The sequence below is a fragment of the Nipponia nippon genome, unplaced genomic scaffold (genome assembly GCF_047370975.1).
Source record: "Nipponia nippon isolate SJK-2023a ecotype South Korea unplaced genomic scaffold, ASM4737097v1 scaffold_1, whole genome shotgun sequence".
NCBI classification, from domain to species: domain Eukaryota; kingdom Metazoa; phylum Chordata; class Aves; order Pelecaniformes; family Threskiornithidae; genus Nipponia; species Nipponia nippon.
This window is the reverse complement of record NW_028262290.1, coordinates 147,242,027-147,302,974: the sequence shown is the minus strand read 5'-3', so window position 1 is coordinate 147,302,974 and position 60,948 is coordinate 147,242,027. Positions and strand designations below refer to the sequence as shown.

The following is a 60,948-nucleotide window of genomic DNA, read 5'->3' as shown; positions in this document are numbered from 1 at the left end:
ATGCCGGAAAGCCACGTCCCGGTGCCCCCTTCCCGGCACGCACATCCCCGAATACCCGGGCTCGCTGGAGCACCCTAAAGGCGGGACGGGGCGGGGGGGTGGAGGGCAGGCGGGGGCGCAGGGCGGTGCAGGGGCTGCGGCTGCACGGCTGCGCCTCGGCGGAGGGCGGCTGTGCTGCCCGCCAGGCCTGCCCGCCTCCCCCCGGCCCGGCCCGCCCCGGCGGCGAAGCCGTGCCCCGCATCCCGCCGCGGCCGCCCGCGCCGGCGGAGGCCGAGGGAGCAGCGCTCCGCGGGGGGCGCCGGGCGGCGCGGCGCTGCGCGGTGCAGCGCGGTGCAGCGCGGAGCGCCCGGGGGGTCCCCGCGCGCCGCCCCCCGCGCGCCCCGTTCGAATCTGGCGGCGCGCGGGGGAAGTTCCGCGGGCGCGAGGCGGGAGAGCTGCGCAGGCGCAAGATGGCCTCTGCCCGGGCGGCGCGGGGGGCGCGGAGCCGGCCCGGCCCGGGCGGGGGCGGCGGGGGCGGCCGGCGGGGGCCAGGCCTCCTCCGCGGCGGCGGTGGGGCCGGGCGCCACGGTTCCGCGCCATCCCGGGGAGCCTCGTCCCCGGCGGCGGAGGGGCGCGGAGCGAAGCGCGGTCGGAGCGCGGCTCCCCGCCGGCCTTCCGCGGCCCGGGGGAAGGCGGCGGCCGCACGCCCCGGCGGCCGGGAGGCCCGCGGGCTCCTCGCCCCCCCCGGGGCGCTGCCCGCCTCCGGCACCGCCGCCCGCGGCCCCGCCGCCGCCGTCCTGCCCGGCGCGCCCGCGGCTCGGCGGCAGCGGCCGGGGACGGCGGCCCCGCTCCCTGCCCGCCCCCGGCAGCGAGAGCCTCCGTCTGCCGCGGGAATGAGGCGTCCTTCGCGCTCTGCCCGTTACCGAGGTGGTTTGTTGTTTTTTTTTGTTTTTTTTTTAGCCCACATCATCCCTGTTAAATAAATACAAATATCCCATCCCCAAAGACGGGGAGACCGAAAGTTGCCCCGGTACCCGGCGGGCAGCAGCCGCCTTTCTGTTGTCCTGGTGGGACTCCGCCGTTAGTCGAGGGGAAAGGGAGCGAAGGAGCCGGAGCCGGAAAAAAAATCCTTTCTGCCAGAATCCTCTTGCAATTCTTGAATTAATAAAGCACGAAGCAGCTGTGGCTTGGAGCTCCCGGAGCGGGGCAACGACTTTGAACTGAGGAAAGCGGAGATCCGCAGCCCTTCGGACGGGAGAGCAGGTTCTTCTCAAGGCGTCCTCTTGGTGGGAGACAGGCAGAAAACATGAAAAAGAAACTGTTCATAGTAAAATAAAGGAAATCCGTTTCAAGTACCCAGAGTAGAAGCAAGAACGTTAAAAATTAACAGCGGAAACAGGAAACACTTAGCTGGGTAAACACTGTCTCAGAATTTCACCGTATTAAAATCGGGAGGGCGCAAGGTGCTCGCCGGGGTCGCAGCCTCCCGCCTCCCGCCGCGGTACCTGCGGCGGGGGCCGCCGCCGCCGCCGCCCGCCCCGCGCCGGGGCTGGCGACCGGAGCCAGGCGCGGCGAGACAACCCCATCCTTCTGCACCGGTTTGGTGGCAAAGATCGGAACTGCAGGAGTTCCTGCGTGGTGAGAGACGAACAGTCCAGAAGTGATGTTTGGAAGGCAGGAGCGCGGCTCCCGGCCACCGGGGCGAAGGGACGGGCGGTCCGCGGCCGCGGCGGCGAGGAAAAGAGGCGCAGGGGAAGGGAGGAGGCTTCGGCCCCGTACCGGCCCCGGGAGGACTTGCTTTGGCCGCGCTTTGAAAATCCCCAGCGAAAGGCGGGAGCCCCTGGCAGCCGTGCGGCGGCGGAGGTGACAGCGGGACGTCCTCGGCGGCCGCGGGGGGACGAGGAGCAGGAGCATCGCTTGGGCTGGAAGGACGCCTGCCGCTCGCTTTGCCTCCGCCTTCGGGTTTCGGTGCCCCCCTCCATTCCCAGAAAATCGGGCAACGCCGCCTCCGAGCGGAGCTGCCCGCGGCTGCCTCCGGTCCTCCCGGGCCCCGCCGCCGCGGCGGGAGCCGCCCCGCGCCCTCCCCTCCCGCCCTCGGGGCGATGCCGCTTTTCGGGAGCTTCCCGGCGCTGCCCGCCCGCCGGCATCGGCCTGCTGAAAGGCGGCGGCGCAGGTTGTTTTGAGCAACGCTGGGTGCTGGGGGACAAGCAGCTGGGCTTCGCAAGCTCGTCGTGCTCCTTCTCTTTCTCTTTCTGCATATTTCTGCATTCCTTCTCCCTCTTTCTGCCCGCCTTCTCCGGGAGCCCCTGGAGCCCTTCATGCTCCCGCTCCCCGGCTCTCCCCGGGGCTGGATCCTTACCGCCTATCCCCCATTCCGGCCGGGCACAAAAGCGCTGCTGGGAGCTGCCGGCGGCTGAACCAGGGCGGAAAATTCGGTCGGACGAAGACAGAAAAACATCATTTTCCAGCGGGCACACACCGCCCCTGCTTCTACCTTTGATCAGATTGCTTGTTGAACAAGCTCAGAAAAACGCAGCAGACTTCGGCTTTATCCCCCGATCTATACCAACGCAACGTCGGACGGTGAAAAGATTCTCCTTACATATACACCGAGCTGAGATTTCTTTCCAAATAGGGAAGGTTTACGTACTTTTGCAAGGAAACCCGTTCCCTATGCAGCTGCAGAGAACCATACTGTGAAACCGGGGAGGTTGACACAGCAGCTTCGCCAGGCGAACACCCAGCTGCTGGCTGTGATCGTCCTCCCGACGGTGCTCAGCGACGCACACGCGTGGCGGTGCCACCTGCCCGGGGCCGGCGGCGGCACCCAAGTTTGGCACGGCAGCACCAGCACCCTCGGCGGTTTCTGCAGCTCGGCGAGGGGGGCACTGGAAACGCTTGTTCTTTTTCGGACGGGAGACGTCGAACTGGGAGATGTCGAAAGTGCTGTAAGAGCTTAATAAACCTCGAAGGGATTTCTCCAGCTCCTGTTTCATTGCCTTATGCTTCACGGACACTTTACAAAGACGGAGAATAGCTCCGTTTTGATGCTAAAAGTTGTCACTATCAGCTTAAATAAGCGCAATTTGATCATCGTGCTAACGTACAACCCTCTGCTGCAGGTTCAGGGCTGGTCTTCGGGTGAATTAATTCGACCAGTACAGTGTGATTAACTCATGTAGTTGAGGGAATCGTGCCAAGACAGACACTCGGCCGCATGGAGAGATATCTTTACATTAAAACGTATTTAGTTCCACCGAGGCTTTAAAAAGCAAGCCGGGGCAGCAGAGGCAGAACCTGGCACTCGTCATCACAAAAATCCCGTCCTTCCCTTCCCAGCCAGGGCGGTTTAGCAGGGGCTAAGCCTGAACAGATAGGAGGTGAAAGCTGTGCCTGGCTGGGAGGTGAGGATACGCCGTGTGCTTATGTTCAAGAATAATTCGGGGTCAAATAAAGAACAGCAAATGTTTTCGAGGCAGGCAACCAAAACAAATCATGGCGATTTCTAGACTTTTTCTTGTTGTTGTTATTTTAGTGCTATACCGTTCACTAAAATCTTTTGTACACCCAGAAAGACTTCCAATGAGAAGATGTTTGTCCTTTAACACCACATTATCAACAGAGGTCATTTGCTATTTTTCAATGAATTATCCCTTTTATTTGTTTATTTCTTTGATCAGCTATAAATGAAAGTTATTCGTGTATATAAAACTGAAGTTTTTACTGTTGAAATTGAACTGTACATGTTTACTACAGGAAAAAATATCAACTCTTGTTTAACAAGACATTATACATCAATAAGCAATAACCTTGTGGAGGATTTGCAATCACCTGGTCTATAAAAACAAGCAGGACAAATAACAGCAATTTATATGCAAAAGTAATGATTTAATGACTATAAGCGAGACAAAGCAATAGAATTGTGCTTCTTTTGCAGACTGGAGACAATGAAATGTTTAACTACAATTTTCCCGTACAAACATGAAACAATATCCATATAGAATAAACACCCTCACAAATGTATAACTGATGGGTGATGAACACACACGAAGTTCGACCAAAGCAAAGCACAAACTGAAAAGTGTTCCGGGCTGTTCATATTTTATGGTGGAAAAGTTCCTTCTACTGAAAAAATAATACCCTTAGAAGCCTCTAATAAAATGCACCTATTTGCAGGCCATTAAAGAGGAGGCATTCTCCACAATTTATTGGAAATATTAAAGTACCTGTTAAATTTTAATGAAGTTAGTACTGTACCATATACATATATATTAAAACAAATTTAGATAAAATGCCTTCATCCAGCGACTTGCTGGTTCCTTAAAATTTATACCAAATAGTTTATGGCTTCTATAATGATTCCGTGTGCTTTTAAAAACACAAACCCACCACACCAAATAATAAAAAGGTAATCAAACAGGTCAAAGATTTCCATCTCCCTTAACTTTTTCCCCCTCCCCCCTCTTCACTGCATCACTTCAACATTTGGTAAAGTAAAAATATATCACTTGGAAAAAAAAAGACAAAGCCAGTAAAATCCTTTTAAGATTGCCAATTGCCTCCAGGTTATCAGAGACTTGAATGTGCTTTCCCAATACTGTAGCTCTCACACACAAAGTGTTTCTTGCAGTATGAGCAAAGCTCAAACAGGCGGCATCTGCAAGGGTCGAACCGGTTTAGAAATTTAACAACCATATCATGAGTGCATGAAACACAATATTTTCTTTATAGTATTTATAAATATATCATACAATACTGTTTCCTGTTATGTCATATACCAATATGGCATTGTACAATAAGCATAATGCCATCTGATTCTTACAAAAGCGAATCATTTAAACAAGTCAGTAAATAAAACGGTAATACCCGCTTTTAGGCATACAGATTGTAAAACTGAAGTTTACTTTTCTTTTGATCGGTTCTGCGCAGCAACAGAGAAGTAAAAGATGCAACATAAGAATCAAAATGGCTAATACGCAAAAATTGTTATTCACAGTGACATGGCTACATATATGCATTATTCTATGCATATTCTTTTCGTTTTGTTGGATTTCAAGATGAAAAAGCACTTGCTTTCTACAGGTTCACAAAACAGCATAAGAACAATAACAATCGAAGAGAACGCAATGGAGGAGTTAGTCTGGATTAACGAACTACTTCCCGGGATTTGTATCGACTTCTGGAGACTCCCGAGTCCAGATGATGGGGACGGAAACAACTCCGCATCACTCAGAACAGGTGAAGGTGTAACTTTTGTTTGCTTCCCAGTCCTCTGAAAACAATTTACATTTCAATCTTGCGTTTCCATTAACGTCCATCCTGAATGTCACCTAGTCCGCCTTTTATAGCCAAGTTCAGTGTCACTACAAAAGAAAGCAATTTGGACGATAGTCACATGGATTAGCATCTATAAAGCTGTAATGGCATGGAGAGATCTATATAAAGGAGGGGCGGGGGCGGTAGCCTGGTTGGCGCAGTCAACCAGATGAAGTGGCCGAGGAGCCATTTATCGAAGTTTTCCGCGCTCTGTTGGTAAAGGAGGACTGGTGGTTACTGCTGGGGCTGCTGCTGGTGCCATTCATGGTGCTGGAGATGTGGGGGAACTGGGGGTGAGGAGACTGGACCGGCGTGCTGGGGCTGGGCAAACAAGAGGAGGTGGAGGGGATGCCTCCCGCCGGGCTGCTTGCCTTGTCGCTCCCAGAGTCACTTTCCAGCTCCCCGCTATTATTCAAGCCTTCCCTCTGGTGACTGATCTTCATCCTCTTGCAAGTAGGTCGGACCCGGTATTTCAGGGGGAGAGGCCCGTTCTGCAAGGCAAAGGGGAGACCCTGGTGAGCGCCCTCCGGGCCACGACCCGCACCCCCGGGAGGAGGCACACTGGAGACACTCACCCGCCTCCAGGTATAGATGTAGGCAATATCCATTAGGGTGTAGTAGTCCTTCAGAGGCTCCTCTTCGTACATCACATCGATCTGTTCAAGAGACGAATCCTTGCATTAAGGAGCATCCAGGCATTTACCCCTAGCGTACGATTGCTCTGAGGTGAAAGCAGCCCCGCTGCCACGTATCTCAGAAAACTGAAAAAAATGCTATACCAAAACCAGCAGGGAGTAGGGAATTTTCGTATCTATTAGATATGTTTTAAATACGTTAAGGAGCAACTTCTTGATACCTCGATATTTACAGCATTGAAAAGTTACAGAGCGTCACCAAACTCTCCGGATAGATATTTTAAAAAGAACGCTCATAATCCCACCAACATGTTGCACACACCAGAAATACCTGGTGGTTAGCACTTGCTGGAACCGGCTGTAATGAGAAAATGAGTGCTAACCAGCATTAGCAGGCTTAGAACAGCAAGACTGATTTAAAAAAAATAATTAAAAAAAATCACTCTTTCCCCATAGGTACCTGGAAAGTGTTAGGTATATCCATTTTACTCCGCAGGAACTTTCTTAGATGCATCACTGTCATTGCTGCTGGGCAGCGTAAGTATCTTTTGTCATTCACCTGATGGCACAGTAAAGAAAATCAGTCTACTGAGAAAAAAGCAGTTACTCCCACCAAAGTTGTACTCTAACATTTTATGTAATTTTTAAAAAAAATGCACTTTATTAAATTATGAACGATAATATAACAATTTCTGCTGCCTTAGAAGGAACAACAGAAATAAGTGATAAATTACAGTTCCGGAGAAAGTAATAAAAAAATCCAACTAATTTTATACATAAAGATTTGTATCTCGTACTAAATCCCTTTTTAGCATATACATGCATTACATATTAATTTTGTTCAATTAATTAATTATTTATTAAAATATAAATTTATTGCAGAATTTGACCAAAAAATCAGATTCTGCGGTAAGAGTAATACCACAGGTATTTTTTAGTTTAAAAAGTTGCTTACATATACAGCTGTAAGAAGATGTTTTACCTCTTCTGTACCTAGCGCCATACCAGGAGGTGCACTGCTTTTGTTCTAGGGATACGTGCCTATGTATTTTTCTCAGCTACAAACCTGCCCCAAAGATGTTTGTGTGTGTTATGTTTCCTCTGGAGTAAAGGAAAGTTGTTTACCTCTTCCTTTGATTTTTCTTTCTCCTTACTTCCTTTTCGTTCCAGTCTGTGAGAAGAAATGAAACAATTACAACAAATAATAAATATAGCTGCTATCAGTCAGGTAAACATAAAATATTGCCATTCTGGAACTTGCCTATTCTGGTCAAAGAATTCAATGGATAAGCTTATTATCTCGTCGTCTGTTATAATTCTTTTGTCTTCGTCAGCCACTTCTCCCCTGTCTTCATTAGAGCCATTGGCAGCTGCGCAGAAATTTCCACAATAATTTACATTTTGAAATTCAAATCAGGAAGAATGGCAATTCTCAGTAACAAGAAAAAAAAATCTCCATAGTAAGATTATGAATTAAAGCTACCTAACTGTTAAAACACTAAACTTTTATTATTCTTAATTTACTTCTTAAAATTCTGTCACGGTAATACGTAATTTGTAAGTTAAAAAGGAAACAGCAAAGCATCTAGGTCAATGCTACATTTATTAAAGTTGCGAACGAGAAGCTTTTACCATCAGCCGACGGATGAGCAGCGTAAAAATCCCTTCTTCTTTTCATTTCATCTAGATGGAAAAGCATATATTTTTCTTTTAGTATTTACTGTCTAACTCCTGGTGTTGATACAGGATAGCAGCTCTGGGTTTGGCTTTCTGCTCTTAAGAAAAAAAACTACTTACTTTTGAAAAGGCCTGGTACTAGCTTGTATACAATATCTTGGAGAGTTTTATCTGACCTGAAAGAAGAACAACCCCAAAACATCAAATTAAGCAGATGAAGCGATATTTTAATCCAAGCAGCAGCTCCTCATTTATAATCTTTCACAACAATGAGGCATCTTCTACAAAGCGGGAGGCTGGTCATAAAAAGTTAACTTACAAGACCTTGTAATCAAACTAACACTGCTCTCAATACCGCTATAAACCAAAACTCATCTGTGCTACCGCCACTGAAAAATAATTCTCTCGGACTGAAGGAAGGCCTTAAAAACTACATGCCCTCCCCAGAAATAAAGCGAGCAAAAAGGAACACTGATGAGAAAAACGTTTCTGGAAGGAGAAGTGTGCTTTAAAGGCTTTTGCCTCTCAGCTTGGGAAGTTTCAGCAAGAGTTTTTCTGACTAGGAGCGATGGCTGGAGTGAAGCGTGTCTGGAAGAAACCGAAAGCGGAGGCAGAAACTGTGGAGAAGGTACGGGTGGGAATGGGAGAGAGGGAAGAGGCATTGCATCAGTGCTTGGCGCGTGCAAAGAAAGCCCAACAAAAACTTTCTGTCTCGCATCCAGAGAAATCTTCAATTTCAATCAATGACAAAACTCCAAAGAGAGAGCATACACAGGAGTCAGCTTGTAAATTGACAAGTCCTTTCAGATTTAAATCGCAGGCGAAGAGATAACATCACACGACTGCTGCTGGTCTCCCCATATAAAGTAAAATAGGAGGTGGCAGGGCGCACATTGCATCTTTCTCCTACCTTATATTCAAAAGCGGTCGAGTTTTGTGAACTTGGACATCACAGATAGGACAATACTTGCTGGTCTCCAAGTAACGCACGATACAGGTCTTACAGACTGGAAGTCAAACACGAAAGGCTTTTAGTGATGGCGGTAGGTGAGGCGCAGATATGCATAGATAGAGGTGCGATTTTCTAAACTATGCAAGCTAGAGCAAATCGTCCATTGTCAGCAGCGCGCTGCTTAAGCTAAACAAATACCCAAATAAGCTGCAATTACCATGAAAAGGAGACGCTTAGAGTACATATATTATTACTTTAACAAAGACCGTAGGGCCGTCATCAGAAAAACTGCACGGCGGCCGGGCCACCTATTTCCCAGCCCGTCGGGGAGGCGGAGGGGCGGCGGTCCCGAGCACCTCGGGGGGTTTGGGCGGGTTGGTTTGGTTTTTTTTTCTGGTGTTCCCGGGATGCCGGGAAAGGTGGAAAAGCGGCGGGGGGAACAACGCGGAGCGCCCGGTCGTACTTACAGGAGTGGAGGCACTCTATGATGGTTGTTGCATCAATGAAGTACCCGCCGCAGAGCACGCACATGAGATGGGGGTTTAGCTCGGTTATTTTGATTCTGGTTGTTCGGTGCATTTTGGCGTGGCGAGGGGCGGCTCTGAAAGACACACGCACACACGGACACACAGACAGACAGACAGAGGACCGATCAGCGGGGACGAGCGCGACGGCGTCCCAGGTGCCGAGCTCCGGCGCGTCCCCTTCCCCCGTGCGGTCGCATCCCCCGGCGCAGCGGAGGATAAAGCGCGGAAGGCGGCGGCGGCGCGGGGCCGGGCGGCGGCCGGTCCCGGGGCCGGCGGGGCGTCGCCGCACCGCCCGGCACCGCACCGGGCCGGCCTGGGCGCAGCCCCGCGGAGGCGCGGTCGCGTCGCGGCACCCACCGCCCCGCTTCCCCGGCGGGCACCGGCTCCTTCCCCGCGGCGCGGCGCGGCGGGGCAGCGGGCCGGCTCGGGCTCGCCGGGCGGCTCGGCGGCGGGGGGCGGCGGGGAGCTCCGGAGCGGGGGACGGCCGGGCACCGGGCTGCCGGCGAGCAGCACAAAGGGGAACCAGCGCCTCCCGGTGCGGCTGCCCTGGCATTTCCGGAGAGCGGGGAGGGGCGGCGGGGGGAGGGCCGGGGGGGACACGCACCTCGGAGCGGGGCCGGGCACCGGGGCGGCGGGGCCGGCCCGCCAGGGGGGTCCGGGCGGCTGCCGCGGCGGCTCGGTGCCGATCCGGATCTGCTCCGCTCTCCGGGGGGGGTGCGAGAGCAACTTACACTTACACTTGGCATCCTGCCACCGCTGGGAACACACGAGAGCCGGGCGGGGGGGCGGCCGGGGGGGGGGGCGGGCCGGGCCGAGCCGAGCCGGGCCAGGGGGTGGGACGCGGGGCCCGGGGGCTGGCGGAGGGGGTGGAGGAGCCGAGGAGCCCGCGGGGGTCTGGGAGCCCGGTGGCGAGGGGAGGGGAGGGGGAGGGCGGGGAGAGGGAGGGCGGGAGGACGGGGCGGGGGGGGGGGGGGGCGGCCCGGGCGGGGTCGGGGTGCCGCAGCCCGGAGGGTGGCGGGGCGCGGTGCGGGGCAGCCCGGGCGGCGGGAGCTGCTGCCCCGGGAGCGGGGCTGAGCCGGGCTTTGGGGTCTCAGCCCGGCGGAGGCGAGCGCCAGAGGCTCCTCCCGAGCCTCGGCCATTTCGGATCCTCTCAGGGGCCTCTCTCCACGTCGACTCGGTGCGAGGAGCTGGTCTGAGATCGCTCCTCTCCCCCTGCGCTCCCTCCCTCCCTCCGCCGAGCCGAGCCGAGCCACGCCGCGCTCCCGGGGACCGAGCCCCCCGCACCGCCGGCGGGGTGCCCAGCCCCGGCTCCCGCTCCGCGCCGCCGGCATCCTCTCTCCCCCCTTCTCCCCTCGCCTCCTTTCTCTCCTTCCTTCCTCCCCCCCCCCCCCAACTTTCTCTCTCTCTTTCTTTCCTTCCCCCCCCTCTCTTGACTCTCGTTTGAAAAGCCTCCCGCGGACGAAGCGAGCGCGGTGCAAAGTTTTGTAAGAGGTGGAAAGAGATTTGCAGCACCAGGGTAAGGTGTTTGGACGGGAGAAAACAAGTCTCCGGCTCCTTCAACAAACTCCCTTTTCAGCAATAAAGCACACCGGGGGGGGGGGGGGGGGCCCAAACCGACTTTAAACGGTACATTAGTGACAACATGCGAAGGACCATGTGACCAGATCATTCCTAAAGCTAAATCAACACCTTGTCAACACAATGCAGCGACAAAAGTGAAAAACAAATGTCATTTTCACAGTCTGAAACCCATAAACCCCCATCGGATGCACTGGCACCAACATTAGATGCACACATACTATTTAAAATGAGAGGGAATAAGAGGTAAAGGGGAAAGTACACCGGGGGAAAAAACCCTGTCAGCCACGTCAATTGCAGAGTAAATTATTTTCTGTCAACCAGATCCTGAAAAATGCAACGTGACAGCGTTGCTCCAGCGCAAGCTCTTCGTTTCCCCGTGTCAGGGCTCCCAGCACACCAGCTCCCGTCCTCGGTCCCCCCTCTCCCCGGGCAGAGCCTGCGAGCCGCCTCTCCCCGCAGCACCGGGCGAGCTGGGGAAGTCTCAAGATGCGAGGTTCTCCCCAGCCACTCGCAAACTTCGATGTTATGCAGCGGGAAAAAAAAGAAAAAAAAGAAAAAAAAAAAAACAAAACCACCAACCCACCAAGCTTTCTAAAAGCTTTGAATTTCGGCCAAACTGCCCAGGACAGGGGTACAATATTCCTCAAGAAGTGTGCACAGCGCCAACGAGCGACCCCAGCCAGGAAACTTCTCTCGCTGCTGCAGGAGAACCCTCGAGTGAGCAGCAGATAAAACTCCCCAGCATCAAACCGCAGCCGGCCAGCACACAGAAAAGCAAAGTGCAAGAAGCACCAAGCCAGACCAGGTCCCCAGAGCTGTTCCTAGCCCCGTGCGGGAAAGCAAGCCCCCCGCTGCCTTGCACTGCGGTTTAAATGTCGCTTCCAGGGTCCCTGACCCTCCGCTTCTCACTTTTAAACCGATACCGAGGGTTTGCTCTTCCCAGCGAAGGCAGAGCCCGGGCTCCTGCGCTCCTCCCTGAAGAGCCCAGCGCCCTGAAGCCGGCGCCTCTCGGGTCCCTTGAGGGACTCAGACAGGGACAGGCTGCCTCCACGGCTCTGCCTTTTATTTGGTCAAGCCACTACCTTATAATTCGTAAATATCTGAACCAAAAAACCCAGCGGTGACCGAGGTCACGCAAGTCGGCGGACCGAGAATTCCTTCCCAGCCCTGACGGGCTGGGACAAACCCTTCAGGACAGCAACGCGCTTATTTCACGCAGGCGTAGCCCCTTCCTAAATGGAGGGGGGGTTTAAATTCAACCGTGAAACCTGTTTTGTCGAAGCAACCCCTAAACGCGGATTATTTATTGCCCAAAGTTAGCACATTTTCAACGTGCTGTCAGCTATCTTCGAAACCAGGGATTTTCTCCAGCGAGCTGAACCAGGCGCCCAACTTCTCCCCCAAAGCCACCCGCACAGGCACAGGCACACGCGTGTCCGTGCCTGCGGGCATGCAACACGAACGCAGCGCATCTCACCACAGCAGCCTGAGCTCGATATTTTGGTACGAGGGAAACCCTTTCAGATTTTTTTTTTTTTTTATGCCCGGGCTGATAGCACGGCGAATGCCAACGCTTCACACAGTCAATACACACAGCCTCTTAAGCAGGACAATATATATTTACACATGGACACACGGAACAACTAAACGTAAAATATACGGAGATAATACTCGCTAGAAGTAAACACCGCCAGCCGACTGATTATTTAGAGGCCTTGAACGGGTTATGTCAAAATGAAGAAAAACAGAAGTGCATTCCCCTGCTAAGAATCAGCTACATTATTAAAAATCTATAAGGGCAATAAGCTATCAAACCTTGCTCGACAGGTCTCTACCAGAAAAGACATACACAAAAACCAGAAGCATCGCTCGGGTAGGTTTGTGTACTTTGCACCCATCTCCTCTCGGAAAACTCTCTCATCAGGAATAAAGCAGCCGTCATTCTACATCTTCACCTATTATCAGCCAGAGCCACTTTTACTATCGAGCCTGGTATTGCTCCTTCGCTTAAGAATGGCCACAGATGCTGGAAAGGAGGGACGGTGCCTTTTCCCGAGGAGGCACACGGGGCTCAAATATCCCTGCCCAGCTCGCTGCAGCGAGGAGAGTCCTGAATATTGGCAACACACTGCAAAGGGACCCCAATCCCTCAAATCGCCCCCCCCCCCCCCGACTAGGTGAAGGACACTATCCGTCTACTTAAAAAAATAGACTAAAATGTTAGTTTTGTACTAGCTAAGCGATCAGGTAGGTCAGCCCTCCGTGTCTCTGGCAAACTGCAGCACAAGCCTGTCTCACTCTCCAGGACGCACTGCGCAGAGTCACTCAAAGTAGTTTTGTTGGACTGTAGCTCCAGAATCTCCCCGGTCTTTGGGACAGCCCCATCAAATCAGTGGCTCTGACCACTACGGACCACGCAAAAAAATCCTTTTAGTGCCAAGCTCGCAAATGGGCACGCACGCCCAGGTTTTCCTCAACTTTTCTGGAGAGTGGAGGAGGGAATCAAAGTTTCTCGAGGCTGGAAAGTGACTATCTGACTTTTACAGAAATGCGACTTTTCTGCTTATTTTTACCTGCTTACTTGCAAATATTTACAGCAAACCCAGAGAAACATCCCGCGCTATATATTGCCAAGGCCACACAATTACAAAAACACACACCAGCAACTTTCCAGTGCTGCCCATCAGCAGCACGAGGAGCCCACTCGTGACATCTTTCAGATCTGACAAAGGATTTCACGTAAATTTACCCTTCCCGGGCTCAGGAGGAGAAAAAAAAATACCAACCGGAGAAAAGAAATTCAAAGAACCCCCCCGCGTCCCACAGACACATCACCCCTGCTCCACAGGCTCCAGCAACCCGCACGCCCCAGCTCCCCAAGACCGCAGCCCAGCTGCCACCCTGACCCCCCCAAAAAGTTGTTTCTCGGTCTTGGCCGCCCCTTTCCTCTGCCAGCAGGCACAAACCGCCCAACTTGAGCATTTAGAGCAGAAATGTAAGAGGAGGCATTGGAAACAACTGGGAACCGCCATCTTACAACCCATCCAATTTCACACAAGTACTTGTCCAACTTAAGTTAATAACATTTTCTGCTGGGCGCCCCGACGCCTAACAACCCCTCCAGGAGGATCGCTACCCCCCGCTGGCTCTATCTCTATAAAATGGGTGCGTTATCTGACATTTTAACCTCCCCCAGACACATTTCTTTCGGGGAGGACTGAAATCACTTGACCCAGGCAGCTCCAGATTTCACGAACGTCCCTGTTTAATCAAAATCTGCCTTTAAACAAAGGGCGCTCAGGCCGGGCTGGCAGCAGGGTCTGGAAATATAAATATTCTCCTCGGGGGCCATGTGCACAGAAAGGTTTTAGGGGGCGTCTGGAGAAAGAAAGGAACTAAAATTTGCAAATGTGGGTGCGTAACGCGAGCGAGTGCACAGGCTGCTGCTGCTGCTGCGTGTCTATATGTGTGTGTGTGTGGCTGGAGCAGCCTGTCAGCGCTTTTCCCATACGGAGAGCTCGGGGGACACCTAGGCTCCCCTTTGCAGCCCCCAAACCGGCCGAAAACCGCCGCCGAGCCCCCTTCGCCCCCCGCCCTTGGTAAGGCGACACCTCGCTTCATACGTACCCGGAAAACGGAGCCGGTGGGTGACGATCGGAGCGGCCAAAAAAGACAATGAAAGTTAAAAGTCGTTCAGCAGAAAATGAATGTGAGCCAAGCGGCCATCTTGAAATGAACTGCAGACGCTGTCAATTGCAATAAGCTTATTGCCGCCGCCGCCGCTGCGCTCCGCTCATTTTAGTTACAAAACACCCGGGTCTCCTCCGCTCGTCCACCGGCCCTTCTCGCTCCCTCGCTCTCCCTCCGAGTTCGCCGCCCCGGCGGCTCAGGCGCTGGGAGCGCAAAGTCTCCCCGGTCCGGATGGGTCCTCTCTCCACCAGCCCATTGTCTCTCCCTCTGCCCCCCGCTCCGCCTCGCGGCCTCGCTCGCGTTCCTCTTTTTATTATTATTGTTGTTATTACGAGTATTATTGTTGTTGTTATTTCATAGTTGGTGGCGGGGACCCGGGGAGGGAAGGAGGGCGGGCGGGCGGGCGGGCGGGAGGAGGGCGGAGGAGGGAAGAATGCAACGCTGAAGGCACACAGTGGAAACTGACACCGTCCCCAAAATGGCTCGGAGTTCGCCCGCCCCGCCAGCGTCACGTGGGGCGCCTCATTCCTTAAGGGCGGCCTGGGAATTAGCGGCGCTGCCGCCGGGGCCCGGCAGCCTCCCCGTGACCCAATCCCGCAACCCGGCCGCCTCCTCCCCCTCCGCCCCCGCCTCCGCCCGCCCTCCCCTCCCCCGCCCGCCGCCCCCTCCCCTCCCCTCCCTCCCTCCCTCCTCCCTCCCCTCCCCCCGGCCCTGCACGCGCTCGCCCGCGCGCCGCCGATGCCTCCTTTTCCCCGCCGCGCCGCCCGCCCGCCCCGACCCCCGGCCCCGCTCCCGCTCCGCGGCCCCCGCCCGCTCCCCCCGACGCCTCCCTCCCCGCGCTTCCCCCGCCCGCGCCGCCGAGCCCCTCCGGCCCCTCCGCTGCCCTCCCCGCCGCCGCCCGGGCTCCGCGCCCCCCGCCCGACCCCCCGCCGCCCCCCGTCCCAAGCACCGGCTCCCCCCCCCCCCGTCCCCCCCGCCCCGCGAGGTGCGTACCCCGCCCCGCCCCGCCCCGCCGGGCGCTGCCCGCTCCATCTCCGCCGCGCCGGTCCCGCGCACCGCCCGTCCCCCTCCGCGCACTTGTTGCGCGCTCCCACCCGCGGCCCCCGCCGCCCGCGGCCGCCCCGTCCCGTCCCGCCCCGCCGCGGAGCGACTCCCCCGCGGGGCGACCGCGCCGCGGCCTCGCGCCCCCGCCGCCTCGTGCCCGCTGCCCTCCGCCCGCACGCGGCCGCGGGACGCGCCCCTCGCCCCGCCGAGGCCGCCGGCGTCGGGGCCGCCCGTCCCCTCAGGGGCCGCCGCGGCGCTGTCCCGCCCGCAGCGGCGGCCCCCGCGCTCCGGCCCGCCCCGGCGCCCCCCGAGCGGCGGCGGCAGCGGGTGTCGCGGACACCGGCGGTGTCCCCCGCCCCGCGGAGGGGACGGGGAGCGCCGGGCGCCGCCGGCGAAGCGGGCGGGAGGGAAGCGGGGAAGCCCTGGCGGGCGCTCGCCGCCGCCGCCGAGGAGGAGACACCGGGCGCGGAGAGGAAAGAGCCCGGCGTCGCGGCGAGGGCCCGTCCGCCGCCGCGCTTCCCCCGCCGGCAGGTGCGGGCGGGCTCCGCGGCGCGGCCGGCGAGGAGCGGCTCCGCGGCCGCCACCGGCGCCGGGGCGAGCGGCGGGGGAAGAGCGGCGGGCGCGGAGCGGCCCCGCGAGGGGGGAGACGCCGTCGGGCCGCAGCCGACGCCCGGCTCCGCTGAGCCCCGCGGGCTCCCGGCTTTCCGTGAGGCGCCCCGGCTGCCTACAGTGAAATGAAAATCCGGCGTCGCTCCCGCGGCGGGGCCCAAGCTGGACGCTGGCCGAGGTGAGCCCAGCTGCAGGGCAGTAACAAAGCGCGACGGGCAGCTCGGCAAACGCGCGGCCGCCGCGGCGCGGGAGGACGGGCTGTTCGCCCCACGGAGCTGATCTAACGTTCAGCGCCTGGCTTTTCGGTACAGCTCATTTACCCGTAGAAATTGCAGGACGGGAGCGAATAAACTTTATTAGATCCCAGAGAAAAATAATCGGTGACAATTCTAAAAATACACAACATAAAATAGAAGGAATGCTTTGAAGACACGACAGTTAAGCAAATATTTAACAAGAGTTAATTAAAAAAATAGGACGCGAGCAAGGAATACCAACTGCGGTCATAAAAACCAGTTATTTCACTTAATTCACATCCGAGGACTTCAAAAAAAAAAAAAAAAAAAAAAGAACAGTTTGCATCCAGAGATGAAAGACATTTGTCATTTAGAAGACACTCTTAGGAATGAGAGTACTTCAGCTCAGCAGGCTGACACCTTCCTTCAATCACATCTGAGTCGCTCTTTCTAGACTTTTTGCAGCATCTTTTAGTTTTCCAACTAAATCCTAAGAGATGAAATACTGTCTTAGAATAAACGTATTTTTTAAAAGGTCAGGTAGGAGAACATAATATTTTTTTATACAGAGAGTCAAGGGAAACCAGCACCTTATACCACAAGAAATGTTGCAACTGATATTAAATAGTAATTAAATCCCTATCTTACAACGTAGTAAGAAAAGTGGGAACTGAAGGAAAACACTTTTTAACATATGTAATCTACTAAAATAGATCACTGCTCCTAACACGTAGATTTTATCGGTATCGTTACAATGGCTAACGCTGACACTTGCTCCAGGCTTTGAAGTACTATACACATTTCTAAAATACTGAAAATACTTTGAGTGTAATTCTGTACTGGGACCCTCCTCCAGCCAAAGCACATCAGCAAGTCAGCAAACCGATTCAAAACACTCATTATTAAGCAAAGAACAACTTTTGAGACACACATTTAAAAAAGGAGAGGTGTAAACCTGAAGTTTTAATATCTTGCTTTTCCTCTTCCCCCCAACCCCTCTTCCCAATCCTCCACAGTTTGGTCACTTCCAAGCATTACAATACCTCTATTGTTCAGTTACACATTTAAATCGCTAAACAAAGATCAACGTTTGTTTCAGTACATTTCTTACATGTCATTAACACCACTGAAGAGCCTTCAGTTCGTTCTCTATTTTTAATCATGACACATTTAATTCATTGAACCAGCTTCTTTAATCATTTCTCTAAAGCATGGGAAATTCAGAAAAATTATGTATTTCCTCCCATGTGTATATATATATATATATACACACATTACAGTTATGAAAACAGGCAAAATATTTATGTACGTCTCTAAAACACTCCCCATGCAACTAAAATCAGGTACTCTGCAACTTTATTTGAGAAGACAGGAAAACTATACTCGGATAATTTTTATAGAAGATTCTCCCCTACCCTCCCAGTCCTGGATTTTTATTTTTTTTTTTAATAATTGTATGTATGATTTCATTTTGATGGGCAAGTTGTTAAAAACATTTCCATCCCCAACTGGAGCTAAGCATAGAAATAGTAATGAAGGAAAGAAGAAGTACCTGTAACTGCTCCATTGTGCAACTAAAACTAACATCTGGGTGTGATCCTGAATCACTGTTCTGAAGAAAAAAAAAACCCCAACAATGCCTGTTTTATTAAAAAAGTATCATGAAATTACATTTTTTTCCTCTGAGGGTGCAGGGTGTACAGTACCTCTACATTTAAGGTCACCAAGTAGGAAGGCTGGTAAGTTTTATGAAGTTGATTGCTCTAAATTAAAAACAAAGAGCATAGAAAAAAGTCAGGTCTCAGCACTGAACCAGACTAAAGAAACACCTTGATGTGTTAAAATTACCTTGATTTGATATTCTAAGCGCCAAGACACATCAGTTACATGGAGAGGAGATCTGCCTATGCTGAAAGACACAAGAGTTAAAAGTTCCCTGCACTACAAGAAAACGTCATTTTCTCACGCTGTCCATCAATAAAGAACTTTTTCATGATCCTTGTAATGCTTCTTGAAAAGTTCAAAAAGTTGCTGTAGAATTCCGAAAGGAGGAAGAAAAGTTTCAACAGCTGTTTTCTAAAGTTTGTTAAAAATGTACTTTTTTTTTTTTTTTTTAAATGGAACGATATTTCTTACTTTAATCACCTCAAGCATGCATAGGTGTTTTCCAGGACAGTTTCAAAATAGCTGTAATTGAAACTATATCTCTGCGCTGACTGATTGACCTACCTTCCCAACAGGATTTCCAATGCCTCCTTGTTTTTCTGGAGGAAAAAAAAAAAAAAAAAGAAAAAAAAAATTGCTAGGTTCAATAAATTCCTATGAGAGAAAGAAAACATAAATATGTTAAAATTGTTTTAAAAACCTGATATTCGGTGCAAAATTGTTCTATTCTCTCTTTATCCAGTTTACAGTCTTCTAGACATGTGCTACAGGGAAAAAGAATTTATTAGTTTTCTGTTAACATTAACTCAGCAGTACACTTTAAAGTAACAACCGCTAGAAAAATGGGGTAGCTTCAAAGTATTAGTACCTTATAGCAGATATGTCGGCTTTCTGCTTTCCTGCCTCCAGAATACACGTTGCAGCCGCAGCATGGCAATGTTTTAATACCGTAGGGTCAATATCTTTCAGGTCTGGATCGTCTAAAACAAATGAGTTACTGATGACACACTCATTCGCCAAAACCCCAGCGCACGGTACCGAGAGCCGCCGCTGGCCCTTTGAACGGCATCTTTCCCACAAAAACTTCAAAATGAAACACGTCTGGTGTTGCAGAGCGAAAGGACGGGGCGAGCGGGCGCGGCGTGAGGAGGAGGAGAGGGGCTGAAGCGCGGGCTGCTGCGAGCCGCGGCCGTGCCCAGCGGGGCTGCCCGGCGCCGCACGCCCCGCCGCCTCTCCAGCTCCTTCCCATTGAAAAAAAGGAGAAAAGGAGGAGAAAAAAAAAAAAAAAAAAAAAAAAAAAAAAAAGGAAAACCTCAATTTCCTCTCCAAGCCCCGTCCGCGCTCCTCGGGAGCCCGTCGCCACAGGCGAGGCGCGGAGCCGGAGCCCGCGGCCGGGCGGGGGAGCGGGGCTGCCCGCCGCCCCGGGCCGGCACCGGCGGCTCCCGCCCCGCCGCAATTAACACCGCGACATTAATTGCAGGGCCGTCTACCCTCACGCCGGGATTGCCGCGGGAAGCGTCCACGCGCGGAAAAAGCCCCCGGCAGGGTCGCATCGGAGCGGACGGGGAAAACCGCCTCCTCGCGCCGCCAGGCGGACACGAACGCGCGGGGACCCCCCGCCACCTCCCGTTTTCGGCGGGTTTAAGCGGTCAGGAGGCCGGCGCGCGCCGGCGATGACACCCCGCGCAGCGGCACCCTGGAGCCGTCCACGCGCGACGCCCCCGTCGTCCGCCTGGGGGCGGACGCCGCGCAGCGCAACGCGGCACGGACACGCGTGTCGCTGCGCGGAGGCGCTGAAGGAAGGCGCCCGTTTGCGCGCTGCGCGGAGCAGCGCGGCCCGGCCCCCCCCCCCCCGCCACAGCCTCCTCCCCTCCCCCGCCTTACCCAACCCGGCGCGGGGGTGCTGGAGGAGGCCGCGGAAAGCGGCGCGGAGGAGAGCGGCGTAAGGGCGGCGGGGGAAGCGGCGGGGGTCGCCCAGCAGCCGCCACCCGCCCTGGGCGTACGCCGACAGCTCCATTGTGGGCGCCGTGACCTTCGACACGCGCCCACGTGACGCGCGCGCAGCTGATCGCCGCGACGAGGCGGAGCCGCCGCCGTGGGGCGACGCGGGGGGGGGGGGGGGGGGGGCGGGAGGAGGCGCCGGTCGCCGAGGGCTCCGCGACCGCGGAGCCCTCGGCGACCGGCGCCTCCTCCCGCCCACGCGTGTCTTGTCCCCCTGCGGTTATATTTTTCTGTGAGGAGGGGTGCTGTCACGTTTCGGTGGAGGCTTTGCGCCTTGGGGCGTGGGTAAAACGGTGACAGATACGCGGTCCCAGCCTTCGCGGGTGATGTAGCGAAGACGTACAAATGCTACCTAAAAACACCTCCGTGTTAAGCTAATAAATGCCTGATGCGAGGCGTTAACCTGTCGCGTTAACGTTTTATTTCTTACACGTTGAAACGTTGCCATAGTCCCCCCCAAAATCTTAATATTTTGCAAGTAAACAATGAAACGGCGTGTGTTTCTATCTCGGCTACGGACCAAATTAGGACTGAACTAATAAAACATAGGTAAAGGCCTCACTATGTCACATGAATTACGGTGTATACAGCCTTTGACATATGCAAAATGTTTTCGATATCACCTTTTTCTTTGTGCGTGGTAATTCTGGATGGAGAAGAACATTACTGTGTAATCTGGCCGCCTTTGTTGAACAAACATTTCCGCCGAACATTTCTTAAAGGGAAATTCAACGTTGAAAGCTGCCTAAAAAAAAAAAAAAAAAAAAAAGAGTAAAAGCTAAAGGCCTCTGGCAGATTGATGGTTTTAAAATAACATCTATATGATGTAAAAAAGATTGTAATTTTTTTCATGCTACAGATACATATCAGACAACACACAGTGCAAAACCAACCGACTTTGCGAATTATTGCCAAATAGGTAAAATAATAGAAAAACAGAGCAGAACATTTTTCCCCTCATAAATTTTTTTATGTTACTTGTCTTAAATAGTGTTGCTAATAAGAGCAGGTCAGATAGGAGTACCTATAATGCAGAATATTTCCAGAGTAACTTAATTGAAAATAGTGAGTCCAGCCTGCTCTTCCGATCATCTGCCGGCCTGTGCTGCCATCCATTTGCAGGTTGATGGTGCTGTCAGAGGACTGGACTTCTTCCTGGGAAAGAGCTTTGAACAAACACATTTCAGTTCATCTGAACTATTCACAGTAATTGACTGGTCGCTGATTTAATCAAAAAGCTGTTAGGAATTTTATATCTGTACCCACAGCTCTCGCTAATTACAGTCAGTCCTCCAAGAGCTCAGTCCGGCTTTGGAGGCCAGTTCAAGTTTTGTCGCAGTGAGAACAGTAAGATTAGACTTTACCACATCTCACCGCATCACATTTTATGTTTATTTGAATCACACTACGTTTGAGATCACCACTGGATTTTTTTTTTTTCCTTTTTTACTTTTTGTGATATTAGCATAGTCCTTTTATGCAAACCCAGCTGCCCGCTCGGCAGTCTGTGCGTCTCCTTCGGTACGGATGCAGAGCACGGGCGATGGGGTGATTCTGCCTTCGCAGTTTCCTGGCACCGTGGGTTGTCTGGTCACTGTGTTGTAAAAGCCTGCGTTTGTATACCTAGGTCTCAGTTGTGCCCAAGCTGAGGTCAAAAGGAAAATCATGCTGGCTGCAGGATCAGGCCCTTACTTCTAACGCACTGTGTGTGTGCGATATTAGGCCTCGTGATGCTGTGAAGAACAAACCCGTACAGTTTCGGTGTGTGATCTGAAGCCGTGTCACTGGCCTGATACTTTGGCATAAAAATTAATACCACTAAATTGATGAACTCTGAGCATCAGAGCTCTAGCTGACAGAAGTCCTGGTAATTTTTATTTTGCCAGAAACAAGAAAGGCACGGCAACAGACAGGTGGGTTGACAAAATAAGGCTTTCTCTATCTTTTAGTATGGTTGTCAAATATAGACACAATACCTAAGAAAAGACAGCATAAAATGGAGGAGAAGAAAACCATAAAATGGAGGAGAGGACAAAGCTCTGAGCTGCAGAATTACAAAGGTGAGGAGACCAAGGCTATATAAAAGGATAGTCACCCCAAAAAGGTTAGAAATGTACACATACGGCATGATTGCACGTTACAGAAATTTATCCTTCAACATCCCCTTATCGTTTATAGCATATTGAAATCTAGAAATTAAAATCCAGCCTTAAAGGCAAAACAACTGCTAAAGATTCATGGCAAGACTATGTAGTACATGTAAGTTTAACTAGTTTTCATCACAAAATTTATATGTTCAATTCCCCTGTCCAGCCTCTCAGCCTGACTTTTTTTTTTCTCTCTCTTTTTCCCTCCAAAAAGAACATGAGATGGATTCAGACTTTCAGATTGCTATCAGATTTTACTACTAGTGCATAGTGTATACCCATTTTAAAACCCTGTTCACTATAATTTTCAAGAGGACGCTAAACTGTATATTGCATAAAGAAATGGTGAAGGAAATGCATTAATTTTTGAGTATTAATTGATTGGGGAAAAAAACTACCTCAGTCCACGCAGGCTAGTATTTTTTACAGCTTGCGCTTTGCTAGTCAAAACAAAACAATGCAACTGTTCACAATGAAGGGAAGTCACTTAGTGTGTCCAGAGTACTAATTCATAAAATTTAAGAGCTGCCCTAAGTATTTCTGAGAAGTCTCAGATTAGCATTTTTTCTTCTGTGGATTGCTCTTCACAGACTTAAAAGATAGTAATTTAAGATGATATTCCAGGGTCAATTTTCTGCAAAATTATTACGGACTTCAAGAGTTTCATGCACATGTTAATGGAATACCCCTAGAACCTTTCTTTTAAGTCAGTATCGAGTCTTCTTTATTATAAAATATATTTTACTGAATAAAATGTTTGAAGCAGATAAGAACAGTAAAGAATAAGTAACTGGTTTCTACAAAATTTATTTCTTGCTGGATTCATATCTGAAGAAAAAACTTGATACTCCAGTATCAGTCACTGACATCATCATAGCATCAAAGAAAAGGAGTCTGCATACCCTGAAAGGCCCAGGAAAATTTCTCTCATGTCACAGGCACAGAAGTGCAATACAGTAAATAAAATACTGCCTTGAACCAAGCCATGGTGTCAATTATTTATTTGGTACGATTCTTGTAGACAGTCCTCGTATCTGGGGAAAGTGCAGTACTTGTCACATATTTAAAAAAATATTTTATACTTCCAGAATTTTTTTGTATGTATTAATTTCAATAAATGCATTGTTTGGCTACGGACAAGTATTATTCAATAAAACATACTTTGTTTGCTCAGCAGTAGTTCTGATTAGCAGGTCAGGAAATTAGCTTTTTAATTAAATATGTGAAAGCACTTGATTTATTTCAGTAAGTTAGAACCTATAGTAGCTGAATACATTTTCCATTAGGTATTTAGTACTTTTTATTCTAAGTTTAACCTGAAAAACATTTTTGCTACTAGGTAGTATTTTTGGAATTAAGTGACATTAATTTATTAAAAAGAAGAAGGACTTACCTGATTACCTTTTGATTAGCTTTATTCTGACTTGTTTTTATCTTCTATTTGTCAAAACTTAGAGTCTTCTGATTTTCCCCTCATACATGAAAAGAGCCACATATTCTTAGGCTGTAAAAAAAAAATTTAAAAACCTTAGATCTTTCACATTTAAATTATACACTTTTAAGCTATTAATATTTCAGTCCTTATTTAAGTACTCAGGAATAGAGGCAACCGGTGCCACTTGTTTAAAATGTCATCGCTTCTCTGATTTCTAACAATTCGGGAAAATCTTACATATTATAAAAGTTCCATTTTCTCCTTATTCTACTAAAACATATATCAGATCAAAACTCTAAAAAAATTATTTGAATTTATCTTTTCTTATTATATTAATATTATAAAATTATTATATTATTTTTATAAAAAATCACAGGGAGAATTTGTATATTTTATGTCTAAGAGCACATCAAAAAATGAGTAATAAAAGGATGAAAGGATTTAGGCATGTGAGCAAGCATCACTGTGATGTACTAGATAGGACATCCTCCAGGACAGCAGCTTTGTCTTTTTGTGGGTTTTAACATATTTTAAAGTCCTTCTAATTAAGTGAAATTCCTGTCTTTACTGATTTTTCAGTCATTATCTTTCTCTTACAGAGAAATAAAGCTATGTAGTACATAACGTCTTGCTCTTTCTTAAGATAAAACTCTAGTGTCTTTGGCTAAATTCATGGGGATTTATAACTGAGGCCTACATAAAAGATGCCGCCTTTAATGTCGGGTGGAGAAATACAAAGGTTCCTGCTGCTTTAGTGGAACTACTACTGTAATTCCATGTCTAGTCCTGTGTCACAGATGAACGCAGTTTGTCATACTCACAAAAATGCTAGGAAATGCTTTTTAGTGATTATATTGGTATTCTCTCTTTGTAAGCAACATTTGTTGGTAGTAGATTTTAAATGGAAATTTTTGCTACTTTTCAAATGACCTGACATCATTTACAGATACTTCAAAGTTGTACCTACTGTTCACGCTGCTCAGGCAGCACTCGGATACAGACATCGCACGTCCTTTACATTTAGCCGTATTTTTTAGATTTATTGAGAAATGTCTGATCTGTATGTGGTTTTAAACAGTAAACCAAATACATTTGAAATTTGTCAATGTTTTAAGTAAGCCTTTTTACATGTTTATACACTCGACGGTAAGATTGTAGCCTTGCTGTTGGAAGCCTGTAAGGAGGATATTATGCTCTATTGTCAAGAAGCATTCACAGTCTGTCACATTAGTGCTAGAGATGTGTATAGAAGAGTAATTATTATAAGCTGACATCCAGCACATGTAAGTAAAAATAGATAAACCTCAAAGAAAAATTAGGCTGTATGTTTTAGGTACTATTTGTCTCCAGATGTTTAATGTCAGGACACTAAAATGTTATTTAGCATAGCACCTAATTGGTAAAATAATTTTGTATTTATATAACAAACAGAAATGTGATTTGCTTAGCTCTTCACCTAGTTATCTTCTTATCAAGTAGATAAATAAAAAAATACAATGAGTTATCAGTAATTCAGTATTTAAAGAGATGCATGGTATAACCAGTATTTAAAGAGATGCGCGGTATAATATTTTTAATTCTATTTATACAGTTCAGCAGTACCAAGCAGCAAAAGTATTTACATCTACTAATGTGATCTGCAGTTTTCATTAAAAAAAAAAAAAAAGAGATGGAACAGATAATACAGCAAGAAGGAGCACTACATGGCATTTTTTGCTAGAATTAATCCTGCTGTTTCATGAAAACGTTTGATTCTGGTCATAAAGCAAAGCTTGCATGCCAAAATGATAGATGCCTTAAAAGAAGCTTTGATAAATAAAATCCTGCAGACCTTGGCATTCACTTTGGCAACAGTGAGGAATGGCTGAATAATAGTTAGGAAACGGACTTTTTTAAGGCGGTTTATTGCATCTAAAGATATTAGGGCTAGATTTGCAGCTAGTGTAAATCAGCATATCTGCCTTCAAATTACTTATATTGCTTTGTGTCAGCAGAGAATCTGGCCCATATCCATTATCTAGAGGGAATATCAACTACTACAAAGCATACTTATCTAACCAAAAGCAAACGTAGTGTGCCTAGCTCATTGATGTTTCTTGTAACACTTATGTTAACCTTTATAATGTGATAAAAATCTGGCACGGTTATGTATGGCTGCAAATGATCTTGCTTTGATAATATCAACAATTATAAATTAGCGTTTATCGCTTTTAATACTGCTTCAAATTACATTGATAAAAGCCTAACTTGATATTGATGAGAGGACTAGTAATTTAGGACCTTGCTGTCACTCTAATTAACTTTACTGGGAGCAGAATTAGGCCTCTTCTCTGAAACAGGTCTGCCTATCAAAGGGGTGTGGAATTTTGTTTTTTTTCTTAATATAGTGTTATTTTTTGTGTTCTCTTTTGGTGAACATATTTCATATCTAGCGACGACTACATTTTACAGAGCCACTGAGTTTAGACTCCTGGCTTTTACATATAAACAAGTGTGTTATTCAACCCAGTAAAATCACCGAGAGTGAAGTTCAGATGCAGGCATCTACAGAGCCCGAGTTAAAAGTTTTAGTTTAAAAGACTGCCCTGTGAGACTCAGCATAACATAACAAACCTGGGCTCATTCTTCATTTGTTTGGCTCAATTAATGAAAGAGGAAGTTTACTAATTATCAGAATTTTGAGCAGTAAACACTGGGTCTAAGTAGTATCTCAATTCCTGGTTGTAATGCTGCAACCATTAGACCTGTTCAGCAACCGTTCCAGCAATAACTTACAGGCAAATCAGAGAAATACATGAAATTTTACACGTGCTGAATTGTCTGCATCATTTATATGACATCAAGTTTAGTTCAGATTGTAGAAATAGTTTTGATATTAAAAATACAGTTGTGGTTTCTGCCCATTTTTAAATGGCAAATGTCATTATGGTCAATCTGAGAATACAAAGAGGAACGCTTTGGTGACCCTAAATTTATTAGATTGGCAACACCACTGGAAACTACAAGTGTCCATGTACTGTCTGTTTCATGCAAGATTTATTTGTTGTGAGAGAAAACCCTGATGGTTGGTTAGTGAATTAGGTCAATAAGCAGTAGGATAGTGATAGGGGAGATTCTATTGCTCTTGGGGATTTAGGCTTCCTCGCACGACATTTAAATCGATAGGAATCATCAGCTACCCTAATCTGCCCGTACCAAATAACACTGGGCCTGAGGTGGTGCAGAAAAATTGGGAAATTGCCTTTTTTTCCTTCAGATAATTAATGAAATGTGTTGTGTAGATGCTTATAAAAATATTTTATCTACTTTCACTGTATGTGCAATTTTATTAAAAATACAATGTATTTCTAAAGGTAGCACTAATTAGGATTATCATCACTTCTTATTGGTGCACTCATAGAACTCTTCGACTATTTTTGCAAATGCATCAGTAACCTGTCAAAATGTATACAAGAAAGAGGCACAAGGCAAGAAATTCCCATTGCAGTATAAACAAAATCTCAAGATCCTGGCTTGCAACTGCTGGTATTAGTTAACGTAATGCCATGTTGATGTAGGCAAAATAGATTAACAGAAAGACAGAGTTAAAATTACAAAGCTACGCACAACCAATATGAAGTGTAAGAAGCCTGTATTTCGTAGGTAAAGTGAACACTTTTTCTTCAGTAATAATTCAAATTGCTGGTGATACAAACCCAGAACTAAATAAATGCATCAATGAGATGTGAGGATAAATCTACGTTGTTTTCACATCCTGTATTTTCACTGAGTACACAGGAATTTGAGGTGAATGTATACTCCCATAGCAGCATTTAGAAAGCTGGGAAACAATGTTCTTCTAAAAGAAAGTTTATTTTCTTGATCTATTAATAGCAGTCAAATATAATTTAATTTTGGTCACTTTGCTATGTTAAATTGTGAATAATATTTGTTATATAAGCGACAACAATTTCAGACAATGTATTATAAACAGCGCACCATTGAAAAAACCTCTTACCTCCTCTTGCCTTATGCTTATTACAAGATATAAGTGAACTCATTCTTTGTTTAAATGGTTGTATTTATTAAAAGGATCTTTTCAGACAAAAGACTTTATTTTAGACCACCATTCAAAATAAGCATTAGATGCTCTGCTTCAGCTCCGCTGTATGCTCACATAGGAACATGTTAACCTTAGAGAGCTACGTCAGCTCGTAACAGACATTCACTGATGGAGTCATTCTGATTTTGTCAGCCTGGAAGCCGGCTTGCAGCACCTAGATGGGATGCGTATTTGTTCACTCAAATGTTGTTGCTGTTATACCGTTTTTACAGCAATAAAGTTCCACTGAGGCCAATTAGGAACTATTGGAGTGGAGAGTGAGCAACAAATTTCAAAATTTGATCCATCATTTCTTGGCTGTCGAACCCTGTGCCCATCTGTTCACATGGCAAACAGCCCACTTGCAAGTTAGCTGGACCTTTCCCCTAAGAAATGAGTGACAGGCAAGAACAGTTCCGTTTTAGTCTGTGTAACAATGCGAACAATTTTTTTTTTTCTGCAGGAAGCGTGGTCCGATATCTAGGAGAGCTGGACAGCATTTGCCTCCTTTCATTTCATTATATTTTTTGACATGTACATTGTTAGAAATGGTTGAGTGAAGGAGGAAAGAAAATCAGGGGCTTACTGGTACTGGTTGCTGCCAAAAAGACAGGTTGTATTGGAACAGGTGCTTTGAAAATCTGTGAAAGCCAGCTGAAAGGTGTCAAAATGTGCATAACATGAACCAACAGTTCACAGACATTTTGTGTGAATTTGGTCTTGTAGCAGGAAAGTTCAGAAGGGACCCTCGGCAGAAAGTATCTGCCTGAGGAACAGCCAGCCCGCTTAACAGCCATACCCTTGTCTGCTCAGTCACAGCGTGCATGATGCTCTCATGCAGGAGGGAAGACAAAGGGAAAAAAAAGGGTTCCTCTTGTTACATTTATATCCTTCATTACCCTGGAATTGTCAAATCAGGAAAAAAGATATGATAATCTGTTCCTAAAATATGTTAAGCTGATCATCTAGCCTAAAAATAAAAGTAGATCAATTGAAACTCCATAAGCTGTATTTTGGCAAGTGATTAACTGCAGAGTGTGTGCAGGTAGAAGAAAGAAGAATGCATGATCCTTTTTATAGTACCGGTCAAACTAATGCCTGTGAGCCACACTTGTCCCTTGACCTTGTTAAATGTGGCCCACGTGTTGGAGAGAGTACAAGCAACTTTTCCGACACATTCCCTTCCCACGTGTTTTTCCTGCAGTGTGCTACTGTAGATAGTTCTAAAACACATGGGAGTACAAGTGCCTTCCCCATGTGTATTTAAAACCTAACAGAGCTACAGCAGTCAAAACCACATGGGGATAGAAAAGGCGCATCAGGAAAAAAAATGCTTTTCCACTGTTTGTGCTCATGTTCTTCATGTGCTCAGGGAACACAAGGGAGAGCAAGAGCCAGACAAAAAAGACAAGGGAGAGCAAGAGAAGAAAGGAAGAGGAAGGAAGACAGCAGCAGACAGAAGCGAAGAAAAAGGAACAAAGCAAGATGGAATTGAAAAAAAAAAAAGGAGAAAAGACAAGTGAGAAAGGAGAAGGCACTGCAAGGAAAGGACAGGAATTGACAGGGCAAAAATCATAGAGGAAATCATTTCACTGCTTGAAAGGATAAAACCAAATAAGCCTGCCTGTGCTTTTCCTTTCAGCTTTATAATTTGTGTGCGTGTTTAGGTTTAACAAATGTAGAAAGAGGCATGTTCTGCATATTCCCCAATGTCATCCCTCCTTTCATTTTGTTTCCAGATACTGCATCTTTGTTTCTGCTTCTGCTTTCTGTCTCCTTCCGTCTCCTGCTTCCCCCTCCCCTTTTTCTCTTCTCTGCCTCTCACAGGCAATGAATGAGATGTAGCATATCATTGTATTAGCAGGGCCAGGTTTTTTCCCAAACTTGCCTTAAAAATGGAATGCCAGTGAGTATATTGTTATTCTTTCAGACCTTTTTTTTCCAAGAAGACTTAGTTGAGACAGCCTGAAGTCATCAACATAAACCTAAGTGAACATATGGGTGAAATGTGACTTTTGCTCTATGCTAGTCATGGGATATGGTCATAGTCTTGATTTCAAGGAGCTTTACATGAAGTCAGTGCTGAGAAAGTTTTCACTGTAGTTGGTGAAGTCCAAGAGGAACAAATAAACAACCTCCCATCTTCCTCTCTCATCCTTGTGGACACACATCTGCATCCACAGCCTCTCCTCTGGACTTCCCTAAGTGCACTGCTTTGTGTGCACCACTTACTCTGTCAGATGTCGTTGGGAAAGACAGCTTTGTATATCGCACGGCAAACCTGAGCACACTCACAGGAATGTACAAATATCACATTACCTAATGTTACACGTTTGGTGTAATTTGGATCGAAATAAAAATTAAATAGCTTTGAACCCAACTTTTATTGTGTTATCATTTGATAGACTTTTGTTCATCTCAGAATTTTTTCCTTGATTTGGGAATGAAGGCAATACTGAGTTTTGGCACTGCATTTAGATTTATGATTTTTATCTTTAGAAGCAGAGGAAGGCTCTTAAAACCTGTACATACTCTGGTTTTGCCCCCACTTTCTTTTGGTTCTGAGTCTTACGCTCCATTTTTCTTTTTCTTGTTGTTGACCCTTTTTAGTTGTATGCCAGGATCTCAAGGTTTCCACACTAAAGCCAGGAGCTCAGGAGGATGAACAGCTTTCAGGAAACGGTCAGCAGCTCTCAGGGTGCAATTCTAAAGGTCATTTGTTATCACATCTGTTCCTGTCAAGGCGTCCTCTCTGAGGCAAAGCCCATCCAAGGGGCTGGAAACCCTGGGAGGTTCTATGGTAGCATTTTCTCTCTTGTGCTGTATGATGAGACTGAAAAGAGTGCATTCATCTGTGGAGTTCTCCCAGTGTCAGGGAAAACTGTCAGAAACCTTTTGCCTCTGCCCTGTTTCACTGTGACCTTCATTTCCCAGCCACGGGCCTGACCCTAAGTGCAAAAAAAACCCAGTTAATAGTAGGATTGGTCTGATTTCCCCTGCATCTCTTGGGGCAGGGTAAAACTGGAGACCATCATTTGGCAGAAAGTCTGAGATTTCTTGAATGTGGCTATGAAGAACAGGAGTCAGAGGAGAAAGGAACAATGCTGGGGTTGAGCAACCTGTTAGTTTTGCTAGTGTTGGAACTTCCCAATGCTGAAAGCTGTTCGCGCTGTGGAAGTTATGGAGCAGATTAGGCTGGGTGAGTCACACTGCTCAGGCTTGGAGGTAGAGTCCTGCTTTGTGCTTCCCACCATCCACCCACATCACTAGGATCACCGTGCCACATTCTGCTGGAAAAAATGCCATAAGGATTTTGCATATAGAAGTGGAGTCATGCATGCATTTTATGGCAGTAATCTAATTTAATTATTTAAGTTGATATAATTACATTATAGTCTCTGGGAAAAAAAAAGGCAGAATTTAGAATATCCTGTACTGGACCCAAAAGAGTGTTATCTAGTACAGTTTTTAAATAGTCTGTGAGTATAGTAAAGTACCCAGTTAACTTAAAAAGAGTTGTTATATCAAGTAGATAATATGTGCTTTAAAATGTAAGCACATACCAGAGTCCTTGTTCACTTAATCTATTATTTACAGGACAATGTATTAGACTAATATTATGGGCCAAAGTATCTCCTAGCACAAGCTGGTAAAGCCCTGTTGGGATCTACATAGCTGTGCCAATTACACCAGCGAATACCTTTGTTTTGTATTTTCTGTATTTAATGGATAGACTACTTAAATTAACTAAACTATGATATGCCTCTGTTCATATTTTGGAAAAGAAATTATGCAATTTAAAGAAAGTGAAGATATAGTAGCTTAAACCATAAACCATTTTTAAGCATAAATAAATTCAGACAAATTCTTTACATGTTCTAAGATTTCAGTTAATTTTTAACATCTATATTGCTCTATGAAGGCAAAAAAAGTTAGGTAAAAGTGGTATTTTCTGGAAGAGATTTTTGCCCTTGTCTACAAAGCAAAGGTGTTCCAGAACTGTTCCACGTTGTATTTTACATGGCAGACAGAGGATAAAAAATGGTGAATTCTGCATCTGTCACTATTCTGCATCTGTCACTCAAAGCAAATTCCCCTTTCCCTTTTTGGGAAAGTTGCCTAAGGATGATGGGATATGGCTGATAACAATAATCCATATTTAGGCAACCAGAAGATTGTGACAACATTAGCCAGAGTAAGGGAATGCAGACTTAAAATCAAAACATCTGTTATGGTAACTTTAACTTACCCTATTATTCCTAGATGTTGCAGTGTCATAACTTACATTCCTGCATTGTCTTGCCGTAAAAATATACATCTAGCCTTGAAATTCAGCACTAACTTTAAATTAATTTGCTTTAAACTTCGTATCATAAAATTAATATTACTGGAGCACGGCAGTTCATCTTTAGACACTAATAGTACAAGTAAGTGATCTTCTACTTGATAGATTGCAAAATGTGTTGTATTTTATCCCTGATTATGAGAATAATTTGATTTGCCTCAGCATAGCTATTAAATAGTTACAGAGAGATTGATTGTAGTGGTATGAAGGATTTCACCATTAATAGTTTTATGAGAGAGATTCAGAATACAGACAGACTTCATGGCTGTTCTTAACCGGAATATCTGAATACACACCCTTCCTTCCCTACAACCCGTGCACATCAGCTTGCCATGGAAATTTCTGTCAAAATAGAGATTTCTTTGATTTTCCAGTGCATCTATCACAACATGTTGCTGTATCGCCAGCACTATAGCAATGAGGACATAGTTGCATAAATCATAGGAGACAAATGCCCAGAATAAAATACTATAATGAACAAAGAGGTGTAGTATGGGATGAGCCTGATCCTGTCACGTGAGAGATTTCAGGCAGAAGATTTCGTTCTGTTAATTTCAGAAAGGATCAGTCCCATCACGTGTACTAGGAATTGTTGATATGAATTCCGATTCTGCCCTCTTTCTGCCCGTCACTCTTCTAGTTATGAGCAAGACCCAGTGCTGGTAACTTATAGCTGCTGTGTAGCTTGAATTTAGGAGCGTATGCAGTGTCTGCGCTTGGGCTGCCAAATCACATTGCATGTCCTCTGTTCATTTACTATGGCTGCTAGAATAACTTATTATGATACTGGACTTCCAAAGAATATATTAACTTCCTGACTCTCTATAGTAATACCATACAGCTGGTTCAAATAAACATTCCAAGCCAGTGCATTTTTCATCTTGAAAAAACCAGCGATCCCAAAGAAGTTTTGTATTTATTCAGTGCTTACTGTCATTGCCTTTGACACCAAGCACAAAATTAATAGTTTAAAAAATGGGAGTTACTCTCTAGGCCTTTGCATTGATTCTCTCTTGTTGTTCTTCATTTATTTTGTGGACCATTGCAGTCAAAAAGAGAGGAAAAACTGCTCACGGCATTAATTTTCTTGAGTTATTGCACTGTTCTGTCTCACTAAAACTTCATTGTTGTTTTCTATACTTTGAATAAAATGTGACTGTTTTTATCTGAAGCAGAATCCATATAAAGAATTCATGTTGCTCTTGACTTTACCTTACTATGCAGAAATTTCATTGACATTGGCACAAAAACATAACTAGGTAACTACGTTATCCACATTAAGCTTTTGCAGACTATTAAAAGTATGTTACTTTGTTTCTTTAATGATTTAATCATCAGTTCATTTATTAATATTGGTCCTGTCAAAAGAGCTGCTGAAACATTACAAGTGAGAGCCATAGGCAAAATCATCATGTAAATAATGGATATTTTGGCTGTGGAAGGGCTGAAGGTTTGGTTATATTTGATCACACAGTTTTTGTAGTTATACTATTGTAGGTGCACTGAGTTTTGGCTTCAGAAAGAGTATACATGATTAAATAAAGATTTTGCTCCACATATCACTCATCAGTAACATACTAATTCCCACCAGAGAAAATGAAATATATCACAGCATACAGGTCTTCCATTTCTATTTCATGCTGCCATTTATTAAGTAATTTCCTAATGAAAATTGTTAGATGCGCCAGGTTTCTGAGTTGGATTCTTGTACTCTAAGCTGTAATTATGGAAAAACTTATGGATGGAATTATGGACGTTATGGAAAATACTGTGCCTGTCCATACTTTTCTGAGTTTTGTTTTAATTTCTTGGGCTAATTATGAAGAGAAAAGTGATATTTCCAATAAGTTGTGGAACAATCAGAGTTAGTCGAATACATATGATACCTGTTTCTAAGGAGTTTTCAAAAGCTGGACACTAGTTTTGCTCTCTCATCCAATTGCGAGTGATGTAAATGGGAACATGTCCATGACTTCAATGGGAGCAGGAGTAGGGGATAGTTTTTCATTGTTATATCGCACGTGAAGAAGGCAATTGTGTATGCAAGGCTTACAATGATGTCAGATCTACATTTTTATATGTTTTGTTACAGTCTGTGAATAACTGGACCGTATGGATATAAATCTGTCTTTGATTAAGACAGATTATTCTGGTGTCCCGTTATAAGATTATTTTACATAAACAGAGTTATCATTGACAGGTACAGAATCATTCTGATTTATAGTTCTTTCTGAAAAATACACACATCTGTGAAAAATGCTAACTTACGGCTGGAATTAAGGGTTAGACGCGGGTTCTTTTTATTCTGCTTTTGTATTAAGGAAAACTATTTTGCCTGTTACTGGTTCAAATAGTCATGGAAATTTGCTTTTTATAAATTATGAAGATCTGTTCTTCATAATTTACAGATAAGGTAAATCGATCCACAGTTTTACGACTGGAAGTGAGGGAGTATTGTAAAACTGCAGTATTAGGCAAAGTACATAAGAACATTCTGAATCCCCAAATGCTATATTAAGGTTACACACGTTTTAAATTAGGAACCTCTGTTCTCACTCATAAATGTCTCAAACTTTCAACTTCTGATCTGAAACTTTTGGTGGTTGAATATTGTAACGGTCGCCACTGGAATTAGTAGATACCGATCCTTGTGCCATATGACAGGGTATATATAACTGTTTGTGACCCTGACCAGGTTCATGTATGTGACTGGAGCAAAGAAATTAAGGTTAGGCTCTCACTAGAGCTCCTGCATGCTAGAACTTTATTATGAAGGTAAAGGTGACTGTTTTTTTAATTAGTCTATCAATATAAAATACACAAAGAATAATATTAGATTTAAATAATTTTCTCCCCATTCACATGACATCTATCATACTGTATTCACAAGCATGAGGAAAGCAAAGCATAGCTCAGTCTCACTGCCTTCAAATTTGTGGTTGTTACCAGTGAATGCCTGAACATTTATCTTTTATGTTTTCAGCTTAGAATTTAAAAAAAAATTTTTGGTGTTGTTTCTTTGTTGTTTTTCTTTTGTTCTTCCTATCTGCAAGACATGTAACATGACAAGCACTGAGCATCTATTTATGTGGAGCATTCAAGGAAATGGAGAGTTATAAATATGTATGTCTGATGATAATATGTAACTATGACAAAGATATTCCTGCCTATATTTTTTGGAGGTGACCATACAAAGATAAGGTTTATCGAAATAATGGTAAAACTAACACTCTAAAAATGTACTAGTTACATAAATATTCAAAAATACAAAAATGTGTTCTTAGTCCCAGGTAGAAAAGCTCCTCTTTGAAATATTTGGAGACAGATGTCCCCGTGTCTCTCTGTCCCCCAAGATCCATTTTCTGCAAAGCTCTTTTAAATGTGAGAGACGATAGAGTTTCGCAACAGTTCATTGCTAGATTTACAATGCTGGAGACAAAGTCATTCTTAAAAAATGGGATAGACTTCTCCCAGGAATCGATCCCTGTTTGGGTTAATGGATTATATGGGTATATGGGCCAGACTGTGACTGTGACTAGCCCTTACGCAGTAACGCTGCTGCTAATGCATGTGAGATCTGGTCTCGTAGGAAACTGCTTCTGGGAGCCCAGCACCCCTACCCTCTGGGTAACCTCTCCAACGGAGCAAGAATAAGACAGAGTCATGCTTATGCCTCCACATTTATACAAAAGTAGGAAGAACAGTCAATGCCTCCCTAAGGGTGCTGTAAGCCAACAACGTCTTTGTATTGGTTTGATTATGGAAAGGCTCTTCCTTCTGCAATTACTCCTAACTTGTGTTGTTTGAAACAACTGTCGTCAAGGCTGCTGCTCAGCATGTAGAAGGTTAATTATTTGGCTCTGTATTTTGACATTATTGATTAGATTTTATGATGTTCTTTTTTGTTCTTTACATAGGACTTTAGCTGAAATCAGCAGGATGTAAAATTGATATTTTGTATTTCATATTCATATATTATTTTAAATAATTTCCAGAAAACCTGTGTGACAGCAAAAGGCAAAAATAGTGGCTGAAATGGTCTGGTACATTAAATTGGGTGGGTTTTTTTGTCCCCGCTGAGTACAATAAGATCACTGTGTCCCAGTCTTTATTGTACCACCTAGCTGTTTTGCGAAACCATGCTGCCACGGGCAGCTTGATCTTGCTGCCAGTGCCACCAGTGGCGGGACCCTTTTTGTCTTCGGCAGAAGCAGGATTGGGCTGCCCAGTGCCTGCAGCATGGAAATTCGTTGGCTCCTCAGCGTTGCTCCTGGTATACAGTGATTTTTCACTCTTCTTTATTTCAAAGAGCTGCATTGAGGGCTGCCGTGCAATAGTAAAACTAAAGCAGTGCAGAGTGTGAGAAAAACATACAAAAACTTTACAAATAACTTCCACTTTTGAAATTTAAATCCTTTATAAAAGGTTGCGAGATTACAGCTATTAATTTTGGTGTGTCCTTTCGGTTAATAATTGCTTTTGAAGTGGCTTTGGCCTTAGATCACGGTAACTTTGTTTTGTGTTACTCAGTGACAGACAGGTTTTGCTTACACATGAATTGATAATATTTTGTAAGAAAGATACAAAGAAACAGCATTGCACAGATGTAGTGTGTATATATGCACATATATGTGCACACAATACTTACTTTCATGCATGAGCCGGTGGTTTTGGGGCTGCAGCGGCAGGACTCGCTGTGCCGCTTGGAGTCTCCAGGCAGCAGCCGCCATTTCCCCACTGTGGCGGCCTGAGGCCTGCCCATCGGCTGGGGACTGTGATGGTGGGAGGGGGCTGCTGTGAGAGGCCGCTGCTCAGCCTGAGGGGCTGGCGAAGAAGAGGCGAGTGAGGAAGGGGCTGTCTGCCGCTGCCTCTCCTGGAGGGCCTCGAGGTGGAGGAGCCGCAGTGACATGGTGGCTGTGAGGCACCGGGGTGGAGGCCGAAGTGGTTGTTCTCAGGTGGAGGCGATACTTTGAGGAAAGAAGATGGAGAAAACCGCCGGTGGAGCTGGAGAGCAGCTGGCCCCGAGGCAGGAGGTGGGTGTGAGGCCAGGGAGGGCAGTGGTGGGATGGCCAGCGCTGTAGGGTGCTTGTGGAGAAGAGTGGGAAGGAGCGCTGCCACTGCGGTGGCCATTGCGGCAGCCGAGGGCCGTGGCGGGCTCCCGGGGCTGGCTGAGGGCAGGGTTCCCCAGGAAGGGGTGAGGGCCTGGTGGTGGGGTGCTGGTGGGCGCTGCAGGCTGGCTGGGTGCGACAGGAAGGTGTTTTCCCCAGGGGAGGCCCGAGATGGCGGCCACTGGGGCACAGTCCCCTGTGGGAAGGTTGACATGGCCCTGCCACCATGTCAGGATCGGCAGTGCTCCTGCGTGCAGGACTCAGGCGTGCGTGGGGTTCATCTGTAGCTTTTTATTAGCAAAGCAAAAAGCCTGTGAAATTCAAACCTTTTGCCATCCCTCCAGCTTAAGCAGTTCTATGGGTAATTATCTTAAGAACAATTACACAAGATGTCACCTCAGGCAAATCATATAAAATTAAGAGTACAGTGCCATATCGTCAAATTTCACATTGGTAGGAAGTTTTAAAATCCACGGCCTTCTGGAATTCCTGTGGTTCAGTGTTTGTTCGTGATACACACCAGGGGAAAATGTACAGTAATCCCATGCAGAAATAAATGTGACTGAATCCTGTTTGCTTTCAAATAATTGCATTTATTTACATCAGTTTAACCTCCATTTAAAATGTCATGTATATCTCAACTAGATTAATGCATGTAAAAAAACAAGCCTCTGTGGGAAGTGTTTCAAGTAAGCAATTTGTTTTGCTTGTAATTAATGGATTCTTACCTAAAGTACAAGTTATAAATAAAAATAAACTAACAGTGAGTGGTAGTTTGCTGCTGTCGTTCAAACAGTGGACAGTTGGGTAATTACAGACCATCAAAGAACTGCTCCACTGCTGATTATTATCTTTTAAGAATTTACCAGCCTGTCATCGTTCAAAAGAAACTTGCATTGGAGACTTTAAATATATGCTATTAATGAAATAAACCTATTAAGTGGTGTGATGGTTGGTATTTACAGCTCACACAGGAGAACAAGTCATCTTTGTTGCTTTGTCTGATACAGAATGCCACATTGTGAAATTGGTAGCCAAATCCCATTTAGCCACATGTATCTGAATCTATACCGAGGGCTGAATTCTGCAAATGTGTAAGCAGCTTGACTAAGATGAGAAGCTTTGGAGCAGAGTTGGACTATACCTCCGGAGAAAGTTACTTGAGTGTTTGTAAGGCTCGATCCTGAAAATGTCAGAAAATCCATGCGCACAAACCTTGTATGCAAACCTTTGAACTGAAAAGAAAAAGTTCCAGTAAGGAAGATGGTGGCAATAGTTGCATCTGCTCTGAACTAGAAATGTGTATAATTTCTAACACATTTCTGTATGTATACTTATTCCATGTGTTGTTAAGATTTGTTGTTTAAAAATCCTTGTAAATAATATCTTGACATGTATTTACAGAATTTAATTTTCAAAACTAAAAAAGTCACTAGCCACAGAAGTATTTTTCACAGTTGTGGTTCTCCATTTATTTAATACAAAAACGAACAAAACATACATTTCCATGGTAATTTTAGTTAAAAACTGGACTTAGGATGGAAATGATGTTACATATATCCCTTTTCCTCATAGAGGTAAACCCATATTTAATACATCCTAACATCCTAGGCTGTGATCTGTGTATTGATGAGAATTAACATTTGAAGCATAATATTGAAAAAATGTGTTTATGCACACCGTGGTGCTGGAGATATAGGGAACTTTTTGTTTTGGGAGAGGAGTGGGTACATGCAGCGTAGAGCTGATTGTAAGATGTTTTCATCAGAAGTATTGCAGAGCTCTTGGAGCTTGTCAGGACTTTGGATTCAACATTGCTGTGCTCATCTGCCTATAAACGCTGTACAGATAGCAGACACATTGTCTCCAGTAAGGAGGCATCCACTACCTAAGTTGATCTATATAGTTTGTCTACCCGTTTATCTTGTGTTTATATCAGAATGAAAGAGTCAGTCCTGTGTCTCTCATTCAGAATACTTACATGAGATTGGATTATTCATGTGAATAAGATTTCCAGGATGGGGATCATAAACCTCTGTAAATAGAACACTGAAATTGTAAATAATGTAAAACAAATGCTAAATATTGTACTCTTCAGTCGCTTTCATTGAACCAAACTCTAATAATCATTAAGGCATGTCAAAAATATAGAGATATATGGTTTACACAAAAGGTCAGTTGCAGTCCGTGGTTATTTTTAATTCATTGAATTGTTTTCAGCAGGCATATCTGTATGTAGTATAATCTTTTGCCCATTTTCAGCAAAACATCCCTAAATTCATCACACATGAAAACAGAGCTGGAGGAAGAGGAAATGAACAATTTTCCAATTTATGCAATTTAAGAGAAATATGGGAGGGGGTGTCTTTAATGACCATTGGCTGTATGAAATACAAATTGTCTGTACCTATCAAGCTGCAAAAGCCTGTTGAAGATGGCAGAAATGCTGCTTTTAAAGGGTTCTGTAGTTTTGTGAGACTGGTTTTGTTATAAATCTTTGTGTGTCATTGAACTGGATACTGTGATTTGTAAAAGACCATAAATATAATTTTTGTTGTTAATATCATCATTCATTTTGACACGTATTAGTCTGATGGTTTTGCCATAATATTTTAACAAGCTTTAAAAATTCCTAAGTTAAAAACAAATGAATGAATTTCAGAAAATGAGCTATTTTAAGGCTACTTGACAATTTAATTGAGAATTCACTGGTTTTAACAGTACAGTTGTGTTGATTATCTGAATTTTTTTAAAAAGATTATTGAAAATTTTCAGGTACATTGACAGACTCATGCACACCTGTTTTGGGGGGTTTTGGGTGTTGCTTTATATTTTTTTATAAACTGCAAAGAAGAAAAAGGTTAAACCTCTGAGAATCTGGAAATACCAATTGCATTAATACATTAGGAAAGCAATTGCTAAAGTGCTCTGAGTGTTAGCAGAATTTTTAAAGCTAGTTAATGTTGTAATGACAAGACTAGGACGGGCTGTAAGACTGAAAAATATGCTGTATGTGATCAGATGATTTTCATATTTTGTATTTACACTTACGTAGTTACTTGTGGAAATTGAGCAAATGTACAGTGTATTAACATGTAGTGTGATAAAAATGAAAAAGTTAATGATACCACAATTACTGCTTGGCTGTATGAAAAACTGAAAATGCTGGATTGTGTTCCTTTGAAAAATACATAGCTGTAACATGTAATGCAGGATGATCAGGAATCTCTTCAGTAGCAACTGGGATATGTTGCAGCATGTATTTATTAATATACCATTTTTTCTTAAAGTAGAATTTCATATATGTATAATAATTATTTGGAGGTAGTAAATAATTGCAAAACAAACTTCAGGAAATCTAGAAAGGCTTTTATACAATGACAGAAAAGTGAGAAAGGAGAATGGGTGAGGAATAATTTTAGTCCTTTCAGGCCTAGAGGGTTCCTGGGCAGGTGAAATGATGAGATTTTACATGTTGTGTGACTGCTCTTGGACATATTATTAGGGCCCTACATCACGGCCTCAAGGAGAAGGAGGAGGACTTTGGTATTGTCACAATATGCTGCTGTGCACAGCCTGTATCTCCTTGTCCTGGGAGGATTATGCTGTGTGCGAGCGGCAGTGTTCTGCGTAGCGGTAGAGATGTCTGAATGGAAGATCCCGTCCCCCAGGGGTGGCACATCTCAGTAAATGTTCTGGACACTTGAGCCAGGGGCCAAGGTCTGCATTTGGACCAAAATGTATTAAACTTTGGAGATGTGACCTCTTCTGTTCCTATTTATTAAGTACTGTATGTGATTCTTTATTTAGGGGCAAGTTGTTCCCATTTTATTCACAGAAGCAGCCCTCTTGAAGTTAGTGAATTGCACGTGTGTGAAAAGGGAGAGATGTTTAGCTTGTGTGTGTCTCTGAAATAGTTCATAATATAGTCTAATAATAATAGTTAATAATAAAGTCCCTCTGAAGTCCCTCATGTCAAGGACAATGGCAAAACAGGATTGTGGCTCCTCATAACACCCTTGCCCTGTCTTACCTTTTATGGACCAGCTTAGCTTTATTAAATGTCCAAACAGTCTTTGTACACTGTATTCATACTTTTAGACGTGTATCATGCTTTTGTTTTACCTTTGATTTCCTTGGCACATGATGCTATAGGGAATTAAGATAAAGTGCAGTCATCTGTCCAGTTTCCTTCCTATAGCCATACAGTATATTAAACTCTCAGGCCCCACAGTGTTCTGCAGGAGATTATCCAAGAAATGATAAATCCTCAGTAGGAGCCATCAAAGCATCATTGCCAGTTTGTAGCCGCTAAAAAGACCCTCACATCTCTTTCACTGTCACTGCATTATTGATTAGCTTGTGAAATACTGAAGCTGTATTGATTGCAAATATTTAGGGATGAAAAAGGAAACGTTGTCCTCGAAGGTATTTGCAGTCCTCTCTTCTCTGTTAAAGAGATCTTTCTTCTCTTGTATTTCTCTGGCTGTCTTCTGCCTATTATATGCTGCAGGCTGATGTGTTCATCCAAGGGTAGTGGCAAGATGGGTAAATGTCTGCCTCACCCCGCTGTGGCTGGTAGTCACCAAAAAGCCAGCAGAGGCAAATGAAGGAGAGTGCTTAGATAAAGATTGCTTGATTGGTTTTGCGCACACATGCATTTGGACAGAAATTATAGGAAGAAAAACTAATTTCCTATTTGTTTATGTTTTAATTAATTTGTATTTAAAAATTACCTTAATGGTCCAGACAATCTAGGCCATGAGGTCTGAAACAGTCCTGCCTAAGATAGCACGTAACTGGCTGATATTCTAGTGCCATTAGACAACACAGCTGCTGAAATCCCAGCTCATTCTGTCTCGATATTCATGGGTTCTCCTAATCCAGTTACAGGAACACTCTCTGCAGACAGGCTAAAATACAAGACCTGAGAAAAATCTTAGCTTGTTGATCCATTGGGGTGAAGTCTGAAAAGGGACTTTGCAAATGAAGAACAGTAAAGTACACAACAAAGCAATTCCCTGCAAATTCAGCAAGTTACTTCTCGCTGTCCCTTCTCCAAGACGTCCCTGCTTAGCTACATTGGCACATGCAGGTGGTTTCTGCCTGGTTAGTGTACAGTTAGTTCTCTGCCTGCTACTTAAGCTGAAATCATTAACATGTGTCTTGTGTGTTACCTGAATGAAAGGCGAGTTCACGGGTTATTATTGCCCATTTTTTCTCTTTGCTCCTGCACTTCCCTGTTTCGATTACAAATCCCCCTCCAGGCACAAAGCAAGCTGGACACCTACAGTGCAGCTAAAGAGTTATTTGTTCCCTAGGTGGACACTAATGAATGACTGCAGTGCTGCCCTGAGTGAGGGGGTCCCCACTATTAAAAGTTTAATAGAAAGATCTGAGAAGCTGGGGGCCAAGAGGAGGAGGAGGGGACAGGGGGCTGTGAGTAACTCACTAAGTGCCTTCTCTGTTCCTTTGCTGTAGTGGAGATTATACCATCCATTAGGACAGGAGCAACTGGAGAGAGGTCAGTTCCCTCTGCGTTCTCCTTTTGCCTTCAGTCTCACCGCAAGCTGTTGAAACTGCAAAAATGTGTTGGTTCCTTTCTACTGTAAAATCTCTGAAAGCAGCAGGAATACGGCCTGTCTGAAAAATGAGCTAATTCAGACTTCCTTTCACTTTTCTGATTTTTTATCCTTTTGTTTCCCTCCCACTCTTCTTTGTTCTCTTTTTTCTCCCTAATCTGTCTCGCTTTTATTTACTCTCCATACTCTTATCTTCACTCTCCATACTCTTATCTTCCTCTACCTCATACTTTTCAAGACTTGGCACTAGGATAGGTATATTTAATTTGGGGGCTTAAAGATTCATCATTATTGTTGTTGTTGTTATTATTATTATTATTAAAATATTCCAGCACCCACATGAATTCCTGTCTATGCTAAGTGATCATAAAGTTTCATAGAACAGTGGAAATACATTGTCCCTTATTTCAACCAAGGTAAATATAAACCTCCTCAATTTTTGTCTCTCCCACTCAATTATAGGAGAGTGAGATCTAGTTTTAGTTTTGCTTTTAGTTTTTCATCTAGGCCCCATTACTGTAGCATCTGTCCATGCCTGAGACCATATGAAGAAAAGGGATTGGTTATAAGAGAGAGAGAGATGTATCCTTTAGTTTCTCTTTGCTGTGTGTTACCAAGAATATTCTGAATCTCTCTTACACAATCCTTGTCAGGAACAAGACAAATCTCTTGTATACCCTTCCTATCATAACTCCAAGAAAGAGGTTTTTATTGCAGGTTCAGGCCACCAACACGTTTGGTATCCTGGGGTCCTGCAGGATGCTGCTCGCATTGCAAGGGACAGCCGGGGAACAGCAATGGAAGAAGCTCCCTTGCACCAGAGGTGTTTGAGAGAGTTAGAATAAGCATAGGAATTCAAGTTTGTTTTCATGGTGGGATATGATAACCTCTCTCCATTTTGGCACTAGAGTTCTAGGATTAGAAATCTCTGCTAATCTTTTGAATAGCTGGTAATAAATGTAGCTGGAGGAACTAAAATATAATGGCTTCTCCATGGTTCTTTGGACCCCCTGTGTCATCTTTCATACAGAGCTCTTCTAGAAGGCAATGCAAGAACATTTTGAGCCTGTAAATGCATCCTGATAATGGCACTGATACCTGAATTTGATGCCTGATCTATTTGAAACAGCCTGATTAAGAAAGGGCCTCCAGAAGTGGTGTTGCCCATACAACCTGTCAGCACAGGTTTCTTAAGATTGCTGCCTGGCCGAACATGTCAGATTCCTGTTCGGAAATATCTGGAGTGGATCCACAAAGCTTACCTGCATTTTCCTTTCTCATTGCCTTTCCTTGAAACATTAGTGCTCTGGCTGAATTACAGCACTTGGACGGATGTAAGGCTGACTAATGTGATAACCTGCAAAATTGCTTTTAGAACTGAGGCAGATGTTTTCTGCTGAGAATATTTCAGGAAGAGGTGTTTTCCTAAGCATTGCAAGGACACAAAATTTGTGTTCTTCTCATTTTTTAAACAAACAGTGGTTTTGAGCCTGCTCTAAAATTTGCCCTTCATTTTTTTCCTTAAATTTAACCTATTTAAGAAAATACTTTTATACCATGCTAGTAATCTGATTGTACTTGAAGTTAACACATGCTTTCATATTGCTCTGAAGACAGTTGCTTTCCTGAACTGAGGCCTATGGTTAGAACTTAAATCTGAATCCTGGACTTCAGAAAATGCTAAAATAGGTTGCTGCTCCTGAAAACACAGGCTGGCAATTCCTCTGCTTTCCTGGGTGTTCCGTAGAGACAACATTAAAGTTCAGTTGCATAAGACTCATTCTTCTTTTCATGATATTCTCTTTTATTTTAAGAACTCTTAAGCATTCTTAGTAGGTGCAGTTCAAAAAATCTGCAAGGACAGGAAATTTCTCCCTTTCTTACCACGATAATAAGAAGTGCTTGAGAGAAATAAGTGCTGTGTGAGAAGCATCATTATTACTCTCCTCGGTGTTATGCTCACTTCTTATGCCAGTAAAGTTTTCTTCTTTTCACTTTTTTGAAGCAGTATCTTAAGATTTTTTTTTTTCTTTTTAGAAACTATTAAACTGACTGCCATAATGATTATGCTCTTTTCAGTAGTCACTCAGAACAGATAGATTGCAGGGAATTGCAATGCAAAATTCCCCTTATAGTATGTCAGGTGAGATCTGAAGATCAGTTCTGAATGTAGCTGTCTCTGTTTTTTGTTTTGTTTTGTTTTGTTTTGTTTTGTTTTGTTTTTCCCACAGCTGCAGACTATATTCCAAATTACTGATAACAGCGATGGCTGTTCTATAATTTTGTCACAAGTCACACTGAAAAAACATTTTGTCTCTCCTGAATATGAGATAAGTGCAACTATATGTTTCATGGTCCAGAACAAGGCAGGCTGTGCCTTTTCCTTTTGGTAAACATGGTTATGGAGGTTGGGAGAACGGCTGGCTTTTAGGTTACCCAACAGTCTGCAATTAGCAATACACCAAGATTTCTGGATTTTCTCATCTAGCCGTCTTTTGTGTGACTTGCATTATATGAGAAGCCAGAGCTAAGTGAACTGGAGAGGTCAGTAAAATACCATTGTTCAGTCTTGTTCTTTGCTTTTAAGGTAAGTTGATCCTATTTGCAGGGATGTCCTTTCAGTTATAACATCTTCCTGACTTTACTAATAGACCCAAGAATAGAAGTGTTTAGTTACTAAAGTCTTAAAAAAAACACCAGTTACTAAAGTCTTTTAAAAAGCCACCTTTGTATCTGAAAAACAGCAAATCTGTATACAAACAACTGAATTAAAAAAAAAACTCCAAATGCATTTTGTTTGAAGAATGAAAAGAACAAATGTCTTGCAACTGATCCAGAAAAACTGTCTATACCTGCTTCTCCCATCCTTTTGAATCCTTCTTCAGGAATAATGCTTTCCATGGTTCGATGCTTGCAGCTCCATAAAGAAAAAACTTTTGTCATGAAAATCTTACTCTCTGCTTTTAATAATTTTAATAGCAATGTTGAATTATATTAGTTGTCCATTTATTTTAATGTCCTGGTTCCGGTAAGGACTAGAATTATATGTTTCAGAGGAAAACACCTTACTTACAGACTTCTGCTACAACGTAAGTAATCAGAAATATATTTGGGCAGAAACGGAGTAGCTGATCTGAAATTTTTTGTGAATATAAATTTTTGTAGTTTGAGCTGAGTTGTAACTCGAGAGCTGACAAATAGTTGACCAAAAATGACAAGTAGAATAATAAATAATGTAGGTGCATGTACTTGTTGGGGGGCAAACGCTTGTTTCCTGTGAGAAATTGTAGAAATAGAGTGGTTAATGAGTAATTCTGCAATTTAAGTGGGAATATTCTTTTGTTTCTGTTATATTTGACTGAATTGATTTTAGGAACAATTCTGGGTGAATAACTAGACTCATTTTTCTGAACAGAGGATGAATATGTGGTATGTTTATAAAACTCATAAACAATACCCAGTTTCACCCTCCATCCTGTATTCACTTTCTCTGACATTCAGAAACCAAAGCCTATATCTGAAGGTCACAGATGTCAGAGCAATGAACATGTAAGTTCATGGATCTCAAAATAACAATAAAATAATGTTATAAAGTATTTAAATACTATAGAATATAAAAATAGTTTTATATTGCATAGTATAACATTTTCATATATTCGTATGTAATATATTTGTACACAGTTATGGTTTTATAAAAATATAAACCAAAATATAATCCATTATTAGTGAATCCAATAATGGTATTTAAATTATATTCACTAGATATTGGAAAAAATGAAGCAACTCCAGATACGATCCACAAGAAACAGCATATCACGGAAGAGAGCTCTCCAGAAATAAAGAACAAAACACTGATAGGGGGGACGATTAATCTGAAGTAGCAGCCCTTTCTGGTTTCTGAATGCCTTAAACAGTACTTGGCCTCTTCCTTTCTGCTGAAGAAACCTTCTCCTAAGGGTAGATAGCTAATCTTTTCCATTTATGGAGTAGTGACAGATAATGTTGCTCTCTGGTATGACGGCTCACTGGTTAGTGCTTCAGCAGTCTGCGAAAGTCATCCATGTTCAGACCTTTTGCTGCTCTGTGGGTTTCAAGCTGAAGAGGTAGCATGTGCTGTTGCGTATGTTCTTTTTATTTTCTTTTTTACCTTGTAAGACTTTAAATGAAATGCTCCGAGATTCAGTGAGGAAGAATGCTGAGAAGAAAGGTGCCAAGTGACAGCGTAGCCTCACCTGCAGCACTCTCACTGTCCCGACGCACTGAACAGGCAGCCTTGGCTGTCTGGCGCCAGGTCCTGCGTTCCCCTCAGACACCTCAGGGTTAGAGCTTGTGCTCGATATCAGCATACTGAAGTCTGGTTTTAGATCTGACCTCTAGACACAGATTTTGAAAACAGTCAAGTTTACATTTGTTAAAACTAATGGGAATATTCATGTGTATACAGTAAAACGTTTCAGGGCCCAAAATCCATGCCCAAATGTTCGTCTGCTGGTCTATGGATTAGGCCCTTGTTCAGACTGGAATCGTGCTATTTCCACTAAATACCCACTTGCTTGTGCATCAAATCACAGGACTGTTTGCTTGTCCTCCTACACAGAGCAAATAGAAGTGGTCCAGCCTGCGACCTGATTCTTCTAATGCTGAGAATAGCAGAGGTCTGGGTAGGAAAGCATGCCGCTGTGGGCATGATGCCCCCAAAAGCAATCTTTAAAATAATTATTTTAATTACTCTTGAGGGCTTGCATATCTTGTCTTTCTCCTCCATGTTTTAAAAGGTGTTGGTCAGTAAGGTACCAACAATAGGCAATAAAACAATTGAGCAGTACTGTGATAATACTGACATTTATGTAGCTCTTTTCAAAGTATTGGAAACACTGGAAAGGCTGAGCTGTGGACAATAGATGGTCAGCTTAAAGTTACTCACTGGGCTGAGGAACAAAGTCATACAGTGTTGAAGAGCAAGGTGTTGTACAAAACATGAGAGCTGGAGTAACACGCTCCTGCTCATACACCTGCTGCAGAAGACCCTCCTCCGCTTTCAGGAGTGAGCTGGGACTTCTTGCTCTTGGGTGGGCAGAGACCGGGAGGTGACCAGCACCTGCGTGGAAAGGGGCCAGGACCTGTCCTTCTGCAGTGGGTCTCGTGCGCCTGCGCCCTGCCAAAGGCTTCCGGCGGGCAGCGCTTCATGGAGCCACAGGGACAACGTGAAGTGACCGATACTGTCAGACTTCAGAGAGATCCAAACAGTACCAGTCTGTGAAAGAAAAGGGGAAAACATTTGCTCAGGTTTGGATGGGAAAACTTTGTACCTGGCGGAGCTGTAGGTGTAGATTTACTGTAAGGTAATGTGGGAAGCAGATTTCGATAAAATGATAATAGGAACGTTAGCTTTTCCTCACTGCTGTTTTCGGTCACTTAGAAATTTATAGTTTACTTATAATTTACCTACACACGTGCAGAGGGATGCCGCCTGTTGTAAACAGCCTAACTGTTCCCCGTGGTCACTTAAAATTACCTTTTAAAGGTATTAATAGGGCAATTTTGCAATGATATTTGGGAATTACATTTTGGCTTGCATGTGGAATGGATGAATTAGCAGCAGCCAAGAAGAAGCTGTTTTAACTCTGATCCGTGAATTTATTCCCTAGAAAAAGAACGCAGCTGTGAACGATGACTTTGGGAATTAGTCTCTCACATTGGCTAGCGGAAGAAAAGCTGCCGTTGTCACGGTTTTCTCAGTCCTCTTCTAGCGTGTCGCAGGAATGGCTATTCAGGAGCCGGGTCTTGCGGGCACGGCGTGGTGCGCGGTGGCCCGCAGGTCGCCAGGAGGGAGGCGAGCGGGAGGCGAGCAGGCGGCGAGGCGCGCGGCGGGGCAGCAGATGAGCGGCGCGGCGGGAGCGGCTGCCGGCGAGAGTCTCTGTGGCGCAATCGGTTAGCGCGTTCGGCTGTTAACCGAAAGGTTGGTGGTTCGAGCCCACCCAGGGACGGGTTCCCTTTTGGCGCGCCCGCTCCCCCGGCAGCCGCCCGCCGTTTTGTGCCTGCGCGCCGGGGGAGGACGCGAGGTCGGCGCTGGCGGCGCCGCCCGGTTCGGGGCAGCGGGGCCCCCGGGGGGGAGCGCGGCGCGGCGGCAGCTGCGGTCCCCCTGCAGCCGTGGGGCGAGGCGGCCGCGGGACCCTGCCGCAGCGTGGGGGGCGGGATGCGGGACCCCTGAGCCCCTGTCTGCACCCCCGGCCGCCGACGGGGGCGCCCGGGGCTCTCCCCGCGTCTTCGGAGCGCTGCCGCCGGCAGGCGAGAGCGGCTGCCTCGGCGCGCAGCTGGGCTGCGGCTGCCGCGGGCGGGGACGAGAATCGCCGGGAGTTTCTTTCCCCCGCGGTGGAAGGTGCCAAGGGGGACGCCGTGTTTTAACGGCATGATGGTAATTAACGGTGATGCCGGGCGATGAGGGCGTGCTTCGGGAGGCGCGGCGTTCGCCGCACTCCAGCGCTCGAGCTATCGCCATCGGATAACCGGCGTTGCAGCCGAGGCGCGGGGGGGAAACGCCGCTTGCGAGAAGGATTGCTATCATTACTGTCGTGCGCGGCCGTCGCCGCTATCGCCCGCGCCCGTTAGCGCCGAGGCCGGCAGTCCCCGGCGGACGGCGGCAGCGCGGCTCCCCGGCCCGCACCCCCGGCGCTGGAAAGCGGCCGGGAGCAGCCCGGCGGCGGGGCCCCCCCGCGGCTGCCGGGGCCCGGCGGGCAGGGCGGCGCTGCCCCCGCCGCTCCCGCTCCCCCCGCGGCCCGCCGTGTTTGCAGGCCCGTTCCCTGCTGGCAGGCAGCGCTGCCTCTGCGGGCTCGCCCTGCCCGCACGAAGCCGCTTTGCATGAATGAATGCTAAAAGCAATTACGTTGGGAGCTTCGCCTAAACGTATCAATTAGAAGTTGGCACCTTCGCCGTGGCTGAGCCCCTGAGCTGGTTCCAGCGAGCGTTTCGGTCGTGTGAAGCGCGGCTGCCTTCCCGAGCGGCTTGTGCGAGCCCTGCGAGGATCTGTTCATGGTTTGTGGAAAACAGAATTCGTATTAAAAATGCCCCCTTCCCCAGTGAAGTTGTATTTCACAGATCTTTCTTTTCAACTCGCCTGTTTTGAATAAAGGATATAGCCCTCTTAAAGGTCAGGCCACGCCATTGATTTACCATTGATGACAAGATACGGCCCTCGCTAGCTAAGATACCGGAGAAAAGACATGCATTTAGAAACCCCGAAGAATCTTTTGAAAGTAATAAACCCTAAGCCGTTGATGTGCTGTATCTGCAGCAGTTGGCTGGCATGGTTTTTTTCTGTCACCCGCATCTTTTACATTTCGGTGAAACATTTTGCAAGACTGGCAGCCGTGCGCCGAGCGTCAGGGTAGGTGTAGCTGCCCGCAGGACCATTACCGTTAGCAACACTTAACCCAGAAATATTTCCTTCCGATCAGGAGAATTCTATTTTAACTGAAGGCATTTAGATAAATCCCCTTCTTGATATTTCCACGCTGCTTGCCGCGGAAGGGTGCATTCAGCCCGGCAGCACCGCATTCCCGGCAGCCAGCAAAGCCTCCCGGGCGACAGAAATTTTAAAATCCGCGTTTGTCTGTGCTGGGATTGCCTCGCTACCAGGCAGACATCAAGAGCTTACAGGAACCAACAGCAACAAATTGATCACGTCAGTGTAAAGCAGCAACGGCTGGAAAGGCAGTAACAATTTAGGAGCTAACGTTTACCAAACTGGTACTTGAGGAGGAAGGACAAACGGCTCTGCTGCCTCACAGCAAGCCTTGCTCTCCCCGGCCAGCCACAGGCGCGGTTTACAGCGGCGATTGCCGCCGAGCACCAGGTTTGCCCGCGCTCCTTCCCGGCGGTGCCCGCCGCCGAGCCGTGCCCGCCGCCGCCGAGCCGTGCCCGAGGGGCGGGCGGCGGAGCGGGTCCCGCCGGGCGCATCGGGGATCGGGGCTCCCCGCCTGCAGCGGCGCTCGGGCAGCGCCGCGCCGGATGAACTCCTCTCGCAGAGGTGGGCAGCTCGTGCTTGGGAAGTGCCTCATCCCGTCTGCTCACTGCCTATTACAATTAAGGCTGTGGAAAACGGGAAACGGGATACATTTTGGGGAGAAGATAGGGAATCGAAGCTTGCTTTCTATGAAGTAAGAAATTTTTAGAGGTCAGTGAAGCTTTCAGTTCTCAGCCATGAAAAAAGCTACTCGTAGCTGTGCCATGTGCTCAGATAAACCATCCGATTCTTACGTTAAGGCATTTATCTATATGCAGTTCAGGACAGACGCCGTTCTGGGTACAATAAGGGACTGCACCATCTGATACTTTTAGGAAAAAGACTTGGCGTACTCGAAGTGACCTCTTAACAACCACCGAGTTAAATCCCGGCGCTAGTACTTCTAACCAGTGTCCAACCGATGTCTAACGCAGCTGGGGAAGAGCCGCCGTCGACACCGTCCGCGACCCCCGAGGCAAGGACGGCCAGCAGCGGACCCGGCGCCCCGCGCCCGGATGAGCCCCAGCGGCCCGCAGCGCGCCGCGCCTCTTTGTTCGCGGGGCGGCCGGGGGGGGACGCGGGGCTGCGGGCGGCCCGTGGCCCGGGCCGGGGGGCGCTGGGGGCGCAGCTCTGCCCAGCCGCCCCCCGCCGGCAGCGCCCGAGGGCTCCGCACCCCGCGGGGGGGAGCCGCCGCGGGCCGCCGCCGCCGCGGGCCGCCCGCTGCTCGGCACGGCCCGGCGGGCCCCTGGGCGCCCGGCGCTGCCCGTGGGTGCGGGCCCCCTCCCCGCCTCGCCCAGCGGGGCAGTGGGGGAGGGGCACCGCCGGCGGCCCGGCCCCAGCCCGACCCCCGCCTCTGCCCCGGGGGGGCACACACAGACACACACACGGGGACAAAAGACCGCTCTGCCCCGGCCACGGGAAACCCCAGGGGAGAGGCCGGCCGTGCGTGGGAGCCGCGGGGGTCCGCGCCGCCCCCTCCCCGCCGGGGCTCCCCGCTGCCCCCTGCCAGCGGGCGGGGCGGCGGCGCCCCCGGGGCCGCGCGCAGCCGGGACCCCCCCACCGCCGCCGCCGCCGCCCCCCCGGCCCCCGCGGCGCTGCCCTCGGCCGCCCCGCCCCGCAGCTGCTCCGCAGCGGCCCGGGAGGGGCCGGCGGGGCCCGGCGCGGAAGCCCAGGTGCGGGGCGCGGGCCCCCGCGCTGGCGGGCGCTGCCGCCGGCCCCGCCGCCCCCGGCCCTGCCTCCCCCGGCGGCGGGGGCGAGCGGGGCCGCGGAGCGGGGCCGGTCCGCGCTGCGCTGCCGGCGGTGCCCCGCCGCGGAGGCGGCCCCGCTCCGCTCCGCTCGGCCGCCGGCGGCGGCGCATCCTCGCCCGGCTGCGGGCGGGCAGCCGCGGTGCCGGGGAGGCCGCCGAGCGAAGCGGCGGCCGGAGGGCTGCGCCGGTGTCCGGCTGGAAATAACAGCGGCGTTTAAGAAGCCCCCTTTGAACTTTCGCCAGGGTTTAGTGACTTGGGAGGCAGATAAGGTGGGGAATAAAATATTCAGCGTCTTAATCCAGGCGGGGACCCGGAATATTTGAAACATGAAAAACTGTAGAGCTCGCAGAAAGGGTGCAGAAAACAGCCATCTTGAATATTTTAATCTCTGGCAAGTGTTTCTTTGGAACAAAATGGATGTTGGAGGGAAACAGCATAGTTAACATTACTGTAGCCTTCCATTTCTAACACCATCCCTCTCGCAGAATTCAGCTGGCGCGAAGCAATGAAACTGGAAGGGACGCCACAGCCTTTCATCTACATACAATGGCAATAAATAATCATAATCTGAATACTGTGGTCTGGAAATTCAGTACCTCTTTAAGTGATGGTGCTTTTTTTTACCCACGATTTATATTGATTTGTTTGCATCGATACAAGTCACATGTAATGCTGCAAAAACACTTTTAGAGCTCATGCAACATAAACAAACAATTGGTCTGTATTCACCCAGAACGCATTTGTAAAGATTTTTTTATTTTTAACGATACTGCACGTTGTTGCTGTCACCGAAGTCGAAAGAGGTATTCCTACCCATTACCCTGGAAATTGGATCAGGCCCCGGGTTCAGAGTTTGTTGTGTATTCATGATATGAACCAATTATTCTAAGGATTCATTGTTTAGCCATAAAAATCACTCTAGGCTGAAATTAGGCTTAGAGAGTCCCCAGGATTTTTTCCACTTTTACTAAAATGGATTAACAGCTGTCTTTATTTTTTCTTTCCCTTTTTTTTCCCCCCTCAAACTGATGGTGAAAACAAATACAACATGCTGATTTCAGATGCTTTTTGTTTTCATATAACTGCAAAATAGCTTTTCCTTTTTTACCAAGAATTGTAAGGCTTTAATGCTGGTTAGGCCTTCCCAAATTTTAAAAATAAATTATTTTTTTAAAAAAAGGAACAACTGACTGAAGGGGGGGTATGGTGAGAGCAGAGACAATAAGTCAGTGGTTCAGCTACGCAGGCTCAGAAAGGCTCCTTCCCTGGGATTATTTATTTATTTCCTCATTTCTGTTTGCTTACTTTGGACCTACTCCTTCGCAGATAAGCTCAGCAGAAACAACGCGCTTAAAAAAGCCAAAGACAGCTAATAAAAATAATGCAGGGGTGGCTGGAGAGCATTGTCTGAAGATTAAAGAATAGGGTTGCAAGGCAGAACTGCCTGATTTTATTCACTTATGATTTCTTTAATGTCAATTTGGGCAACATTTCTAATCCTAATCGCTAAGGATGAGGTTCCTATTGAGAACTGTATTGTTCTTATTAAACTTTCTAATTTTGCAAGGAAATTTTGAGGTACTGCATATGCTGATAATAATACTGATTATTTCAGTACCTTGCTACAGCTGTACTTTCTGTATCTGGACATTTTTGCTTTAATTTCTCAGTACCATACTTTCCCCCGTGGACTGATACATTAAAATATATTTAGCATCTGTTTCATAGGCATCCTGATGTTTGTACAGCATTTCTTGAGACTATTTGGATCAAAAGGCACTATGAAGTCAAGCAGCTTCCTAGTCAGTTTTTACAATTGGAGCATGTAGGAATCGCAAAAGAATAGTATTTGTAAAAAGCAGAGGGAGCAAAATTACTAAAATGCAAATGACAAGCTCCATCGGAGGCTAAAATTGCAAACTTGTGTTTGTGAGAAAAAAAATGCATAGACTAGAAACAATAACCTAGAAAAGCAGGCGCTGGCTTCTTAATGGGCAGGTCTTATTTTAAAAATGAAAGCGAGACTCAGCTCAAATTGTTAGTGTTATCTAAGAAACAGGAAGATTTCAAATAGATTGAATAATACTGGGAATTTGGGGACTGCTATAGGGCCTGGAGAGGAAAGCCGTATCAAATTTGTTGAAAGCTTAAGGAAATGCATTTAAGTGTCATGAAACTCCGATTTATGTGGGAAAGGTATGTAGGGTTCCAGAGAGGAAACAGGGTGCAAAGAAGGACTGAGGAGATCTACCTCTGTGTTTTGTCCATCAAATGTGAAGGACAAAGAAATTTTGTAGAAATAAATAGAAGAAATAAATGAATTTAACTTATCTGCTTGCCAGAGCACATCAGTTTAAAAATGTCTTTTTAATGATGACTCAAAATATATATTTTGCCTGAAAGAAATGTATTCACAGGAAAAGAGAAACAACGGTATGGTATTTTTTCCCCTAAAGAATAAAGCTTTTATTCATAAAGTTCATTTGCCCTAATATAGCTAAAGCATTGTTACATGAGATGGGCTCAGACTTTTTTTCTGTGAAGTATTATATTCCTTCATCATCATCATCGCTTTGGTGACAAAACCTGAGAGCTAGATTGCACCTTAGTAGGTAAACAGGCAGGGAAAGATGTGGGAATACTTCCATCTACACCTTCCACAAGGGCAAGGAATATCTGTCAACTTCCAAATAACTGAGGCCAAGGGGACTGGTGAATTTATGTTTCATTCTGAATGGACAGGGTATTCTGGTTATTTTGTTTTCTTTTTGGGACACTGCCACACCAGATTCTGCAAACAACTATAGGTGCGTATTAGAGTAGTGCATATATTGGTAAGGAATAATCAGTTTAATAAGCTGAGTGCTGTTTGTAAATATACCTGTTTAAAAATCAGTGCAGTTAAATCCGTTGTACTGTTTAAAAGGTGATTGTAAAGTGGTGCAGTAAAATGGCAGAAAAACTGGAGTGATCAGTTTTGGTCTCCTTTTTTTTTTTTACAGATTCCTTGCAAACATTTCTGGTTTTCTCAGACAGATGTGTTGTTCAGGTCACTTCTCTAAATATTTCTTCTTCTATAGCTTGATTGAGAATAGGCAGTGACAAGTAGCTGCTATTCAAAATTCAGATCTTCAGTTTTATTTGAGGACATATAGTTTACCTGACATTGTTTTTTTCTTGGGTGATATAACTATTCTGAAACTCAAAAATTAGCTTTGCAGGTACTCTCCATAATTTGCTTAGCCTCAGCAGAGTGAAAGTGATACAGAAAAGGTCTGTGCCGTTAGACACGCTGTGCTTGGTACTGTTGGGCCTCACAGGGTTGCTGGCCCTGAGGTACTTCCAGTATAAATGAGAGATAAAACTCATAATTAATGATGTGCAAAGTTCTGAGTTTAGACAAATATTTGCAAAAATGTTTTATTCATTTGCCTTTAGCAGTTAGTAATGCATTCTGGGTTTGACCGGGTCTAAGTTAAAATGAAAGAAAAAAAAAAAAAGTACTTTTCCTCTTTCGTTTTCATTTGGGCAGTGCAGGTCTCCTCGAGAAGAAGGTGGAGCTTCCCCAGAGCCATCAGGCGCAGGAGCAGCGGTGACTGTCCTTGGCTTCTCTCGTATGAATAGTTCGCTCCCAGCTTGTAACTTGTTCCGTTATGTTATGTTGTTCAGAGTTTAAAAAACAAGGATCTTCTGTATGCCTAACCTAAGCGTTTCCTTTTTTCAGTCCTAAGATCCAGCGCTTGCTTTTACTGCTGTCACACACTTTTAAAATCACAGATAGGCTGGCTGGAAAGGTAATAATTAGGAGTTTATTGTGGAAAGAAGATAAGATTAGCTGCAGTAAAGATTTATTATTAGAAAATGAATAGCCTCATTTTCAAGATTGAAGAGACTTGTGGGAATGGAATGAAGCTGCATCAGGGGAAGTTCAGACTGGATGTTAGGAAAAGGTTCTTCACCGAGAGGGTGGTCCGTCACTGGAACTGGCTCCCCACAGGAGTGGTCACGGCACCAAGCCTGTCAGAGTTCAAGGAGTGTCTGGACGATGCTCTTAGCCATATGGTTTACTTTTAGGTAGTCCTGCGAGGAGCAGGGACTTGGACTCAATGATCCTTTTGGGTCCCTTCCAACTTGAGAGATTCTATGATTCTATGAAATTACCTGCTGGATGGGTTTTTTTTAGTTTCCAGTTCACATTAGTGCTGAAAGAACTGTTCGGGGCCTATTACCCAGCTTTCGGAAAGTTTTCTTGTAGTGGAAAAAATTGTAAGGGATCTGGAAATGAGGACTCATCTGGCTAGTAGATGTTCATAAAAATCTTAACGACTTGAGCAGTCCGAGATGAGGCTGTTGGCTAGTAGATGTTCATAAAAATCTTAACGACTTGAGCAGTCCGCGATGAGGCTGTTGGGGCTGGGCTGGGCTTGGACAGAAACTACTGGACTGGCTTACTGGAGGATCCCCTCCCTACACGTGGGGTGGTGATAAGTGAAGGGGAAGGGTTGGAAGCAGGCTTTGAAAGCTTTGAGTATATCTGTGGCTGGGTCGACACTGTCTCTTTGAAAAATGATTCTGTGTTATAAATTGCATGGAAAAAAAAAAGTAGTTCTAAGGCACAGGACAGTTTGGGAGCTTGAATTGTGCATAAAGCATTTTGGGTTTTCCTACAGAGGCACTTTATAATTTTATACATGCCATTTTCATGCTGTAGTTTACAGCCTTATGTAAAGAGTATATTCCTCTGAACCAAAAGTGTTTTCAGTTTAGTTTGTGTTGCTTTGGAGGGCTTTTTAAGCTAAAATCACAGTGTATCTGGCTTAAAATGGTGACATTGCTATATATGGAAAAGCTGCTTTACAGCATTTCTAGAGGCTTTTACATACTTCAGTAATTTTACTGTTACTCAGACATCTGTGTGCTTTTTAACTCAAAGGCGATGCCATTGATCTTAGGGATAGCTTGACTTTGGTGGTAATATGCGAGGGAGAAATCTAACTTATGGTCAGTTTGACAGCTGGCTTGAAAAGTGGAATGATACAAAAATAGTATTAATTCATTAAAAAACAAAACAAACCACCTTCCTAGTCAGTTCTAGTCTGGTCTATGTAATATACTGAGTATATGATACTGCAGCTCGGTCAGTGGCTGCTATTGGCAATTGTGGAGTACGTTGCCCTCTGAAATCCATGCTGATTTTTGCTGAACATAATTAAATCTGTTTCTCTGTAAGAAAATTCAGGGGATGTTGTCTTAGTCTCATGGGGCTGAATGGGCTGGCCCTGAAGGTTGAGTACTGTGATGCTCCCGCTACAAAGAAAAGCTGTATTTTAGGAAAACTCAGCAGATGGTCATTCTCTCCAATAAAAGTTCTTTTATCACTCAGCCAGGAGGCTAGGGTACGGTACCACAGCCTGCTGCTCTGCTGGCCTTTGGAGCATTCCTCATAGCAGCAGGAGGAGATCTGCAGACATACTGAAGTCCCAGTATTGGAGCTGCGTACCAGTGCGAGGCTGTAAAGCTGTGCATCTCCTGGGAACGCCTGCAAGGTGAGCTGCTGCAGCACAAAGTGATGCTAAAGCATTGATGAGACCACCAAAGCAGGACATTCTTTGTTACTCTTATCTTTTGGGAGGTACAGGGCCGAGGAACGTGCCACCAAGTAAGACTTTTTTCTTTAAATGTTATCGGTTATGCGTTGAATCCCGTTACCGCTCTCTCTCTCTGACTTCGCTGGGATTCCTCTGGAAGGATGAGCAGGCTTTGGCCATGCTATTGCTAACCCACAGAGGAACAATAGGTTTTTGCAATGATACAGCGGTCACTCAGACATCTGTAAGGGATTATTTCTGGGGTTTGGTATTTTGGATACTCTGCTGATTTAGATAGTCATTCAAAGTGTTCTCCTCAGCCTTTCTGGAGTACAGACCTAGGTGTTGTCTTAGTTTAGAAAGGTCTGCCAGTGTCTTTGAAAGCATATACAGCAATACGACAGGGTAAGTATAGGTAAGCACACAGCAGCTGGGGCCACGGAGGCTGCCACGGCTCTCCTGGAGACCCAGAGCATCTGCTGAAGCTCCAGCCCCACCAGCCCCAGGCAGTCACAGCTCTCAGAGGCACAACCTGTCCAGCCCTGGGCCCTCAGTGCCCATACCCTGGGTTGAGGACTCCAAAGAAGAAGGACATCTGTTTGCTTTTGTGGCGCTGGCTCAGTCAGTGTCCCGTTCAGGCTGTTCACCCATGGGCATATGAAAGCAAACCCCTCTCTCCTCTCTGTGATCTCATCTCCTTGCTCCGCTGAGTGTTCAGGGCAGTTTTCGTGGCGTGGATCAGGTGCTGCAGGCATCCCTCCCCTCCCTCCCTCCATCCCCGCTGCCCCTGTGGCTGGCCGTGCCGCAGGGCTGGCTCCTCTGGAGCAGTGGTTCCCGTTGGGCAGTGACACGAGCGCTGTCTGTGCAAGATGAATTTTCTCACTCGCTCTCTCTCTCTCCTTCTTCTCTCTTCATTTCCCCTTGGTCTCTCTGCCAGCTTTTTTGCCTCTGAGATCCCTCACTCCCTTTACCCCCTCCAATCTCTCTCTCCCCCCCCACCCCGCTTTCCTTTCTTTCTTTCATTTTTCTCGTTTCTTGTATTCTCCCTTCACTTATTTTTCTCTCTATTATCTTTCCTGTCCTCCTCTGCATTCTTTCAATCCCAGCAGGGCTCGCGCATACAAATTGACCCCCTCCCAGCCAGTAATGTGATCGAAGCTCTTTGTGGCTCCTACTATCTCTATGGTAACTATCAGGGGGGTCTCGAGAGTGGTGGTAGACCCAATGCACCAGCCCACGTACTGTTGTTCTTGCCAGCGTTACGTGCTGACCACATGGGCCTGACTGCTCATTTGCAACTACTTCTTATTTAAAAAAATATTGATACCTTAAAGTGCTTAAACGGGGAAAATGGACCGCATGCTTGAGCACAAATAGTTGTTGAGTTCTCAGGGTTTTGGAAAATGGTTTGTGTGTTCAGAGCTGCTTTCCTTGGCAGATCCGTTGTTGTTTTCCAACCGTCGTGGAGTGGCGTGTTGGCTGTTTCACGTACTCTGGAAACAAGAGTTACGCTGCAAAAATGAATATCCACGTTGCAAGTGGATAGTGCATTGCACAGTGGCAGGGCAGCGGCGGTGGTTGTAACCACCAGCACAGGCTGAGAAAGTACATACGAGGGGTTTGCGTGTCGTGAATGTTGTGAACTCTTGCTTTTCCCCGTGGTAGCCAGCCTACCGCATACCCCCAGCTGGCTGCTGTAATGCAGGTATTAAAAATGAAATTGTAGGCAAGCGTTGGGTTGATAATATATCTGCTTGTCCACAATTTGGGATTTGTGCAAGCATGAAACAACCATAGGATCTGATGGAAGGAACCACTGAAAAACCTGTTGTGTGGACAGAAGAAATGGACGCGGTCCCTTTTGGCTATAAGGTTTTCCTCAAATAGCCAGGGATGCCAGTGGGAACGTGGGGAACCAGAGAGACTTAATGAAATCTAAGGCTGTCTATATTATGCCAGATCCGTTTGCTCAAGAGAGAAGAAAATAGCCCTAGAACTTTTGAGGAGCTTAAATTAGTAGTGCAAAATTAATTCGATTCAAATACTTGTGGAAATTATGTATGCAGTACATATGACATTAAAAATGTAATTCCTGTCAGGACTGTACTCCAAATATTGTTCTGTTAAATTCTTCAAAACGACCGTGATTTTTTTTCCCTCCTCCAAATGTGTCTATACTATTTATGTCCAAAAACTGATTCAATTTGTAATAGCTGTTAATTCCATTAATAGCATCAGCTTATAGGCAGCAATCAATAAAATCTATGACAAATTTTTCCAAGATTTACCTGGCTTTTTAAAATTAATTGTTTCATTTCTTATATAGCTCTGTAGAAATTTCTGAACTTAAAGAAAAGTCAACTAGCCTGACATTACATATTGCCACATCACTTAGGATTGCAATGTCAATCAGTTAACTGCACTTCACCAGCCTTTGCGCTACATGAAAATGCTCTACAAAGCCAACAGCATCCTGTTTGAATCTCTACAACCCTCAAACAATTACACTGCAATGTTGACACTGAAAGCATCATTTTGCTTGAAGCCTTGAAAAGAATAAACTTCAGAAGATGATTATTAGATTTTTCATCTGGCTGCATAATCTATATTCACAGCTTTATTAATCGTTTAGTCCACTTTACATCTACCTGCCTGTGAATAAATGAACATCCATAAACTACCCTTTTGGGTGCAATCCAGCCAGCGGTGAAGGGGTTAACACTGTGGGCATTTAAGTGGTCATAATTAACAGTCCATTAAGATGAATGGAGAAAGTTCGCACTTAGCTATGCTATTGTTTAATTCTGTCTGTTTACAGACTCAAGAGGACAACAGTAAGGGGCTTGATACTGCCCAGGGTTTGCACTAGGGAAGTTAGGAATCGCATTTTAAAATAAATTATAACCTTAGATTAAAAAAAAAAAAAGGCAAAAATCCTTTGGGAAACACATTTCCTGCTTTGGGGGATTTCTGTTGTCCCAATTCACTCTCTTGAATAAGTGGGTTTGATACTAACTACCATTTTGCTTTCCACTGAACCAGTCCGCCAAAACAAAGCCCTCACTATACTTAATCCCCTCCCCGTTTCACAACGATTTATATAAGCAATGGGTTTTGTAGCCGGTTATTGATAGGGATGCAGGAGGAACTCAGCTCTGCTAACCTGGAAAGGTTCTCCTGCTTCTGACGGGGGACTGCTCTTTTGCACTGTTTAACATTCGATATAAAATCCCACTATTAATATCATCAATGTTGCGCATTAAAAGTACGAAACAGGACACAAACCCAACATATCAGCCTAGAAAATCTCTGCTGTAAAAAAACTTGGTTTTATTTGCCTTTTGCATCCCGAAGATTTTACAAAAATCATTTTTCAACCTTTTCTCCAGTGAAGCTGGAAATTTATTTTGTTAAAAGGAAGCTGAATTTTTCATGTAATCTGTTCATTCTGAGCTCTGAAGCTTTAAAAAAAATAAATAACAAGACGACAGCTATACCAAG

The 60,948-nt window shown here is 45.8% G+C and overlaps 2 protein-coding genes and 1 non-coding gene across 4 annotated transcripts; 1 reads left to right on the top strand and 2 right to left on the bottom strand.

The window, feature by feature from the left end:
• Positions 1-3,700: 3,700 nt before the first annotated feature.
• BMI1 (BMI1 proto-oncogene, polycomb ring finger) lies at positions 3,701-14,748 on the bottom strand. The gene is made up of 10 exons (XM_087776597.1): positions 14,295-14,748; positions 9,027-9,160; positions 8,518-8,614; positions 7,728-7,783; positions 7,563-7,613; positions 7,192-7,300; positions 7,056-7,101; positions 6,391-6,489; positions 5,871-5,951; positions 3,701-5,786 (listed from the first exon to the last, which is right to left on the bottom strand). The coding sequence occupies exons 2-10, from the start codon at positions 9,136-9,138 to the stop codon at positions 5,457-5,459; spliced, it is 981 nt and encodes a 326-aa protein (XP_087632723.1). The 5' UTR covers positions 9,139-9,160; positions 14,295-14,748; the 3' UTR covers positions 3,701-5,456.
• A 1,596-nt stretch (positions 14,749-16,344) lies between these two features.
• COMMD3 (COMM domain containing 3) lies at positions 16,345-20,011 on the bottom strand. 2 transcript variants are annotated; one of them, XM_087776608.1, is made up of 8 exons: positions 19,796-20,011; positions 18,780-18,891; positions 18,612-18,675; positions 18,476-18,510; positions 18,095-18,155; positions 17,953-18,009; positions 17,799-17,858; positions 16,345-16,736 (listed from the first exon to the last, which is right to left on the bottom strand). In XM_087776608.1, exons 1-8 carry the CDS (start codon positions 19,926-19,928, stop codon positions 16,677-16,679), a joined length of 582 nt encoding a protein of 193 aa, XP_087632734.1. In that variant the 5' UTR covers positions 19,929-20,011; the 3' UTR covers positions 16,345-16,676. The 2 variants fall into 2 exon arrangements, with proteins under 2 accessions (XP_087632734.1, XP_087632742.1); XM_087776616.1 differs by lacking the exon at positions 17,799-17,858 and having other exon boundaries at positions 17,918-18,009.
• Positions 20,012-48,523: 28,512 nt separating this feature from the next.
• TRNAN-GUU (transfer RNA asparagine (anticodon GUU)) lies at positions 48,524-48,597 on the top strand. The gene has a single exon. It is a non-coding gene; the product is annotated as a tRNA-Asn (tRNA).
• Positions 48,598-60,948: the final 12,351 nt, after the last annotated feature.

What these genes read in the sequence shown, in the direction of transcription:
- BMI1 (XM_087776597.1), bottom strand. Translation starts at nt 9,138, where the DNA reads ATGCACCGAACAACCAGAATCAAAATAACCGAGCTAAACCCCCATCTC. An exon ending in GAATTCTTTGACCAGAATAG is followed by an intron (nt 7,102 to 7,191) that starts GCAAGTTCCAGA and finishes TTCTTCTCACAG; the next exon opens with ACTGGAACGAAAAGGAAGTA. An exon ending in ATATACCTAACACTTTCCAG is followed by an intron (nt 5,952 to 6,390) that starts GTACCTATGGGG and finishes TCTCTTGAACAG; the next exon opens with ATCGATGTGATGTACGAAGA.
- COMMD3 (XM_087776608.1), bottom strand. Translation starts at nt 19,928, where the DNA reads ATGGAGCTGTCGGCGTACGCCCAGGGCGGGTGGCGGCTGCTGGGCGAC. An exon ending in AATTTTGCACCGAATATCAG is followed by an intron (nt 18,511 to 18,611) that starts GTTTTTAAAACA and finishes TTTTTCCTCCAG; the next exon opens with AAAAACAAGGAGGCATTGGA. An exon ending in GCTTAGAATATCAAATCAAG is followed by an intron (nt 18,010 to 18,094) that starts GTAATTTTAACA and finishes TTTTTAATTTAG; the next exon opens with AGCAATCAACTTCATAAAAC.